At 46.7% G+C, this 71,871-nt stretch overlaps 1 protein-coding gene across 1 annotated transcript; it reads left to right on the top strand.

Annotated features, from left to right (window-relative positions):
* The first annotated feature begins 33,362 nt into the window (after positions 1-33,362).
* LOC103004426 (beta-1,4 N-acetylgalactosaminyltransferase 2-like) lies at positions 33,363-57,495 on the top strand. Its single transcript, XM_057557903.1, is given in 4 exon segments — positions 33,363-33,611; positions 38,695-38,843; positions 56,423-57,080; positions 57,082-57,495. Coding segments are annotated over 4 exon segments (1,470 nt in total).
* The last annotated feature ends 14,376 nt before the right edge of the window (positions 57,496-71,871 follow it).

Below are 71,871 nucleotides of genomic sequence, written 5' to 3'. Positions count from 1 at the left end.
ACGTGGAAGAAGTGGTCTGAAAGAGCAGACTTGGAAAATATTTAAATAAGCCATTAGTCCTGCCAACTCAACACTAGGGCATCTTGACCGCACATTTGGAAGTACAAGAAACAAGTCATAAACCTCTGAACTCTGGGAATGATTACATCTGGCATGAGAAGATGCAAGGCGGGGCCCTTCAAGCCAGCCACAGCTGATCTTCAGGGTGTGTTTCCAGACTCTCTGGGAGGGTAAATGGAGCCAAGGAGCCTGCCCAGCCATTTATCAACAGGAAGGGAAGGTCAAGGTGACAAGAAAGGGTAACAGATAATGGGACAGAGTGGGCACAGGAGTAAAACACTGCCAAGGATGGCTTTGTGCAAGTTAGAGTGCGATGAAGCAGAAGGAAGGAGGAGGAATAGAGCTTTTCTTCCTAGAGCCACGCAGCTAAGAATGAATGCGGGTGTGAAAACCTGGAGCTGGGGTTCCAGAAATTCTCTTCTATAATTCTGTAATTCTCCATCTTTACTGTGTTTCAGAACAACCTGCAGATCTTGTTAAAATACAGATTCTGGTAAAGCTGGTCTGAGGTGGGACCGAGGTTCTCCATTTCTAACAGACTTCCAGGTGATGCGACCCTGCTGGATCCCCTTTGAGCAGCAAGGCTGTAAATTGAAGACAAGGTAGGAAAAGAATTAAGAAGGAAATGAGGGAGGGCTGGAGGGTCATAAACCCCCATACTTTCCACAGGTCATGCCATGGGACCACTTCCAGAGGAGGTCCTTTGGATTCTTGGGCAACTGAATTTCCTCAATAGGGTCCATGACAGAGTTCCCTCTTGTAAGAATTGTAGCCTTTTATTGTTCTTGAATCTGTGTGACAAGGGTGACAGAATGTTGGAGTAGTGAAATCCTTGAAGCAGAGACATTGGCATTCCAAGGAAAGGCTGGAACAGAAGAAGCCATATGAAATCTAAGTGTATAAGTGAGCATACGTAAGACATCCCAGGGAATGCCTAGAAGCATATTTTTGGGGTGAACCTGATAAGAGAGAAATATGTGACCCTCTGAGGAACCGCGTGTTTGCGGCTCAGAAGAGTCAGCATTGGGTTGCCTGCCTCAACAACTCACAGAGAAGAGAGTGTAGCATCCATCTGCCTTTTTCCCCCTCTCCCTCCTCCCACTCTGATGCTGGAGGAACTAGAAGAAGGTGGCTGCAAGAGTATTTGAAAGCCAGACTTTCTATTTTTCCTTCTAAAACATATATATATATATTTTTTTTTTTACTGTGAATTTGTATGTTTATACCTTTTACCATTTTTTCAATTGTGTTTATTTTGTTTATTGATTTGTAAGAGGTCTTTATATATGTTAATACAATTAGGCCTTTCTTGTACATATATGTTTAAGGTTTTAGAGACCTATGGCCTTCAAAGGTGCAGATACTCCTACTCTTTGGCTCTTTGGGCATCAGTTCTGTGGGGCATTAATGTCTTGTTTGGGGTCACCAGTGTCCCATGAATACTACTGCTGCATAATAAGCACCCCAGACTGAGTGGCGGTTGAGAACAAGTGGAGATTAAATGGGTACCACCAGCAAGTGGCGAATTAAAGATCTCATGAATATTTAGTGTCTCATGAAACTCTGATATATCATATGCCCCATGAATATTTAGTGTCTACTTGGTCCTTGCATCCATTCCAATCTATGTTTAGCACACGAATGCTTTACTTCTTTTTTGCCTAGTGCTTCTCACATGATACCTATTTCTATACCTAATGTCATCTTCCTTATTTATTTGTTTCTCTAATTTTTTATTATAACATTGAATAGTCTTTTTAAAAAATAACAAACATTTATTACTTTCCCCAAGGCGGTTTGCAAAACATTTGGGAGTCAATGTAGGAGGCCCACTAGGTAGAATTAAAAGGCTTCTTTCTTTCCTTTTTTTTTTGAAGTATAGTTGATTTACAATGTTGTGTTAGTTTCTGGTGTACAGCAAAGTGATTCAGATATATATATTCTTTTTCAGATTCTTTTCCATTATACATTATTACATGTATTGAATATAATTCCCTAATTCTCTGTGCTATACAGTAGGATCTTGGTGTTTATTTTATATATAGTAATGTATATCTGTTAATCTCAAGCTCCTAATTTATCTCTTTTCCCCCCTTTCCCCTTTGGTAACCATAAGTTTGTTTTCTATGTCTGTGGGTCTATTTCTGTTTTGTAAATAAGTTCATTTGTATCATTTTTCTAGATTCCACATATAAGTGATATCATATGATATTTATCTTTCTCTGTCTGACTTGCATCACTTAGTATGGTAATCTCTAGGTCCATCCATGTTGCTGCAAATGGCATTATTTCATTCTTTCTCATGGCTAATATTCCATTATATATATGATATTATATATATTTTTTATATATAAAATTTTAGACATATATGTATACCACATATTCTTTGTCCGTTCATCTGTTTTTGGACACTTAGGTTGCTTCCATGTCTTGGCTATTGTAAATAGTGCTGCTATGAACATTGGAGTTCATGTATCTTTTCAAATTAGAGTTTTAGTCTTTTCCAGATATATGCCCAGGAGTGGGATTGCTGGATCATACGGTAGCTCTATTTTTAGTTTTTTAAGGAACCTCCATACTGTTCTCCATAGTGGCTGTATCAATTTACATTCCCACCAACAGTGCAAGAGGATTCCCTTTTCTCCACACCCTCTCCAGCATTCATTATTTGTAGACTTTTTGATGATGGCCATTCTGACTGGTGTGAGGTGATACCTCATTGTAGTTTTGATTTGCATTTCTCTAATAATTAGCGATGTTGAGCATCTGTTCGTGTGCCTTTTGGCCATTTGTATGTCTTCTTTGGAGAAGTATCTATTTAGGTGTTCTGCCCATTTTTTGATTGGCTTTTTAAATTTTTTTAATATTTAGCTGTATGAGCTGTTTGTATATTTTGGAAATTAGGCCCTTGTCTGTCGCATCATTTGCAAATATTTTCTCCCATTCCGTAGGTTGTCTTTTCGTTTTGTTTATGGTTTCCTTTGCTGTGCAAAGGCTTATATGTTTGATTAGGTCAAAAGTCTTCTTTCTTGAACTAAAGTTTCTCTCCTATTCTTGACCAGGTCTCTTGTTTTGAGCCCCAGAGACTATGGCAGGGGAAAACAGCAACATTCTTTCCCAACAAGGCCCAGTAAAGCCCACATGTTGAGCTGCCTGGAGAGTTTGCATTTTCTGACGGCAAGATGGAAGCTCTTTGGAGTCCATTTTGAGGCCATTCTGGCCCAAACCTCACTGAAAAGTATGATTGTTCAGAAACTGCAGCACAGTTGTGAATGGCGCCAGATTCTTATTGTACACACCTGCACTCTTAAGGTGGTGGAGAGGTGGCTGGTGGTAGCCCTACTCAGTTATGTGTTAATTCTGTACAAAGCAAAAACTGTAATTGAGATAAAAATCAGAAACATAAATCCCATCTTACAACATTTGTGACATCCCATATAATTAATGGACAAAAGTGAAAACTTAAATTGCACTCGTAAAATGAAAATAGTTATTGAAACAAACTTTACTCCCCCCACTTAATAGGAATCATTAGGCTTTTATTTTACATGGAAAAGGGGGATCAAAGGCATTAAAGACCCATTATTTAAAGTCAAAACAATGTTTTATTGGGTTTTCATGAATTAAAATAGATCAAGGTCCTTTCAAAGTTCAGAAACAAAAGTGAATAAATTTAGGAAGAGGATGTAGCACAGAAGAGAAGAAAGTTAGTATCTTAGAAGTTCTATACTTAAAATAATAGTTCTTTGCCCCTCCTCCAACTCTTGTATTTGATAGAAAAACAGAGATGAATCGTTTTCATTAGATAAGTATATTCTAATATTCTATTAGCTAAATGGAAATCTTATTTTAGTCCCTGGTGGAATAATTTAAGCTAGTATTCTTTATGTGGCTTTGCATATAAATATCTAACTTCAGAATTTTAACCAAGATCCAAATCAAACAAAATTAGTTAATTTCATCTTTCAGTAAGACATTGTTCAACTAACACACAGGTGTACTCTTTGGAAAGAAGCCAGCTAGAAAATACTTGAAACTGACTGCAGAGAAATTCCCACAATTTACTGAAGACCATAGGTCACAGTTTTAATTACTTAAGAGCAATTTATTCAAATAGCCGGGAGGGGTTTAATCTCAGCTGAAAATATTTGGGTTGGTTCCATTTTAGTTTCACTTTATTCTAGAATCTAAATCTTGTGTTTTTTTTTCCTTCCCAAAGTACCATATTGCTTTTTGCGTCATGCCAATAAATACAAAGCTCTTATTAGTTGAAATAGGGGCAAACAAGAAATACTCACTCACTGTCTAGATACTCTTGATCCACATGTCTAAAGTACTTAGGACGAATGATACCCATGCCTCTTTGTTCTGCAAACAGAGCTGAAAATCTCCAAAGATTAGATTTTCTTGCAGAGCTTCCAATAATAATACTTGATTACACAAGGAATTGATGTAATAACAGTTTCAGATAATAATAATGCTTAGCACTGAAGCATTTGTCATCTTCAAAGTGTTTTAACTATTTAATCCTCATAAAACCCCTGTGAAGTGAAATCAGCTAGCAGTACATTATTCTCACTTCATAGTCTTGAACTCAAACCACTGAAGTGTGTTTGCTTCCTCCTGTATCACTTGGCTCCAGCTGAGTTGGATGAACTGTGAAAAATGTTTCCTTCATCATTTCCTTTTGTCTCACATAAACTGTGAAGCTGGCAGAGAGCTGCTCTGTTTTTATTTCTATTTCTTTTTTCTTTTTTTTTTTCTTTTTTTTTTTTTTTTTCTTTTTTCTTTTTAACATTATAGACATTAGCTCAGTTATCTTAATGTCACAAAAATATCTGGTGAGTACCTTCTATAATACAAGTGAAACAACTCCAGGACCTCTGCCTTCTAATTCAAGAACACTAGATTTGGGAATGTTCTTATAAGTTATTATGGAAAGTCCCTTTGCTTGGAAGTTAGTCTAGACAGAAGAGGAACCTTGAGGATTTAAATGCATTTAAACCTCATCCAGATTAAAGTGTTTTGTATTTTAAACAAAATAGTCCAGATTTAAGAGGATAATATGTAAATACTTTTAATAAAACTGGGTTATAACCTGGTTTTTACCATCAATTTGGGAAAAGGATAATAGAATGCAATCATTGCATAAAGCCTGCTACTCTTGACTGTGAGTTTAAAGCTCTAGTTGAGGTTTGGTTTAGAGAATTCCGAGGAATAGTTCCTCTATCAACCAGGATGCAATAGGTTTTAATGTGATAACAAATTAATTGCAGCATCCCAGTGGCTGAACACAGCAAATATTTACCCCTCGTGTTACCTGTCCATTGTGAGTCAGCAAAAGGAAAGGTGGGAGAGGGGGCTCTGCTCCTGGGATCCAGCTGATGCTCCACCATCTTGTAGCTACATCGTTTGGAACATTCCTCATTCAACAATGCAAAAGAAGAGAGAAGCATAGAGAAATCACATCTGCTCTTCTGTGATTGGGTCTGAAGTGACAAGTATCATTTTTGACCAGAGTCCATTGGCCAGAAGTACTAGGCTAGAAGGAAAGAAAATGGACCACGTGGTGAGCATTATTGCCCCTGCCACAGTTACTACCTGATTTTGTAATATTTTATATATACATGATATTTTATATAGAAATGTAATATATTATAATTTATATGCATAAAGCATACTATGTATATAATATAGTATTTTATATATATGTAGTACATGCACATTGCATGTATATTGACCTTATTTTACTTAGATTTGTTACGGAAAATTGAAGTGCAAAGTAAATATGTGTCTTTCCCATCTAATTTCCGTGACCATTTCAGAGGAGTAATCCACTGGGAAAACCATTTGCCCCAGTAGAAAATACAAAGAATAGTAAAGAACTCATTCTAATGTCTGCATTGTGGAACACTTTGCCTCCATCACTTGAGCCTATTGAATAGAGATGCTTATCTCATGTTCTTTCCATATTCAACCAAAACCCACATTGTAACACTATGCCACACAGCTAGTTCTGACTATGGAGTTTACATGGAAGTGATGGTGGTGAAGAAGGGTAGTATGCTGTGCCTCAATCATTCATCACGTTCAATTCAATTGAGAGACAACCCAGGATTCATTAATACTCCGATGAGGCATATCTTTCACAAGCTCTGAGTCCCACATCGAGGGATAGTGTGTTAAAACAATAACCTAAACATTATTTAAAGGTGGTGAGGAAAAGGGGGGCAGTGAGATCTATTTTCGAGTTATTTTAAGGTTGGTAAACCACTGTAAGGAAGCATGACTGAACACCTATAGATGTTAACTGGTCTTTGCCTGTTTTTTGAGTTCACTCTAATTTTTTTTTTTTTTTAATTTTATTTATTATTTATTTATTTATTTATTTATTTATTTTTGGCTGTGCTGGGTCTTCGGTTCGTGCGAGGGCTTTCTCTAGTTGCGGCAAGTGGGGGCCACTCTTCATCGCGGTGCGGGGACCGCTCTTCATCGCGGTGCGCGGGCCTTTCACTATCGCGGCCCCTCCCGTTGCGGGGCACAGGCTCCAGACGCGCAGGCTCAGCAGCTGTGGCTCACGGGCCCAGCTGCTCCGTGGCATGTGGGATCTTCCCAGACCAGGGCTCGAACCCGTGTCTCCTGCATTAGCAGGCAGATTCTCAACCACTGCGCCACCAGGGAAGCCCAAGTTCACTCTAATTTTTAAGGTGTGTCTGACATTTTGCTCCAGAAAAAATAATTAAATGCAAGAAATCCAGATGGATAAGTAGAATGACCACATTATTAAGGGTTTACTATATGCCAGATATATTATTACATGTTTATAACATTATCTTATTTAATATAGATCCCACAATGATTATATGAAGTATTAGATCCATTTTATTCATGAAGAAATTAAGATCCAAACACTTTAAATAAACTTGCCCAAAGTCCAAAGGCTGTAAAGTGCAGAAATATATATATTTATTAACCAAATGGGTGAAAGGGTCTGGTCTGATATGATGGAGTCCAGTTAGACTTGACCCCTTCCTTACCACTTCTCAGTGTCACGAGGCTCCTTCAAGTGCATATGCTTAAGGAGTCTGGATGACTCTCCTAAGTCAGCCTAACAGGCTCAGATCTCACAGAAGCTGGAGAAAATCCGAATTAGAGGCTAGATATTTTCCGAAGACGTAGCTCTTAGTCTTTTCTTCATTCTCAGCATCTTCATATAATTTCTCTTCATTTTTAATGTATAGCTTGTATTTTTTTCTGTTTGCCACTTCTTCCTTCTGATCTTACACTTCTACACCTTCCATATAAGAGCCCTCCGTCTCATTCCTGAATCTGTTTTTCTTGTAAGAGATCAATTTCTATTCCTTATTAAGATGTCACGACGACATCCAACTACTCCCAGATGGGGCTAGTCTTTTTTTCAGTCCCCCCAAAGCATGTCTCATTCCCACAGCAGCAGCAAGTGCACCCACGAGGCCAACAGCTTCTTTGAAAATAATGTTCTCTGGCCTCTGGGTTCTGCCTGGATCCTAACCTTAGGAAACTGAGCCTGGAGGGCAAGCCTCTATCTGTATACCAAAGGAGCTTGACTTCCACCCTGTTCATTTCTGCAGACTTCCTTATTCCAGCTCACCTCCTAAGCACATCCAGTAGGAACACACATCTCCTAAGATAACCAGGGAATGCTGACTATCCCAGGAGCCATCCTGTAGGAGCATGTAAGAGAGGACTGCAGAGTGAAATAAAGCTGGAAGAGCGTATGCTTTGGAACCAGGGCATCCTGGATTAGAAGCCCAGCTCCAGGGCCAATCATCATAGCTTCTGAAAAGCTGAAGTTGAAAGCAGTCTCAAACTGTCCTCTGAAGTCTGCTATAAGCTCAAAGGAATTTGCCCATGAGAAGTCTGGCAAGTCTTTGAACTCTGTAGGCAAGGCTGTATCCTGTTCCGAGCTCCCAGCTCACTGCCCACCACCACACCCTTAGCTCTCGCTGTCAGAGATGATCTCATTCCCAGTGTGAAAACCACCTCTAAGGGGCACTCAAAGATAAATTCTTTCAGGGTCTTATGCTTTACATCGGTGAGTGTGTGGATTCAATAAATATGTTTCACTGAATGAATGACTGTTTCTCACAGGGAATTGTTCCATGAAGAGGGACCTGCAGTGTAGGAGGCCTTGCGGGGCCTCTGAGAGCCAGGGGAGAATAGGGGATTGGGCAGGAGTGTCCAGACCGTTTACTCAACCCCAGGGCTCTAGCCACAAGGCACATTGGATCTACCAGGGAGCCCCAGAAATGCTGCCCTAATTCCCCAAGGAGAAACCCTGGAATGGGACATTTATGTTCCTTTTCCCAAGGGCTATTCCTGCAGGTAAAACCCAGACCACGATGATGGCTCTTGCTCCCTTGGGTTTCCTCCCCCTTTGCTCCTATCTTGGGCTAGCACAGATGTCTGCAGGCTGAGGAACAGAGGCGACCTTGAGCCAGGCCGGCCTCCTCCCCAACGCTAGACCCTATGCCCTCCCTCACTGCAGCCCCTGAGCTTCTTGCTCTTTCTTCTTGGGTTTTCTGTCCCTCAGAGTCCTGCTGGGGGTCTGGGGTTTGAGCCACGTTCACACGCTGGAAGCAGAGGTTAGGATCCCACGGTTGCAGGTCTGAAGAGCTTTAATTAGAGGCTCCTCCAGACCACCCCCCTGCCAGTCTCTCCAAGCCCCTGCCGTCTGTATCCCAGAAGGGTCCTCGTCGCTGTGGGTGGCAGACCACAGCAGGACGCCTGAAGGTAGTCAAGTGGGCCTGAGACTGCCCTCAGACCTCAGCTGGTTTTAATCCTATAAAACTGAAACTTAATATACGAGGCAGGCAAGATAAAAAATGCTTTTGTGCTGCATCAGTGTTCTATGTTGGACTCCAAATCCCACTGGGTTGAATTCAACTACAATAATGATAATGGTAACAGTAATAATAGGCATCACGACAACCACATGATGATAAAAGCAGGAACCAAAGGGAGAATCCTGACGCTTGTCTGACACCGCCTGCTGTGTGTTCATTGTCCTGGTTTGATTAAACATGTGGCCCAAGTAATGGGGCTCAGTGGCTATGGGTCCTCCTGGTCCCAGTGGCTCTGCTGGAGGCGTGGCCAACCTGGCATCGTCCTCAGGCCTGCGTCTGGTTGCCCAAAGCCTAGCCTGGGAGTCCAGTCATAATTCTGTCACCTTCTCCCCAGCTAGGTTGGCCTGGAGGTTCTTGGAGGCCCCGGCCTAAAGGGCTGAGGGGCATTTGTTAATGTTTCTTCCTGAGGAGACCCTGGCAGTTGGGGTCAGGACAACCAATTCACAACCGAGAGCAAGCGACCAAGAGTGAACAGAAGACTCACCAGAAAGAACGCTTCCTTGTTTCCTTTTGTTACGTGATAAACTCACGTATCTCTAGGGAGCACCTTCCCCAGCCCCACAGCGGCAGCCCTGAGCTCGTCCGCCTCACAGCGGCCTCCTCAGGAGCCCAGACGACCTCCCCTCCTCTCCTCAGAGCCGGCGTCTCCCCTCCACACCCTCCCCTCCTCCTCTCTGGTTTCACAGAACGAGGCGAGTCCTCTTCTTTCCAAGGCCAGTCACTCTAATTTGCCCTTGACTTTGTTTTCCCCACTTGTCCATCTTTTGGGCTGTCAAGTCTCCTGTCATGTATTTTTAGCAGCTCCTTTCACTTGGCCTATGAACATGCTTATCACTCCCGTGTTAAAACAAAACAGAAATTCAGGACCTCATATCTCTTCCATCTCCATCCTTTCTCCTTTCCTTATCGTCCATTTATACCCCCTCTTTTTTGCTGTTTTTTTTGAGGTAAAATATGCATAACATAAAATTTACCATTTTAAGCTTTTTGAATATATAAATCAGGAGCACTAAGTAAATTCCCATTGTTGTGCAACCATCACCACCATCATTCTCTCTCTGAGTCGCTGTAATCCGGCTGCCGCCAACACCACTGCATGAAAACTGCACTTGCTGAGCTCATGAACAGCCTCCTAACTGCTGAATCCAGGGGATACACATGCAGCGTTGTCTAACTGACCTCTTGCAGGTGTGTGACGGTGGTACCATAGCTTCCTTTGGAACGGCTGCTGCCTTTCACGCCTCTCATTCCCTCCAGCTGTCTGGCCACACCCACTCTCCATCATGTCATCTTCTTCCTCTGCTTCAGATATCGGTTTCTTGGGAATCCATCTGCAGCCCTCTGTGCTTCACCCCACATGTCAGTTATCTTTCGTGCTTTGGCCAGACACTGGACACTCCTGTATGGAGTGAAGGGCACAACTGGACACTCCTGTATGGAGGCGGAATGTCCTAAGCCCAAGGCCTATTGCAGCTGAGAGAGGATCCAGAGAATAGTATGCATCCAACACCCCCGATCTCCTAAAGAAGCTTCTCCAGTATCCATAACCTAAAAGCTGCAGGTAACTGAAGTGTGTCTGGTTGGTAGAGGAACGGGGCAAGTTGGGAGATTTGCTCACTGACAGCACAGACCAGAGATAAGTTGATTTTGAAGTTCTTATGAATCCAAGAAGAAATTCCCCAACCAACTACAGGCAAAACAGATGGCCCACACATGTGGGAAAATATACTGTCCTCGCATCTTTGTACCGTCCTCAAAACTCTTCCTGATTCCTATAAGTAGAGCCTCGGTTCCCCAGCTGCCAGCCTTATAATCCACTGTTTAAGAAACAGCAGGTAGGAATCACTGTGTTCAGGGAAGCGCAGTGTGAAAGTGAGGGCTTTCAACACCCCAGAGGGAAGAGAAAAGAGGTCTAAGGACAGGCATGGGCAGGAGGGGGTGGTGGAAGGTCCATAGGGACCCATATCCTTCTTTTCTAAATTGAACATTGACATTAACACAGCCATACAATGACCAGAAATACACGGGCCCAGTCACACAATGGGTGCTTGGAGCTCTTTATAGAATACGATGGGCCCGGAAGAGTCCTTCTCTGAGACTAGCTGACTCAGGGCTTGGTGATTGCAGACCAGCAAAACCCACCCACCCAATGCCAGAACACCGTGGCTACAATCAGCCCTAGCAGTAACTGTTGGCATCTTAGGAAAGGATTTTTGAAAGTTTAGTATGGGTATAATTATAAACTGTTGTATGACCTGGTCCTTTGGGGAATAGGAAAATCAAAACCCCCAGAAATGATTGATGATTCTCTGGACAATTTCTGCTCATCTTTCAAGACTCAACTTATGTGTACCCCTCTTTATGAGGTCTTCCAATCCCACGCAGAATGAATTTTACAGTCCTTCCTCCGTGCTCCTTTTGTATGCCTTTCTGCCATATAATTTCTTTCCATGTGTCATAATCATCTATTAACCTCTGCCTCATCCATTGGACTACATGGTCCCTGAGGGCAGTCCATCTATTTCTGATGCCTACCATTGTTCCTGGCATATAGAAAGTCCTCAGGAAAATTTGGAGAAATGAATGAATAAAGATTTGAAGTGACTGGTTCTCAGGGCCAGATGGGAAATCATTCCTTAATGATGGACACACATCGCTGGGTGTGTGTGAAGCCTAAGATGGTTAGGGAACATCAGGATCATGCCAACCAAGAGGACATGGGGATGTGTAACCAGGAACTCAGAGAAGGAGCACACATTATCAGGATGACATGAAATACTGGGTACTCCCTGGATGACAGCCTCTTTCCAGTGTACGGCCCCCATACACTGGAGCATTGAGCTGGTCAGGCCAACTTGTGCTTGTTTTGTTCTGTGGAGTTCTGAATAATTTTACTACTTCCCCCCTACCCCAAAAGACTGATTGACTTAAGGAGAGTGTCTCTGATAAAAGCATCCTTATAACCTAACAAATTCAATACAAAACATTTAGAAAATGATTGCAGATCTTGTCAATGACTATGGCAGGTGTTGGTTCACTTATCCTGGGTCAGCTCCTTACCTTGTCTGAGCTAGAGCCCAGGATTGCCAATGTAACATCCTCTTCACCGTACCAAAGGGTCAGAGTGTTGGCCCATGGATGGAACAAACATTAGTCCTTTCAATTTTTATCAAGCTGTTTTTTTGTTTTTGTTTTTGTTTTTTTTAAAGAAGGCTCCAGCAAAGGGGAGAAGGCATTCAAGTTGTGTGAGTGTTGGGGCAGAATGAGAAAAATGCAAAGTCTCTACTGAAGTGAAACCCTATCATCCTGGCTCTGAGAGTTGAAGGTTTGTCCTGGAGCAGGGGAGGAAATAGAGCCCAGCTCCCTCAAGCCTGGTGGGCTGCTTAGCACCCCAGGTTGGAAGATCTAGGGCTGGGATATCCTCCCTCTTTTGCATTATTTCATTAGGCTGTTGACAAATAAACACATGGAAACAATCCATAGCCGGGAACTGATTACATTTTCCTTCAAAGGCATGGCAGGCCCTGTGTCTTCTGTGAAAAATTATCTTAATCACTGATCGACATCTAACCCACCCTCACATTTTCCGAAATGTCTTAGTCATGCTTTTCAGAGGGTTTGATTGTTGTTCTGTTCCTTCTACAGGACTTTGCACAGTGTTCACCTTGCTCTTCTCTCCATCCTGGAGTCACTCAAGGCAGGGTAACAACAGAGCTGACCTCCAGAATCATCATCCTTACGATGGAAGCTGCCCGCCCCACTGTGGTGGCCCATTGAGTAACGCCACAAGCCAGGCGCCATTTCTGCGGAGGCAGAGTTAGTTCTCTTTGCTCAGTTATGTGTGCAAAACCAGAACCTTCTCAATCAGACTTTAAACACTTAGGGTATCAGTACTTCTGTATCATCCATCCTCCCTAACACTCTGCAGGCTATACAATGGGTCCCAGTCTATGCCTTTTCATTCATTGATTGAGGGTCTGGCAGCCTCAGTGGGGTATAATGAACTAATTTCTCTCGTGTGCATCTAGAATGGTACTGGTTATGTACCATCCTTGGAAGAAAGGCAGAATGGTCACTATGATGATATTTTGTGTTCTCTGGTTCAGGTGATTTCAGAACACTTCTGAGGTTGAACAGTTCATTCTCATAGTGCCAACAGCAACCTAGAATCAGGTTAACTTGGCAGTTTGCACAGCAATTTTCCGGTGGGTCATCGTGAGCGGGGGCAGGAGGTGTTTCTTGGAGGTGTGTCATTCCATGTGTGTTTATGCAGGCTTTTCTTCGAGAGAGCATACCGCCTCAGCCTGACAGTCTGTTTATGCACAGGCCTCCTGATGCACTGTGCACAAGTGAAAATGTCCAATGTGGAAAGTATTATAACAGCTCTGCAACCACCTTTGATTAGAAGCAGCTTTTGCTTCAGATATGATCGGGGTTACCAGAAAATTGGGCATGTGCAGGGGCTGGCTTAACAACTTTATTTTTTCTCTGCTCTTGTTTATCATTTTTTTAACCTTGGGAGGTGAATTCTAAGGTTCTGTGTTCCCTATAGAGTGTCCCATGGCATTTACATGGAGGAGCACAGATATACAGACACATGAAAACCATTTAGAGTAGCAAGTAAGCTTTGGAGCATGGAACTGTTTGAATGTTTCATTCTCAAGCTTTGGCTCATTACCTGAGAGGTGGGGATCTCTTCAACAAAAACAACAAACCAAAGCTAACCAAGTACTCAGGTAGCCAGTGTCTGATGGCCTTGGCATTCTGTGTTTGGAGTTCCTTAACTACCCAGGATCACTGAGTTTAGAGCCATGCCTTCCTGCAGGTTCCCTTGTAATCTTATCTGAAGTACAACGTGGTTTTGCAATGAAAAGTAGCCAGGATACCACTCCCTGTCATGCAGTTTGTGTGAGGCGTAACACCGCTTGGCCGAGGGGCTTGTTGGGCTGGAATGCAGCCCTCCTTCTGTTTGCCAAGGCCCTGCTCTCTGTGTCAGCCCAGAGGATGGGACATCTTTTTTGGAATTTGTTACCTCTGGGCTTCTTTTGCCCAGAAGCGCTGCACAGTGTGTCTGCCATGCCCCTCACTGTACCTGGTGTTCCCAGCGCCCTCGGCCTCCTGACGTCTCTCAAGTTCTCTACTCCCACCCAAGTAGAGAAGACCAGGGTGGAGGAATTTCTCCCCTAATGCCATTCTCCACAAGCCCCTCATCTCCCTTAGTCATTTTCAGCTTCTTGAGTGATATTCCCGCCCACAGATATGCACACAGCCAGGATTGTCTTGCACATCCACACCCTATAGGAATGTGATATATAGTATGACAACATTGTGCGACATTAACTTACGTGGGTTTTTTTCTCCCCATAGTTACATATTTTGGCCTTCCCTCTCCACTCAGCCAATTTAAACATCAGGCTGTTCTATGCTCAGTCCCTCAGGAGAGGGATGGGAAAAGTAGGAAGCAGAGAAAATGAAGAGTTATCTTGACATATGTTTCTAGAAGCTGATACTCTTAGGGGAGTAGTGAGGATTCTGTGTGCAGACAAGTTGGGACAGACATCCCAAATGAGTGCTGAGATCCCCACTCCTGCTTTCTTTAGAAAGGGTTCCCCGGGGTGAAGGGTAGATACTCTGTGGCCTAAGATTCTCCTGCCCCAACATGGCATAAAATGAGTCCTGTGCCCTCAAAGGTGGCACAGGAAAGCTAAGGGAATAGTCAGATCTAAAGCACCTTATGCCTGGAATGAGGGATGTTCTGCTGGAGACTCGTGTGGGCTGGAAACTGACAACCAGATGGGTGATGGGCACCTCAGCAATGCCTGCATGGCATGTGACCTCCCACCCGGCCCCTTAGCACTGTGGAAGCTTCCCAGGATATACACACAGTCCTGAGAAAGCAGAGGTATTTGCGTTTACACTTCTGCCACCCCAGCGCAGTGGGACTCAAACATGAAGTTATAGAAAAGCAGGTGAATTGCACACCTCAACAGTGAGCAGGGATCCAAACCTGCTGTAGCATCTGTATAAATAAGGTCCTCTCCCCACCCTTTCTTCCTGCCTCACAGTACCCCATCTCTCTGTCCTCCTTACAGTGGTTCTGTCCTGTACCCACATTCCGTCAAGGAAACCAATGAATGCCATGGGGCTGCTGCAGTGGGGTGTCGGTTGAGGGGCTGCAAGGCTGAGCCCAGATGTTACTGGATGGAAAATGAGCTTGAGGAAACATCTGTGTGTGTCAGCTGAGCTTAGGTCTTCTCCCACACCCTCACCATGTGGCCAGAGTGAGATGCGGGCTCGTGTTTGAACGTTGAGAGGGAGTTCTGGGCCCCTGCTATCTCAGGCAGCCCTCCATGGAGATTCCAGCCCTGTCTCTGCAGTCTGGACAAGAAGGCTTCTTTGCTGCCTGGAATGCAGGTCCGGCTCCCCGACTTCTGAGTGAGGTCCTCACAGCACAGCAGGCTTCTTGGCCAGCAGGGCTGGTACATCCAAGGTGTGACAGGATGTGCAGGAGTGACCTCTGGGCTGGAGGCAGGCCACCATCAGCGACATCCGGGTCCTGCTCTGGCAGTGGCTTGAAGAGTGACCAGAGCACTTTCCCAGACTTCTCTGAGTCCCTGCTTCCTCCTTGGGAAATGAGGAGATTGGTCTAAAATAATCTGTAAGGTGCTTCCAGTTCTTCAATGTCTGTAGCTGACAATCTGATATTCCCCCTTTCCCTGATTTGGGGCAGCAGTTTAGCTCTTTTAAAAACCTAGTGGAGATCCTGTCCCTTTGTATGCCTGGCCTTTTAGGGTTCCCTTGTGGGAACCCTATTTTAGATATTTCATATAAGTGGAATCACATACTATTTGTCCTTTAGTGTCTGGCTAGTTTAACTTAGTGTAATGTTTGCAGGGTCCACCCACATTGTAGCATGTATCAGGACCTCTTTCCTTTGTATGGCTGAATAATATTTCAATGTACCACATTTTGTTTATCTATTCGTCTGTTTATGGATAATTGAGTTGTTTCCACCTTTTTGGCTATTGTGAAAATGCTTCAATGAACACTAGTGTACAAGTATCTTTGGTCAAGTTCCTTAAACTCTCTGTCTCTGTTTCATCATCTATAAAATGGGCATCAGGGGGTAGCTTCCTGATAGGCTTATGATGAGGATTAAAGGAGGTGATGCATGTTTGGCATTGAGTATGGTGACTAGCACAGGCTGGGCTCAACAAATGGACACATAAGTCTGTGAGGAAATTGGATTTGTTTTGCAATAATTCTAGTTTTTCAGGAGCTTACCTGCTATGTAAGTGAGAAAAAAACTCTATTTCTGCCTTCCCATCTAATTATTATTATTGATAATACAAATTAATATTCACAATTTTCCCTCCTTTACTTCTTTCTTTCTTCACTTCTCTCTTTCCCTGCTTCTTCTGTGAAATGAAGCAGTGCATCTAATTATTGGATTCCCTTCTCATATGATTAGCCTTCTAGGGGAGCATAGGAGGGAGGAACATCAGGAGGAAGGGAGCAGCCCAATGTACATGGGATTGTGAGATGCAGTTCGTTGTGGGCACGTTCTATGAATGGGTCTGTGCCTGGGCGTGGAACCCAGTTGGCCATAGTTACTTGCTGTGATGATCATCATCATATACCTGCCATTTATCTAATACTTATTAGCTGCCAGATGCCTTAGAAATATTTTCTCACTCACACAGCAAACATATGAGATAGGATTTATTATCAACATTTATCAGATAAGGGAAGTGAGACTCAGCAAGGCTAAGTTAATCAACTCTGCATTGACTTAATAGTAAAGACAAGTAGCAAGATGTGCCAACGCTTCTACAGTCAGTACTGCCATCTGCCCGCACCCCTCCCTGCCTGCGGCCTGTGTTGATGATAGACGAGCATTTCAGCAGATGCACTAGCACTGGCTGTGCTGTCCTAGTGACACCTGGCTTGCCAAAGCAAGAGCATTGTCCTGTCCCTTCAGATGCAGACAGGTGTGCTTTCTATGGTTGTAGTGAAAGGATTCCATGTGTTCCTCTCGGATTTACCTCAGAGCCTCTGATTCTAATGGGGCTTTGACACTTTGGTGCTGATTCTTATTACCCAAGGTAACTATTCCAAACACTTATTGTTTTCATGACACCCTTAACAACTCCTTCCTTTGTTACTTTAAGTATATGACCTCCTTTTTTTAGGGAAATGAGGCTGTGAGTCATGATCTATTCCATCTCCCTGCGCTTGACTCTTACAAAACCTCTGTGCCCACCCCCACTGGCTGCACGGGTTGAAGCCATCACCTCTACCTGCCCTCTGTATCGCATCCTTTCCCCGAGCACAATTGTGATTCTTCTTTCTTTCCCTCTCTGTTGGTTCTTTTTTCTCAGTCTATACACATGCCCATTTCTCCTATTTTAAACAAACAAAACTCCACAAAAATAAACAACAACCTTAAAGCCCTCTTTTTACCTTCTGACTGCTTTAATTAGCATCTTCTTTCTGGCTTCTCATTCGAATGTTTCCAAGGATTACTAATCCCCTCCATTTCTTCACTTCACTAAAGAATTTCTTCGCTAAAGAATTTCTTTATCTACAGCAGTCTGACTTCTACCCATAAGGTCACAATTAACATTCTAATTTCCAAAACCAACCAACAACCTTTAGTCCTTTATCTTACTGGACTTTTTTGCTGCATTTGACGCCTTCATTCTTGAGGCTCTGTTTCATTCATGACACCTCATTCCCTTGGTTGTCCTGGGACCTCTTTGCTTTTCCCTTCTTAAATCTCCCTCATGAGCCCAGCTTCCTCAGTTCTTTTGTTTCCTAGAGTTTTGTCTCAGGCTGCCTTCTCTTCTGACAATAAATACACATTCTGGACAACCTCATCCACTCCCATAGTTTTGGCTACCACCTACACTGATGGGTTTTTGGTCTCCTGTCCATACTTCTCTGAGCTTTAGACTTCAATTGCCTACTGGACATATCTACTTAGATGGGCATCTTGGTATCAACATAAGCAAACCTTCATTATCTTACCCCCGAAATCACTTTCTTTTATCAGTTGATGGAGATCCTACTCCTTTCTCGCTGGAAATAGTAACCAGCAAGTCATCTTCAATTCCTCCTAAAATGGTTCTGAGGCTCAGTTTCTCTGTGCATGTGCGTGTGTGAGGGAGTTTCCCACAGAGCATCAAGTCATTCTCCAGACACCAGCTGGGTGTCCTATAAGTCAACTCTATTCTGACTCTATCTACCCAGAGATAGCATCAGATTCCACAGGTTGATGGCTCAGTCCTACAAGACTGCTTCCCGACCCCTTCCCCCTCTCACTTCAGATGCCAGTGGCAAACCCAGTTTATCACCTGTGCTTCTGACCTACTGGCTATAAATCAGAGGTTCCCATGACCCCCTCCCCCAGTTGGATTAATTTGCTAGAGTGGCTCATGGAATGCAGAGCAACATTTTCCTTACTAGATTACTGATTTATTATAAAAGGATATAATTCAGGAACAACCAGATGGTGTACAGTTCAGGGGAATTAATTACATTTGCACTGTTGTGCAACTATCACAACTGTCCATCTCCAGAAATCTTTACATATTGCAAAACTAGAGCTTTGTACCCATTGATAAATCAATTAAATAAGGAGGTCATTAGCCTGAGGCGGCTTTAATGCCTTAAGTAGCCTATGTCTGCAAATCCAAACCTAAGCCTATATTGCCTCAAGGTTAGGAAATCAAAACCTAAGGACAACCAATCCAAACAGCCAACTAGACTTTCTCAAATAAAGCAGCCGCTTCAGCTATAGCCAATCAAATAATTTCCTTGCCTTCCATCTCTTCTCCTTACACATCTTTCCCTTAGCTCTTAACCAGTGTTTTGGTACTGCCTAATTTGTATTGTTTTTTGCTCAAATAAACTCTTAAACTTTTTAATATGCCTCAGTTTATCTTTTAACACTATTAAGCAGTAATGCCCCACTCCTCCCACCTCCCAGCCCTGGCAACCACCATTCTACTTTCTGTCTCTGTGAATTTATCTACTCTAGGTATGTCACATAAATGAAATCATACAGCAGTTGACCTTGGGTTCCAATATCTCCACATCCTCACCAACACTTGTTATTTTGTTTTTATTTTGTTTTGGGTTTTTAAAATATAGTAATGGGTGTGAGGTGATATCTCATTGTGGTTTTTGATCAGCATATCCCTAATGATTAGTGAGCATTTTTCCATGTGTTTATTGGCCGCTTATATGTCTTCTTTGGAGAAATGTCTACTCAAGTCCTTTGCCCTTTTAAAAATTGGGTTGTTTGAAAACAATTTATTTTTAAAAATACAAATCTGACCATATCTTTTCTGCTTGAACTTTTCTTTGTTTCCCACTGTCTAACAGAAACCTAGCTGAAATCACCTCTTTCCTTGCCCTCCGTTGGCTCGTTGGAGCCTGTATTTTCTGTCTGCATAATCTCATCCTTTATGACCCAGGCCCACCTCACTCATCACTTCCACTGGGAACTCATTTTCATATATCCAAATTGGGTTACAGAATTTTCCCAGAGCTTGCTTTGATTGTTAGATTTATTCTTTTGTATCATAGGTAGCTATTTTCTTTATCACACTGTGAGCTTCCTGGGGGGAGGTCTGTATCTTATCTGTTTTCCCAACATTCAACTGAGAATCTGCTATGTAATAGAGCCTCAATAGGTTTGAAGAATAAGTAAATGACATGACAAAATTCCTTTAGGGTAGCCCTTCACAAACATTTTCGTCTCAGGAGCCCTTTACACATTTCAAAATTATTGTGGCCCCCAAAGACTTTTACTTATGTGGGTTTTAGCTATCAATATTCACCATATTAGAAATTAAAACTGAGAAACTAAAAATGATTAATTCACTAAAAATACTAATCATAAACAAATTACATGTTAAAAAATAGCATATTTTAATGAAAAATAACTCTATTTTCCAAAACAATAAATGAGAAGCGGGGCATTGTTTTACGTTTTTGCAAATGCTTTTAAAATATGGCTGTACAGGGCTTCCCTGGCAGTGCAGTGGTTAAGACGCCGCGCTTGCATTGCAGGGGAGCGGGTTCGATCCCTGGTCGGGGAAGTTCTTCATGCCGCGAGGTGCGGCCAAAAAAAAAGAAAAGTTCACCCCCCTCCTGGGACTTCCCTGGCGGTCCAGTGGTTAAGACTTCACCTTCCAATGCAGAGGGTGCGGGTTCGATCTTTGGTCAGGGAGCTAAGATCCCACATGCCTCAGGGTGGAAAAACCAAAACATAAAACAGAAGCAATATTGTAACAAATTCAATAAAGACTTTAAAAATGGTCCACGTCAAAAAAATCTTTAACAAAAATGTGGCTTTATAGAAGACTGTTCATCTCTCATATCTGTTTCTGCATTCAGACTGTTGAGATATATTGTTCTGGTTGAATTAATGAAGAAAATTCAACTTTGCATGACATATAGCTGGAAAAGGGAGGAGTATTAGCTTTTTCAGATAATTGTGGATATTCTTCAGTGATTCTACACCAAAACTCAGCCAGTGGTGGTTTTTTAAGTGCTAGTTACCACATGGAATCTGAAATCACATTAACGAATTTTTGTACTCGGTTACACTATATCCTTGGTCTATCTTGCCCTTTAAATAGAAACTTTACACATGCACAATTTTGTAACACACTATATTGGTCATTTTGAAAACATTGGTTTGCTGCATTATACCAATCTTCCAAATGTTTGACTGTGGCATATCATTACACAATATCAAAAATCACATTCATTAATATCACCACTCATCTCCCTAGAAAGGTGTTTAAGTATTGGAAAGCCGTCAAGTTCCTAATGGCAGACACCAGTTTTCCAAATGTCTCATTTTCATTTAAAAGCTTGCATCTTATCATTGGCAACAAAAACTGTGAGTTCTCCTTGAAATGACAGGCTTATTTTATTCATTTTCAAAAAAAATATCTTGCCAAGTACCCAAGTCTGAGTAACCAGAGTCAGTTTTTCTGTCAAGTAAAATCGATGCTCTATGAAAAAAACCAAAAAACAAAAAACGACTTATTCAGCTTGAAATTCAAACAACAGTACAAGTGTTTTTTCTTGAGCCAACCGCGGTACTTTAGGACACGGCAGATGTGCTAGATGACTACTTCCCATTTCATCACATGGAAGATTGAAAAGATCAGCTTTAATAAAATTAATAATTTTTACTGCTTATTCAAGAATATTCTTTTTAATATCTTTTATTTAATCCAGTATACCCATAATATTATTTCAACATTTAATCAATGTGAAATAATTACTGACCAATTTTACATTCTTTTCTTGTGCCAAGTCTTTGACATCTGGTGTGTATTTTATACTCACAGCTCTTCTCAATTCAGACTAGACACAAACGTGCAAAAAGCCACTAAGTCTACTGGATTAGACAACACAGAAGTAGATCTTTCATGAACATTCTTAATCAAAGCTGTTGTTTTTTTCCTGTGAGTGTAGGTGAAGAACACAATGACCGCTAGCACATTTCAGTACCACTGCCTGCGTTCATGCTAAGGTACCAGCGGTTTTACACACCATTGCTATTGCCCTGTCAAGACAAATGTCAACACAGAAGAAGGCAAAGATTATCTTGGCATCATTATGAAGATTGTCTTGAAAGCCCCTGGGGACTCCAGGGCTCCATGGACCACACTTTGGGAATTGTTGGGCTAGAATTAAGTAGGCTCAGACTCTGATGCCTTGGTTTTGGCATTTTGCTGCCTATGTGGGAAAAACAATCCGGAGCTGTATATTCCAAGAATAATGTACACATCGCTTCGTTTTGGACACATCTGAGTCTGAGTTATATCCATGACCTTGCAGGAAAAAAATTAATGAAGTCACTTCCAGAGAGCAACCTTGAGAGTTGATTTCAAAGCCGGTTTTGTTTTATGGAGTAAAACACGTCCATTGAGGGGAAACACCACAGAGCTGGTCGGTGGCTCAGGAAGCAGTTATTAGCGTTGCGGAGCTTCCACATCAAAGCTGAGAGCAGGGCAAGTGTTTGTCAGCCCCAGTGCCGGTGAGATCAGCGTATAACAAGTGGGTCAGTGGAAGATGCCCTCTGAGGGAAATGTGGATGGGGCAGGGTGGCGGCAGTCTGCTAAGAGCTGGAGGGGGGGACCTCTGGCTCCCGTCTGAATCAACAGCAGGCCTGTCCTTGCCTCAGTCTCCACGAGGAGTCAACACAGGGGAGGTTGTGGTTACGACCTCTGCGGCGCTTGTCCAGGGCTTCAGGCTTCCAGGTTCTTTTTTTTCATCCGTTATCTCATCTGATTTTTCACTCAGTTGGGAGAGATAAGCAAGACAAACCTTATTCTCATTTGTCACCAGATAGAGGCCCAGAAGAGGTGTGCCTTGTCCAAGGCCACGTAGGGAGTCTCCTAGTGACTTTCCCAAGGCCACCGCTGTGTGTGGGGGACTGGAATTTAGACTTATTCCAGATTTCAGGTCTCTGTAGGCTCTCTCCACTCTCCCCACTATGGCAGGTGTGGGTGCTCTGAGGGATCCTTAGGCCACTATAGTGCGTGTGTGTGTGCCTGTGTGCGTGTGTGTGTGTGTGTGTGTGTGTGTGTGTGTGTGTGTGTGAGAGAGAGAGAGAGAGAGAGAGAGAGAGAGAGAGAGAGAGATTGAGAGAGAAGACTGTTATCTTCATGTCTGCACAGAAAGACTTCCTCTGGGGCCTTGGAGGGCTTTCCAGCCCAGGCTACTCCTTGGCTACTCCTTGGGTGGAAACAGGGGCTCTTTATCTCTGGCTGGGGGGTTCCCTTGATAGAAAAGCAGGCTTTGATGGGGAGACCTTTGATCTGTGGGTGCAGCTGGCTTGAAGTTGGTTTCCTGCTGGATTTCAGACACGAGGTATGACGGCTCAGAGCATGCAGGGACTTCCCGGCAGATTCCAGCTCCTTTGGTTCTCACCCTCCACACACCAGTGATACAGGTCCGGGAAGCATCTGCAAGTGGCCGATCTCAACCTGTCCCTATAGAGGTTTCTCAACTGTCCTGACATCTAGACGCTTCGTGATTATAGCCTGCCTCATTATATTTTATTAGGTGTCCAGGTCTTCACATTGCTCCCTGTAGACTCCAGGAGGTAACTTTAAAATTTTTCCTGGGGAAAGTGTCTGAGTGACAGAGAGACAAGTTTTTGACATGCTGCGGCCCTCAGCCGACCGCCTGCATGCCCCGCTCTGCTCACACACAGAGCAGCCGGCCTCGCCGCCCAATCGCCTTAGCTCAGCCATTAAACCCTGTTTGAAGTTTTATTTCCCTCTATTCCTGCTATCTCAATGGGCAATCGCTCCCAGGACATTTTGTAACAAATAGCATTTTCTGTTCTGCTGAGAACACAGACCCCTGGCCTGCAGCCTGGTTATATTTGAGAGCCTAGCCCATCCCTTCCCCCCAATCTGAACCTCATTCTTTCTTGTTCCTTGTTGTTTTTTTAAAAAATATTATTTTTTCCCCCTGAGGGCCTCAAGTGTACAGAATTGAGGTATACGTATGCCCCAGTTCATGTCACACTAACGTCAAGGCCTGTCTTTTGTTTTGTTTTACTCCCCCACCCCCCCATCTCTATCCCAACCTCTCTCTCCACTGGAACCCACTTGTATTGTAAGGCCTGAAATGCCATTTGCTTCCTGGACACCTCTGAGCCTCACAGGGCCCCAGAGGCCTCGCTCTGAGTTCCCAGCTCTCAGCAGATATACCACTACCCAAAGGGAAATGCTCCCCTCTGCTAGCTCTCCTATCAGCTGGATCAGCCACCTCCCCACCCCGGTCCTCAACCTGACGGGTTTCACCTCCCTGCCAGGCTGTGGAATTATTCAAGCAAGCCAATCACACCTTCCTGTGGGCACAGGGAGCGCCCACCTTCCTGTTCCCAGAAAGCCTGTCTTGCACAGCCCTTTCTGGTTCTCTCTGCTCCCAGGTACAGCCACATGGGACCCCGTGTGGTGTGTGGTGTGTGGTGACTGTGAGTATATGTGACTGATAAACTGCTGTCAGTCTCACCTGTTCAGTGTCGGGGGAGTCCCTTTCTCACCAACAAACTGAATAGTACTTGGTGAGGATGGTACTCCAGTGCTGAAGAGCTTAGAGGTTCCTTGGACACAGAAGAGCAGGGGCCTGGACCTGTGCTTACTGGGAGCCTGGGTCATCAGTGACATTCTCAGGAAGTCCTCCTGAATACCTACTGTGTGCTTTCCGGCTGCGTGGGGAGGAGGCTCCCTGCCACCGCCTTCACTCCAGCCCAACACCCCTCCCTCAGTCAACTACTCCAGCCCCTGCCTGCTCTGGGTTCTCCCATACACCTGTTCTTTACACTGAATCCTGAGTAGTCTTTATTTCTTAAACGCAAATCCAGACATATCCCTTGAATTTTCAAAACCCTTCAAAAGCCCCTCACTTTTACTGGTATTTTGGTCATCCAGGGAGGATAATTGGCTGGAGGTCCTTTTAGTTTTATATGATGGATAAAAATATAAATGTTCCTCACCAAAAAAAAAAGGAAGTTTGTATGTAGTTTAATTGTTTGGAATGGTGAGCTTTTAGGTGTAAACATTCGAAAAACTTGAAAAGGAATTCTTTTCATATTACTAAGACTGTTCTTGGATTATACTAGTCTGAAATGGTAACATTCATTGTTTTACATGGTTTTTTTTTTGAATTTTATTTTATTTTATTTTTTTATTCAGCAGGTTCTTATTAGTTACCTATTTTATACATATCAGTGTATACATGTCAATCCCAATCTCCCAATTCATCCCACCACCACCAACCCCCCCACCCCACCTTCCCCCCTTCATTGTTTTACATGTTTAATGTCCACCAAGCTGAACCTGAATTTTTCTTTTTTTAAATCTGCCAAGAATAAAAGTGAGAGGTTAAAAAAAAAAAAAAAAGCAGCTCCTTATTCCCTTTTAGCATAAAGTCCCTTTATGGATCAGCACACAAGACCCTCCCTGAACTGGCCCCAAACTCTCATCCCAGGTCCGGCAACCCTCGCATCTACCTACCCTTTGTCTCTCCTCTATCCCCAGAATAGCCTAGGGCATCCACGCCCCCATGCATTTGCTCCAGGGGATTCCTTTGCCTTGAATCCCTTGCCATTCTTTCCTTAGGGGTCAGTCCCTCTGTCAGGTTTCCCTGATTCCTAGTGGCTCCTCCCACTGGGCTTTCCAAACAGGTGTGGCTTGAAATCAGAATTAAGTAATTAACCAGGCGAAGTAAAGGGAAAGCAGAGAGGGGTAGCCCAGGTGGAGGCAATTGCCTGGGCAAAAGCCTGGGGTGGGAGGGAGCATGAAGGGTTTGTTCACTAGCAGGAGGTAGTTCAGGAGGACTGGAGAGAAGAGTGGGTGCGGTGGATGTGTTGGGGGACCAGGGTGGCCAGGAAAGAGATCAAAGAGATAGGCGTGGACTTGGTCGAAGTGGGACTCTGGCAACAACGGGGGAGCCTCCTGAGGGGGTAAGCAGGCAGAAGCCCGCCAGCTCGTGATTGGGTTTCATCAGCCCATCCCGTGGTTCTGCTCAGCCGCTTGCCCAGCTGGGGCCTCTCTCCTGCGTCCTGCACCCCAGTGAGCTCCCACTCGGCACTGGCTAGGGGAACCAGCCCTCCTCAGCTCCTGGGAGCTGAAGGCATTGCTCCAAGGATCCTGGGACTTCTGGCTCAAGGATGGCTGAACACAGGTAAAGGCTGGACTCACTCCTGAGGCTTCAGACTGTGTTAAAGTTGCGCCTCATCTGAGTGGAGTGGTTTCTGGGGGGTTGAGGGGGGGGATTGGGCATGGAAACCCCACGGCCAGGGGAAGTTCAACAGTGAAGCTGAGGCCCAACTGCCTTTTGTGTTTCTCCAAAGGCACTGTTTGCCTCAAATGGCTTTGGAACCTCAGGCCCTAACCTGGAGGATATAGGTGCCACCAGGAAGGAGAACAAGGGGACAGGGCCCAGTCTGAGCCAGAAGAGCCCTGTGAGGGCAGAGCTTGTGCTGCAGGGGCCTCACAGAAGCCTGTGTTTTCATTACTAAGCAACTTAGGAGGAGTGAGTTTGGGGAAAGAAAGACGGTGGGTAATAAGTCCGTAATAATGGCTGCCATGTGGAGGGAAGGCAATGTTACCCAGCTAAGAACTAGAAAACATGGTTTATATTTTCAACAGTTGGAGAAAGAAATGAAAACTGAATATTTGCTGCACCTGTGAAAACATATTTGATCATGATGGCAAGTCCAGCATTCTTAGTGCAGGATTCATATTTCATAACTCATGTTCAAACAAGAAAAATGATTATAATGTTAAGTATTTCCTGAGTTTATTTTGATGGATGACAGAATAAGTACTGTATCTTTCACTCATTAAAATACAGATTGGTGTAATTTAATAAATGAACTTAATACACAGATGTTCCAGGCTGTTTTAGCAGGGTGTATATTAATCAACTTCTTTCTATATGATCCTCTTTTATATTTTTTAAAGAAACTTGCAGGAGCCAAGAATTTATTAGATTTGCATGCTCTAGGACGAGTATCCGATGTCAGGTACATGCAGGAGTGGATTAAGATGAAACGGAGCCAGAGTCTGCAGACTGGCCAGACCCCCATAAGGTCGTCCCCGGCTAGCTCCCAGGGTCATCTCAGAGCCCCAGGCCTGTGCCAGGTCCTAGGTGTTTGCTGAGTTTGCTGGCTGCTGCCACGGCCTCAGGGCCACTCAGAGGTGCCTCCGGAGACCCAGGTGGAAGGTGGTGGCCTTGGAAAGATTGGTGGCCCAGGCTGGACAGTGGCCCTGCCCGGGGCAGAGGCTTCAGCTCAGGGGAGCCTTGAGGGCCCTTCGCAGCTTCCCTGGCCTCCCCCAGCATTGTCACTCTCCCTTTCCTCACTCTCTCTTGGCAGCACGTTGGGGGCTGTGCTTTCTTCTGCCTGTGCTTGTTTCTCATGAGGGAAGCTTGTCTGGCTGACACTAGACTCCTGAAGATAGGGGCTGTGCCTTCTCCAGCCCGCACAATCTGTGCTCAGTGAATCTGGTAGGTTTGTACCGAATCCATGTGTCGGAGAGTCAGAAACCCTGGTTCAGCCATCCTAGAGGGCACGCGGCATCCTAGAGGGTGCAGGTTGGGAGGAGGGAGGCACCGTGAGGACACAGTACTAATTGACCTTTCTGGGAAGGGACAGAGAAAGCATGAGAGCAGAGGCTTCACGTCAGCCGCCCTCTCCTCGCCCGTTGCAAATCCTGGTGATACAAGGATGGCGGGAGTTGTGTCTGGCTGGCAGCGGTGGTGCTTGGTGGAGAAGGCGGAGGGGAGGCGTCTGAGGCCAGGCACCTCATTTTTGCAGCCTGTTCTGTCCACACAGAGCACTTAGCTGTCTCTCAAAACATCCTGCACACTCCTATTCGTTCTGGAACTATAGTGATACTGCTTGATGCGCCGCACTGCATAGGAACCCCTGCAGGGCCAGGGGCCCCATCTCATCCATTTCAGCACCTCTCTCCTCATTAGAGTTTAGTCCAGGCCTCCCAGCCCTCCCCGCATCGCCCAGGTAGCTACTCACTGCTGGCTGGTTTGTAGGCGATACGTGAGACAAGCCAGCCACCCAGAGCACAGGCACTGGCGTCCCTCCAGCTCCCCCCAAGGTTGGGTGCTGCCTGGTGGCTGCAGCCTGAGCTGGCTCATCCCCCTGCAGCCCCTCTGCCCCCCTCGGTGGCTCATCAATCACACGGGCAGGTCCTGCGGGAGGGTAGTGGCTCTGCTGTCACATGCCTGTTTGCAATAAGCTCTGGCTATAATCATTAATCATTCGTGGAAGCTGTGGTTAGCGGCCCTCAGTCAAGGGGATGGTTTCAGGTTTTTCAGGCTAAGTGCCTCTCCAGCAAGCATCCTCCTCAGCCCTTTCATGTCCGGCCATTTGATGTTCTGTGCATGCTGAGCTGGCCACCAGGGCCAGGCTTTGTTTTGGAGGGTTGCTCTGAATGCTTCCCTCAGGGCCAGTGGAAGAGAGTTCTGGGTCCCAGCTCCACGTCTGCACAGGAAATAGAGCTTGGAGGCTGAATCTCTCTTGAGCACTTCCTGAGCGCCCACTTCTCTGCCAGACCATGGCGATCTGAGAGAAGTTACTCACTCTGCCTCAGTCCCCCCCTTTAGGGGCAGAGCTCATGCAAGACAGTTGGCCAGCACGACTGAATTTATTTGGGCTAAGAGGTCTGGAACAGCCCTTCAGTCTGTGGGTTTCTCACGAGGGTAGATGCTCAGAGGCTGGGCAGTATGGGGGAGGGAATGGAGGGAATCACAGGCGCAGAGGCCACAGGTAGGGGTAGCTCTGTGTGTGCAGGGCTGCTGGGTGGCCCTGCTGTGTGGCCTGAGCTGGTCCTTGAAGGCAGACTGAAGCTTATGGATAATGGTCTGGAAACAGTGGCAACAATAAAAATCTTTTTTTGTTTTGTTTTGTTTTGTTGGGAGAAATGTGAGAAAGATGAACTTTACGTTTAATCTGAAGGTGACAGTGTTTTCTGCAAGTTACTAATATGGTCGTCGTCAGAGTACCTGCGTTACTTGAAAAGATACATAATACATTGGCATGGGTTAGAACTGGGAGAATCTGGGACTAGAGTTCAGCTGGGTTCAACAAATACTTCTCAGCACCTCCTAGGTGCTAGGACCTCGGCCACAGGGAGAAGAAATGTCCTAAAGATGCACGCTCTACCCAGAGCCATGCCTAGCATCACAGCTCCCAGGGGAGGAATTCCAGTGTCTGGAGCTACAAGGGCAGGGGCCGGGGGCAGGGGGTTGAGGATGGCCCTGCTGAAGTGTGAGGTCGACATAGAGATGCTGCTGGGGCTGAGACCCCAGCCTCCATTTCAGTATCTTTCCCAGAAAACATTTCTCGCGTGTTCAGCCATTGAGACCTTACGGTGAATAAATAAAAGAACTCTGGGTGTTCAGAGTCAAGAGAGATTGCTTCTGGTCGAGGGGATCAGGAGTGGCTGCATATAGCGGGTGGGGTTTGGCAGAATTCTGGAAGGCCAGGAAAGACTTCCCCAGACAGAAGTGGGCTAGGAAGAGCTTGCCAGGTAAATGGACGAGGGGACATGAAGGCACAGAGGGTAGTCTGAGTTGCTGGCAGCCAGGGTCCTGTGCCAGGGTGCTGGCAGATTCGGCTGGGAGGGCAGGGTGCTGTCACACAAGATGTTGTCCGCCACCGGAACAGTCATTCTCCTGAAACATTTTTTCTCTGTGCTTTTCTCACGCTGTCTCTGCTTGGGAAACTTTTCCTCTCTTTGATTCCTGGAGCGTTTCTCCTCATCTTTCAAGATCCAGCTCCAAGGCCAGCTCCTCCTTGCAGCACTCCCTGACTGCTGTGGTCTGCACGGATGATCCCTGCCTCTGGAACCCCACGCTGGAGAGCGGGCTGTGCTGTTCGCCACCCACTGGGAGCTTGTTTTGTGTGTGCGTGTGGGGGGGTGACGCAGATCTGAGACCTGCTTCTGCCACTCACTGCCTGGGTATCCACCTCGATTTTCTCATCTGTACAAGGGAAAAAATATTGCAAAGAGTTTTGAGTAGCAATAAATAGAATAAATCAAATGACGTGTGTAATGCCAGTTACAGAGCCTGGCACAGAGTAGATGCTCAGACAGGGTGCGGCTCCTTCCCGCTCCCTGACTTCATTCTATCTCACTGTCAGCCATCTACACACAGGTCTCTGCACCTAGCACGTGAGATCCACGGGGTAGAATCCGAATCTTGCACAGTAACAGGCAATCTCCTTCTGCAGAACTCCTTCCCTGTGGAGAAGGCGCCGAGCTCTTCAGGGCGATTTGTAGATGTGGGAATCAAGTTTGTTTGTTTGTTTTTCTTATGAAGGTTCTGATTAAGCCAGAAACTTCCTGAAGTCATACAATTCCCCTATCCCCAGAGAAGGATTTGAATAAAGTATCCTCTTGCTGGAAGGAAAATTAGAGATAATTAGTCCAGTGGTTTTCAAAATTTGTAAAGGACTGGAACCATTTTTTCAAATGAAATTTTATATGGAACTTGAAGCAGGCAAAGCATTATTTATGAATATATTAATATTTATTATTAATTAATGATTAATTAAATCACAGTAAATCAACAAATGTATTTATTGTATAATATCAAGCTTATAACAAATAAGAAAGCACAATGAGATTGTTTTGATCCGTGCAAAAAATTAGAAATTCAGTGTTATGGTGATCCTTGCTGTGTTTTAGTTTCAGAATGCAATTCATGTATGTATTTTGTTTTCACCGTCTGGAGAGAATCCTAATTCGCGGTGATGGGTAGATCCAAATGATTGCTGTTTTGCAGCAGTTTGTCTTGCAGTCTCCATGTCCTTCAATTAATGGGGCAGGTGGTGGAAGGGGAGCTCTGTTTTGAGTCTGCCACAAAACTGAGTTAAACTGGTCACATAAGTTATTGTCTGTCTGCATAGTGTTAAAAATGGCTATCCTTCTTGTTTTAAAGTCACACTTTCATCAATGCCTAAAAATATTTTTAAATATACAATTTTGAAATAAAACATAAAGTAACTTCTGGGGTCTTTAGGGCCCAGAGCGTGTGATGGGAAATTGCTGATTGAATCCACCCCTTTGTATCACAGATGAGTAAACTGAGGCCTGGAATGTGACAAGGTCATGTCAAGGCCACATGGAGAATAGGTGCTGGGCTGCGGTGAGAACTTAGGTCTCTTGCATCTCACCTCTGGGCCTTTTCAACTATGTTCTCTATCTTTTTTTCCCAATTTGTATTAGTAAAAAAGTGTTTTGTTGTTATTTGTTTTTAAATACATTAGATACCCCAACTCTATAGTTTGGTTTATATTCAAGGCCTTCTTATCTTCCGGGGATGAGCATGAAACTGCTTACTGGAATTAATAGTACAACCCGGAACTCTCCCTCCATGTCTTCCTGTCTCACCAGGAGAATTCTACCCCGGTGACAGATAATTGAAATGGATTTGGCTAGCTGGCCTATATAGAAATGATGATCCTATGTTTGTTCATCTGTCAGAAAAGTAAAGAGCAAAGCTGGTAATTTGTGTTAACTAAGAACTTTCATTACAAGAACTCAAGGGAAAGGGTGGGGAACAAAACATTTTGTCGTACAGCTGTCCCGGATCCTGAGGATGATTTGTCTAGTTAAGGAGAAATTCTAATAATGTTGAGCGTATGGAAAAGTTTAAGGCAAAGATGATGGGTCATTTTCCAAGTGTTCGGGTTGAGTATCAAGAGTGTGTAGCTTCCTTTCCCAACTCCTGCTCTTCCTGGCGGGGCGGATCTCACATCGTGCCTCCCACGTGGTGCACGGGTGACTGCCATGAATTCCCAGCTCACAGATGGCGGCACCCCAGTGGGTCACAACAAGGGTGTGAGTGTCCCAGAGGGAACCCAGATTTCCCACTCTTCGCCCAAGAGGTAAGAAAAAGACTTGCTCTGGAGTGCATTGGATGCTTACAGCTGCTACAGTCTCTTCTTCAACCTCTCACTCCTGACCTCAGGTTCTGTCTGGCAGGTGCTCAGCACCCAATTCCAGGGAGCATTTTAAGGGTGAGCCCTCTTTATCTTAAAGCAGCCCTTTGTGGGGTTGTTCTTACCTGTAGGGAGACCAGGCTAACGGTCCCCATCAGATGCCTCTGTCCCCGACATTCTTCCTCCGCCTGCCCATCCAAGAAGGCTTGAAACCCTTTCCCAGGAGACAGAGCCTCTTCTGCCCTGGAATTGAGGTTAGGGATGCTACTACCGCAGAAGAGGGAGATAAGGGTCTAATCGTCATGTTGGGGTGAGTGGCCTGCGTTGCCTCTTCCTCAAGAGCAGACATTTCTACAGGGATAGAAAGCATGAGGACCCCAAGAGGCTGGAATCCTAGGACAGGATCGCGGAGGAGAGAGGAGAGGAAGTAACAGAGGGGAGTGTTTGAGATCCTCAGATGGTCTAGGCCGCCTGACCGGTTCTGCCCCAGGAGAAAGCAGGTGGAGAAAGAGCCCAATCTTGTGGGGCATCTTGAGGTGAGGCTGTTTTCCGCCCCTTGGGACAAGGATAGCCCTAGGTCTGACCATCCTTAACTAATAAAGGTGATGGTTAATTCTTCAACTTGCAGCAGTGATCCTCTCTTCATAAAAAGGCTCAGAGCTGAGCTTTCTTAAAGAGCAAATTTCAAATAGGATTTGAGTCACATACAGAGCAAGTGATTTACCTTCACACCTCCAAGAGCACATCTATTATGCAAAGCAGAATTCTAATTGGACCTCGAAAGTAATCAAACAAAACCAAAGAGATTTTTTTCCCCTTGTTAGAGAGTAAGGCATGACTGCATATAAACCATCTTTGCTAATTCTGAACGGTGTTACATTTGACTCAGATACAGGGACCCAGGGAGGAAGAGGGTGAGAGAAATGTGAACTTATTGGTCTTCAGCATGGGGTACCCATGTGGCCTTTAGTTTTAGCTGGTCCAGTATGGCTAAAGATACAACACAGAGTGAGGTACCACAACCAGACTTAAAAGAAAACGGTGTCCTTTGAGACCAGCACGTGCATCATCACAGCTGCTGCTTGATCACAGCTGTGGATGAGTGAACCCCTCCCCGCCTCACACAACTTCCTTGGCTAATTAGGTACGTCTTCCCTTTATGGCCACATCTCTCAGGCATTTGGAGATGAAGGCAAAGCTAAAAGTCTCTCTCTTTATTGGATTCAAATCTTCTTTGTAAAGACATTGTATATGAAGAGTTAAAGCAAGCTTGACAAAATAAACAGGGATCAAAATGTTTGCCAGTGAGTCTTTGTTAAAAAGGACTGCTTTTTCTCTTGGAGCCTTGGTTGACCTTCATGGGTGAGGAGGTGGAAATGTCCCCAGGAAATCTCAAGAACCTCAGAGGAAGCTGTTGACAAGCTTCCAGTGAACTGCTTTTTGCTTGTGCTCCGGAGGCAGAGAGTAACAGATGGACTTGGACAAACCTCAGGCAGATGAGTATAATCTTCAAAAGGTAGTTTCCTTTCTTTTTGCTTTTTCACTGGCGGCGTTACAAGCCCATGCTGCCGTGTTTCTGGGCACCATGGTGGAGTCCTGGTCTGATGGCAGTTTTTAAGAAATTATAAAGAGCAGCTAACTGGAGTCAGGAACTCTGTGTGTCTAGACAGGTCACTTAAGCTCTCAGTGGTTTCCTCATTTGTAAGGAGGGATGACCAAAAAGCCTACCTGTATCTCTGAGCCGTTGTGAAAACTGGATGGGACACTGGAGAATGGGAAACACTTTGAAAGCAACTCAGAGGCTGTGACGACTCAGCAGCAGGAGCTCAGGAGGGCTGTCACACAGAGAGGCAGGTCGAAGAGCCCTGTGGCAGAGCAGGGCTAGATCCAAGGGAGCAAAAATGAGCGGAGAAGCAGTTGAGTTAACTTCGGAAGGCAGCGGTGCTTTCTGTGACTGCCCAGACGTAGCTGTCTTCACATGGAGCTCTAATCCTCCATCTAGTTCAGCCTTAGAGGCCTCTGGTCAAATGGGAGCAAAGCGCAGCTCTGGAGACAGACTCAGTGAATTACTCTCAGAGTTTCCTGAGCGTGTGATCAGAGGCAACGTCTCCTCCCTCAAATGTGTAAGGCCCTGCCGCATTGAGCAAGAGGTAAGTTGAAGCCTCCATTTCCCTGAAGTCCTTGCTGACCAGTTCATCTTACGGTGCTGGGGCAGAGGTTGCCGGAAAGTCCACAGTGAGAACGGCAGGGGTGGACTCCAGTAAACAAAGCACAAATGGCAGTAGTTCAGAAAGATGGGTAACTTCTAAAGGTGGCTTGTCTTTTCATTGGCAATTAACCTGAAGTGAAATCGTGAAAGCTGCTGAATCCTGCGCAGTCTGAGCACAGAACCTTGGGGAGCACTAGTCTTCAGTGTCAGACTGGCTTGGCCAGGACTCAGGTTCATAACCACCAACCTCTCATGGACCATCTGAGCAGAGGTAGAGGCCCTGAAACCCAAGTCTGGGCTGACTTCAGGGCCATTCATATTTTTCAGATCCCTGAAATTGCTGGCCCGGGTATCTAGTTAATGAGGTGGACAGCATCAACCCTTTCCTTCCCTGCCACCACTCCCAGAAGAATCCAGGACTCTGGTCCAGTTAACTCCCCAACAGAGGTCAGAGCTCTCCAAGGTGCTGATGGTCCAGGCCAACTTCCCCAGAGGGCGTATTACACTGCAAATGTGCTTTGAAGCCCACTCAGGTCACCTGGGGGACCTTTCTCTGCCTCCATTCTTGTGACCAGGAGGACCCTCTGATAGAGTTGAGTGGAAGAAGTTGCTGGTTAGGCTGTCTAGATTGGTGTGGGAAGACTGACCAAAGGCTCCAAGCAGACTTGAGCATGTAAATAAGAATGATGCCTCTCCAAGTTGCCTGGAGGAGCCTGGCTCAAAATGCCTTGGAAACAGCCACCCTTGAGTCAGATATGCCCACACCAGTATATTATCATCACCTCTAAGAAATAGAAAAATGCTGCTTTTTAGCAATGCTGCTTTTTAGAGTCTAAACATGAAGGGGGCAACTTGGGGCATCCTCCTGGTAGACTGTGGATGTGACCAGTGAAACCAACAGAGGGCTGTTCGAGTAGTTAGGCCAGAGATGAGTGTTGAATTAGGACAGTAACTTTATCACTGGGAAAATCCTAATGGCAACACCAGCAGGCCTTAGTGATTATTGGACAGGGGCCGGCACAGACAGGAGTTATCCTTGACTCTCAAGTTAATTGCTTGGGAAGGTGAGTAGATGATAATGCCATTCACCAGGAGGAGCAGCAGGGTTTCTCTGGAGGTGGGGAATGATAAGTTCAGATTATATATGTTGAGTGTGAGGTACTAATGGAACTCTTAGAAGGATTGTCCAGCAGGAGTTGGGAACACGGTTTTGGAGCTCAGCAGAGAGGTCAAGACCAGTGATCGAGATCTGGGAATCATTGAAGAAGAGGACATGGTTGAACAGATGGGAGATGGCAGATGAGATCAACCAGGGAAACTGTGTGTAGAGTGAGAGGAGAGGAAGGCAGAGAATAGATCTTGGTGGAATTTCTGCATTTTCTGGGTGTGCTGAGGCCGAGGTGCTGATCAACGAATCTGCCACAGGGCTCTCATCAACCGCTCCCAGACCACTTCTCACCAGTCTGACATCATCCCAATCACCTCTCTTCCACTCTCCTCTGAAATATAGATAGATATAAATGTAGATTTAGATTTAGGTGTAGATACATAAAGTCCGATTTGTTTTTTTTATTTTTTTTTAAAGTATTTTTTTTTACATTAATTTATTTATTTTTGGCTGTGTTGGGTCTTCGTTTCTGCACGAGGGCTTTCTCCAGTTGCGGCGAGCGGGGGCCACTCTTCATCGCGGTGCGCGGGCCTCTCACTATTGCGGCCTCTCTTGTTGCGGAGCACAGGCTCCAGACACGCAGGCTCAGTAGTTGTGGCTTACAGGCCCAGTCGCTCCGTGGCATGTGGGATCTTCCCAGACCAGGGCTCGAACCCATGTCCCCTGCATTGGCAGGCAGACTCTCAATCACTTGCGCCACAAGGGAAGCCCCAAGACCGATTTATTTTAAGGAATTAGCCCCTGTGATTATGGAGGTTGGCAAGTCCAAAAGCTGCAGGCTTGGCCAACAGGCTCGAGACCCAGGGAAGAGTGGATGTTGCAGTTTTGACCCTGTAGCCAGTCTGGAAGCAGAATTCCTTTCTTGGGGGACGTCAATCTTTTGTTCTCTTAAGACCTTCCACTGATGGAACGAGGCCCACCCACATTATGGAGAGAGCGATCCGCTTTACTCAAGGTCTACTGATTTATTTATTTATTTTCTAAACATCTTTATTGAAGTATAATTGCTTTACAATGGTGTGTTAGTTTCTGCTTTATAACAAAGTGAATGAGCTATACATATACATATATCCCCATATCTCCTCCCTCTTGCGTCTCCCTCCCACCCTCCCTATCCCACCCCTCTAGGGGGTCACAAAGCACTGAGCTGATCAGGTCTACTGATTTAAATGTTCATGCCATCTAAAAGAAATACCTTCACAGCAGTATCTAGGCTAGTGTCTGACTAAATACCTGGGTGCTGTGGTCAAGTTGATACATAAAATTAATCATCTCAAGGTGGGGCACCCCCTGGCAGCCTTGCATCCAGGTTCAGATGAGAGTAAATAAATAATAAAGCATAACCTGTGTCTTCCTCATTGCTTTAGTGGCCAACGCCCCCTCCTTCTCTCCACACACACACACACACACACGCACATGCAGGGTATGGAGGAGCAGGGGGTGTTGGTGCCCTTCTCAGGAATTTGTCCACATTTCTATCCAGTCACATTTGCTCCTTCCAACCTGATCTTTCCAGATTCTCCACCCTAATTCTCACTTCAATCCCACTTTGGACTCTCTTCTTTGTTTTCTACTTGGAGATTCTCCCTCACATTTGATTCTGGTATTTCATCTATTGCACCTTCTAGCAGGTAATGGAAGCTTCAGCTCCCACTCTGTCCCATCCAGCCTCACAGGTATAAGAAGGTTTTAAGACAAAGAAATTTCTCATTTCCATTTCAAAGTTGGAAAATGTGAGATACAAAGGAGTTAAATTACTTGCCCCAAAAATCTTTCAGAGAAAGTCTAGTGCTGCCAACAACGGGGTTTTCTGCATAGCCACACCATTCCCCATCTGTGCCAGAATCCTCGGTGCATTTTTCAAGCTTAGTGTCCAAGACATCTCCAGCCTAATAAGAATAAGGTGCCCTGGGCTGGTTCCCAGCCAGGGCGGGAGTGAGCAGATACGCATTCCTTTGAAGCCGGTTTCAGATTCTGGAATGCTTTCCTGGAAACCACACAATCTCAGGAGAGATCCATCACCTCCTGATGCTGCCTTAGGTCTAGGTCAAGACGGGCCCTGGACCTCTGAATGAGACAGTGTCTGCCCTGATTAGCAGCTTCCTGTGTGGTGGCTGCAGGATTTACTCAGAGCTAGCCTAGGCAGATCTGGCTGAAATTCAGTGCGAACTGCCCCACCTCATGCCTCTCCCCATCCTTGTCTCCTCTCACGCCCATACTTCCTCCAAAGATTTAGTCCTTGGATATCAGAATAGAAGGCCCAGGTCCCGAGGCACAAGCAGAGAAACTCTTCTTTGGGTATAGACCGAGAAACATTCTCCTGTCCAGGCCCGGGGATCGAGGTGGGCTGCCCATTGTATAATGACACCAAGATGTCTTAGGAAGGCAGCTGTGGAGGCAGTCATGTGAGCACTGGACAAGGAGTCATGGCCCTTCTTGAGACCATGTCCTGAGTCTGCTGTTCCCTTCCTGGTGACCTCAGGCAAGTCACAAAATCAGAAAATGGTGATGCCACGTGCACCCTCGGAAATCATCTTCCCATTTGTTCACTTTAGAGATGAGGAGCCTCTAAGAGGTCACAGCAATGGCTTAAGGTCCCAGACCGAGGCGGTGTCAGAACCAGAAATAAAATGTCCCGACCAATATACTTCCTACGAGTGTCTCTGTCCCTCCTCAATTTCTCTGGACCACAGATTTTTCTCACATGTCAAATGGGGGCCAGTAACATCGACCTCTCAGTACAACTTTAAAGATCAAATGCAATCATGGATAGAAAACAGTTAGAAAAAAGTGGAAGTGTTGGGTTTTCAGGAGACTCTTGAATCCCAGGAGTGGCACAGGTTACCTTCCCATATCTGATACAGCCCAGCAAGGATGTAGGTATGAATTCCAGGATGAGGGATGCCAGGGATGATGCCAGCTGATGCTTGTGAATATGTCTGTTAAGATACTGAAATGCTTGTGGTCCCAGTCTCCCTGGGTGCCCTTCTGCCACCTTAGCCCCTCCCCCCGTCGTTACTGGACCTCCTCACATTCCGGGGATTAGAGGGTGAACACCTGGCACAGCAGGAGGTCTCTAAGGACCCTGCTCCAGCCCTACTGCCAGTCAGCATCCATTCTGATTGGTCAGGGTTCCTGCCATACCTATATTTTAGTTAACTATTGATATGCAACAAACCACTCTGAGACTTGGTGGCTTAAAAGGACAGTTTATTATTATCTCTCAGAGTTCTGTGGGCTAACCAGGCTCAGCTGCGTGGTTTCCCGCTTGGAGTCTCTCATGTGATTGCGGTCAGATGGCGTTGGGGTTGATGTTATCCGAAGGCTCATCTGGGCTGCACGTCTAGCTTGTTTCAGTGGCTGGCAGCTGGTGGCCGGCCATCAGCTGGGAGCTCAGTGGGGCTGTCCACCCTACTGGGGCACCTACATTTGGCCTCTCCAAATGGCCTGAGCTTCTCACAGCAGGGAAGCTGATTTCCCAGAGGGAGCATCCCGAGAGCCTGCTTGCCAAAGGCAGGAAGCCAAACTGGCCTGGTGCCACCTCCACCGCATTCAACTTGTCAAAGCCGTCAAGAGCCCTCCTAGATTCAAGGAGGTGGGAGGGTGCCAAGATCAACTTGCAGAAAAGCATGTGGGTGGCAAAAATTGTTGCATTCATCTTTGGAAAATAGAGTCCGTCCCAGTCACCATGGGAAAAGCTCACCTGGCCAGCACTTGGTCTGTCTGACGTCCCCCTGCCCTTCCTGTAACAGCCTTTTCCCCTTCCCAGGAATGCCTCCATCAGCTCCAGTGGGAGAATCCCCTCCCCTCTCTGGAGCTTGCGCTCCTCTGTTCTCACGTCTCCATCTGAGAAAAGAGCCGCCGGTCCCTCTACGCTCTCACACCAAAGAACTCCGCAGGTACTTTTGACCAGATTCGCGTCAACTTCAACATGGTGCCCTGTTTCCTGGCCAAACCAGAAGATGATATTAACCTCAGGAGCCAGTGTGGAATCTCATCCCCTGGGTGTGTGTTGGCGAGGAGGGGGTGTGGCAGGAAGCATTGCTGTCAATAGTCTTTGGGCAAAGATTGATTCCTGCCAGAGACACGAGTTCTGAGATGATGACTGAATACAGTGGTGTGTCAGGAATAGGCAATCTGAAACGGCTTTGCCTTCCCCAACCAGGTCAAGGCCCCATATGCTTGTCATCCATCCTTACCCCTGCGTGCAGGCTCGTCTATCTGGGCTGAATTCTGGGTGGTGTCTGGACAGTTCCTCTTGCTGCTCAGAAAGGCTATGTCCTCATTTTCTGCACGCTAGGGCAGGGCTTGGCATCACCGTCAGCCACCATTGCTATCTAGAGCATTCCATGCGCCTCACTTCCCTCCCCAGCGTGAAGTGTGGCTGCATCTGCAATCGGGTCCCTGCCGTGGACTTCCTAGCAATTCCCCCTGTCGAAACTTTGCCAAGCTCTCATAGGGAGAAGAATTTGTATGACCTTCCATTCCACTGAAGAAAAAGCAAGTGGCTCTTGGTCTCTCTCCCATCCACCCAACCTCCGATGTGCTTTTTAGCTGAGGGAAAATCTGTTATTCATAAAGAAAAACAAAGGATGATAAATTATAGGACCTTGTAAAATATATTAACATGAATCCACACTTTCTTCTGGATAGTTGAATTTAGAGTGACATCGGCCAGACTCTGCAGCTTACGCAGGAATGCCAGCCTTCCTCGGTTGTTTTTCATTCTTTCGGTGTGATTTCACAAAGGCCTGGCTAAGTCCGAGGCCTCCATTGTCTCCCGGCCAGCACGTGTTGTAATCTTGTCCACAGTTTCATTACTCTCTGAATTAGGAGCTTCATTAAAATGATAAGTCTCTCTCAGCGTTGTAAATGACAAGTGACCTTCTAACCAAATGTGGCCTCATTAGATGACAGGAAGGGATTAAATGTCAGGATGCAGGGTGGTAGGTTTTGATATTTATGAAGGTCAGATGACGGGTGAGTAATATAATGGAGTATTCCACTTAAAGTCAGACCAGTGTTCCTGGGAACCACTGTCACGGCTGCTCTTTGGCGCTGTAAGAAGTGGATTTTCTGTAGACTTTGCTTGTATTGCAAGGTTGTGGACTGTCCAGTGTTTACATGAAGCCACAGCTATATTCTAATTATAATTGGAAGAGTGGTTGGAAAAATAACTGGAAAATGTCCAGAAATAACTTGTTTCTGCCAACTGTCTTAATCTTCCACTCCAACCAATTATTCGTTGGTTAATTGGTATTTTGCCAAAGCAGAGGTCTCAGGAGAGAGACAGCTTTGCTCATGTGAGAATCCTTGAGATTTGGCTCTGCTGGATTTCCTGTCTTCATAGACCTTGTCTTTATCTCTTCAAGTAAATAGAAGTGTGGTTTTAAAATCCAGGCCCAGTGCAGTTCACTGGCTTGGGGCTACTCAGTGGAATGAGGAAGAGGCTTTGGGTCTGCAGGGAACTGGCATTCTGATTGGCAAGAAGATCTGGAGGCAGTAAGAGCAGGAGAGAGTTGGGGATTAAGGTTGCTAAGACTCACTGGGGTGGTTCATTCCAGGTCTAAGAAGTGTGTCACCTTAGGTTCCCAGCACCTTGGGGATTCAGAGAAGAGCCACCAGGTAGGATTGTGTAGTTTTTGCACAAGAGTACCTAGTCAAAGGGATGAGCAGTGGACGAGTTTTAGCCTGTGTCCCATTTACCAAGCCCTGGTGCTTGCCTGCATCCACCTGGAGCAGGGGCTGGGAAACAATAGCCCGTGGGTCAAATCAGGTCCACTGCCTGTTTTTAAAAATAAAAACATTTTGGAACACAGCTACACTCATTTGTCAATGTGCTGTCTATGGCTGCTTTTGTGTGACAATGGAGACCTTCTGGCCCACAAAGCCTAAAATATTTACTATCTGGCCCTTGATAGAAAAAGTTTGCAGACCACTGATCTGGAGGTAGGGGCACCTTTTTCTAATTTGCAAAGGCTCTGTCTGTCTGCCAAGCCAGAACTGCATCTGAAAGATGGGGGCCGGCTTTTTCTAATTTGCACAAAGGTGCCTTGTGAACGAGCAGGCACCTTAGGATCTCTCTCCTAAGGAGGAGATCCCAGTCCTGCCCCTGAGGGTGGGGGCCTTGGGGAGCAGTGCTCACAAGGCCTCACCGCAACCCATGGCAGGCTGCTGGTGACCACACAGTAGAAAAGCCACAGGCTTGATGCGCAGAGAGGCTGTCTGGGGAGCGAAGGACTGGTTGTAGCAGCTCCCAGAGGTAAAACCAATGCTTCCCTTGCTCCTTTGCCAAATAACCGTAAAAGAGAAGGTTTGTTTGGGGGTCTTTGTCGCTGGCCACTCCATAAAGAAATGCAAACTGTCTCATGAGTTATCATCAATCACTTGTTTACACAGCGGGGCTGATTGACGCAGTTTATTTTTCTGTGGTTTTTCTTCTAATCTAAAGTGAAACATGAACTAGAGAATTCATGAGTTCCCTTCACCTTTTGCAGCCCGGAACCTGCAAGGAAGGTGACTGTTTTCACTTGTGTGAATATTATACGCCCCATCTGCATCTGGTCGCACGCATGTGAAAGATCTGATCAGCTAGGCCTGAGAACCTGCAGGAGCCCTTGTCCTCCCCAGGGCATTGATGCGCAAATCTGGACCAATGATTTGTAGGACATCAGGCTGGATGGCAACTCAGAGTTGTTGTCTTTTGACAACTCTGGAGTCCCTCCATTGATCAGCCCCAGTGAGGTGTAGTGACTTTCCCAAGGCTTTGAAGGACCCGAGGGTACCTTCTCTCATCAGCCTCCAGGAGGCAGGATTTGAAGTCCAGGCAGGAGACCCTCGTGGTAGGAAAGAGTGCCCATGGTGGTCCAGATGGCAGGGACCTGGTGGGAATAATCATGTTCATTTCAGCATGCCCTGCACCAGGTCATTTACAAAGCTCTTCTCATTCATGATCCCATTTACTTCTCCCCACTGTTTTATGAGACTAACACTTTCTCCCATATTCCATTAGTTGTTATATATAGTTTAGAGATAATCTCAAAAAAATCTAGCCAGATGGGATGGAATGATAAATATAATGGTCTACACAAGTTGAAGGGATGATACTATGGGTGCTTTTTACTTTTTTTGATAAAAACAAGGAAATAAAACACCTCTGGCTTTGGGAACTGTGAAACAACCTATTTTTAAAAAGCTGACTACACAAAATCAGAACAGGAATGGCCTGGCTACAGAGAGGTCATGAGGACAGACCTGGGGGCCCATGGTGGGGGGAACTTGAATCAGGGATGAGGAGGCTGTCTTGCATGGGACACAAGAGTCCAGAGCTGCTAGTTGCCCCTCCCTGGAGGAGAGAGATAGCAAGATGTGCAGGATCCTGAACCCCCAAAGCATTAGCGGGGGCCACTTCCAGGGGCTGCAGCCACTCTTGCCAGACCCCAGGGAGATACTTTCCTCTCTTCCCTGCTTCCTGGCCTTGTGCCACCAGCCTGTTGCCCACACCCTCTTGGAGGTTGTGGGAGCCCTAGAATTTGGCCTGGGTGTGTCATGCAGGATGTACACAATCCCAAGATTTGTTTGGAGCCAAGTTGCCCGGTGCCCCCCATACCCACGCTCACACATGCCTACACATATGCTCATGGTATTACTCACACTGTATTGGCTACAGAGTCTTTTGTGGGAGGGCGGCTGGCTCTGTTTCAATTAACAGTTTCTTCATAAATAGGATGCATCAAGTAGCCGTACTTGGCAAGTGAATGAAATCCTGCAAAGTAAGTTGGGGAGTAGCAATACTCTTAAGACACACTGGGCTGGATATGCTTTCCTATGTGCGTGTGTGTTTGTGTGTGTATGAGACATTTTGACTGAATGAGGCAGGCTTTGAGGCCTGGGAGAGGATGGGAACACTGGGACATTTTGTGGAAGCCACCTCTTGTTCTATGAGTCCCAGCTTTGGGAAAGGCTCTTATTTATTTGGGAGGTTTGACTGGGCTTCTGCCCTGTTCAGTGGCAGCAGAAGAATCTGATGGTCTGTAAAGGTCTGTCCTGCTCGGCAGTAGAGAACAACCAAAGTCCCTTACATTCAAGTTGTCTATGAAATGCACACTCAGCTCCAGTTGGAAGCAATTCTGGAAGGAAGCTTTGTCTTTGCAAGGCCAGTGGTTGATGAGTCCTCTGAGCGTCCTTCCCTGCATTCCTCTCCCTCTCCCTGGGAGTTGGCTGAATCATTTGACTTTGGTGGAGGCCACCTAGGGCTCCAGAGCACCAGAGCTGCAATTTCCGGAGTCCAAGAGCCAGGATTATAGTTCTGTTGCTGCTGCTTTTTCCCCTTCTTCTTCTTCTTCTTCTTCTTCGGCCGCGCTGTACGGTTTGTGGGATCTTAGTTCCCTGACCAGGGATTGAACCCAGGCCCTCGGGAAAGCGCAAGGAGTCCTAACCACTGGACTGCCAGGGAATTCCCTCCATTGCTTCTTATAAGGAAAGAGCCCAGTCCTTGGGTTGTCTCAGCTGGAAGAAGGCGCCTCCTAGGATTCACTTCCCCTGAAGTCGAAGCCCAGCATTCTAAGGGTCCTGGGCAGTGCTGGGGGGCAGGGGTGAGCCCTGGTGTATGGCGGGAGAGATCAAGACAGACTCCAGCCCTTCCAAGGGGCCAGAAGTGTTTCTTAAGCACTGGAGTTCTGCGCTGTGATTAGCCTAGCCGTGGAAAGCACAAATGCTCACATGTACCAAGTCTTTTTCTGAGTCAGTTTTATACAGTGAATGTGTCCATTTATCCCTGCGCAAGTACACTGCTGACTGACAAGTAGGGTCCCCCTGCCCCGTTCCCATTCCTCAAGCGCTGCCTCTTCCACCTCCCTCCCTCCCCAGGCCTCTTCTTTAGGGAGTCTTCCCTGGTCATCCCAAGTCAGAGCCCTCACCCTCCGGTAGTCCAGAGTATCCTTGGTCTTTGCCAGGAGCGCCTGACAGGGTGAAGGCCAGCACGGGAAATAGCCCAGCTTTGCTTCCAGACTTCTCCTATAGAAGGTCTTCTCTCTCCTAAGGAACTGTAATCTGTAAGCTTGACCAGTTTTGGGGAAAAAAGGACTTAGACCCAGGAGCTTAACCAGGTAGATGGGGTTGATGGAAGTGAGGTCATGTGTGATCGGGACGCCTTATCAGGAGGGTCACACTGACTTTGCCCAGCAAGTGCCCAACGTATGGTGTGATCCAGGCCCCAGATGCTTGGTGCATGGGTCTCTGCTCTTCCCAATGTCCCAGGGCCTTCTGTCTTGCCATGAGTGTAATGGAAAGTTTTAGGTCCCAGGGCTACATCTTTGTTAAAATCATTAGTATTTCAAAGAGATTATTTATGCCAACAACTGTTCATCTTTTCCCTTAAATGACCTGAGGCCTTGACCACAGTCACTTTTACCCCGGCTTCCTTTGGCCTCTGAGATGTGGAGGGTGGGCAAGGGTTTCCTGACACTCAGAGGGCCTTTGAGAACCAATTACACAGCAAGGAGGTGAGGGGTTCATAGGGAGTTTGGCAGGGGATGGGGCATTTGTCTCTCCAAAGACCACATGAATGACTTTTATTATCTGATACTTGGACTGCATTTTCTTGCGCTATTGGACATCACCAAACATTTCTGGGAGCAAGGGCAAGACAAATATCAGTCTCTAGCCATTTGGTATAAAGTTTTTTCCTTCTTTCTTTGGTTTCAGTGTCTGCTGCCTCTTATAATTCCTGGGTAATCAAAAGGCATCTGACTGATAAAAAATATTTCTCTCTGTAGCCCAGAAGCAGGAGTTTAGAGACAGTCTTTGCCAAGAGTACATAACTGCATAATGGCTGGCATGTGTGGCAAGGGCTTAGTGGTCTTGCTGGCAGAAGAACCCATTAGTCGAAGGAAGATGGAAAAGACTTAACTTGGCCAACAGTCGTTTAGATTCTCACTCAGAGCATGGGAGAGCACAGGACATATTGCGTGGGAAAAATATGATTTGGGGGGACTAAGCATGGTCCTTAAATCTCTCAAAGGGAAGAAGGAGAGGAAATAGGCTGTGTGGCCTGGAGGACAGGGGTAGGACTTGCAAGACGGGAGTTGTGTAGAGAGGCAGATCTGACACCAACAGAAGGCAGTACTTTTTAATGGTTGCCTCCAGTTCTGGGGAAAGACAGCAGAAGCTGGGGGAATACTCATCCCTGATGTTGCTAAGAGTGTTCCTATGATGCATAAGACCTAAGAAGCCAAATGTGCAAAAGACCATACAATCTGGTGGTCCTTAATAAAATTACACACACACCAAAAAAAACCTGATTAAAGACCTGACCTTTTAAAAAATAACGATCTTGCTCACGTTTAGTGCAAAAATAATGAAGCAGGAGGAAGGAGGAAAGAATGGTACGAATTTAGAAATTTACGAGACATTTGATTATCATGTATCTTGTAAAAGAAGTGATGATTGTTCATCCAAGATTAGAGTAATACTGGCAATCTTGGTCAGTACTTGATCTTCTTCTTCAGCTCAAGGGTGAATAGCTCCTACTTGAACAAAGTCAAGCCAGTCCTGATGTCTTGAAGGGAAGGGTCCACAGGATAGGTCCCTCTGGGAGATGAGGATGGCTGTCTCAGTTTCCATCTGTACCTCCATCCACACATAGCCCGTTCCCAATGCATATAATGGCAGCCAGGCCAAAGAAGGCTCCCAAGTGCCTCGCTGCATGGCAGACCTCAAAGGCCCGCCTGGTGTCCTCCATCACCCCCGACCCCAGCCCCGCCACGTGTCTCCTCATCTCTGCGATAATGCTAGTTGCTGGGATGCAGTCCCACCCTTCTGCTGCTACACAAAGGGCACACTCAGGCAACTCGACAATAAAAGCAACTTGAAGGAGGACCAGCTGTACTTATAAATAAACATCCCAAGCACATTAATCTGCTGAAGGTTTTTATGAGGGGAAGCATAAAATTTCAAATAAAGGGCTAATGGGAAATATGTCCAAAATGTTGGAACTGGTGATGCTCTACAGTAGGGAACTGCCCAGATAGAGCCATAAAACAAAATGTAACTAACAGCTGATTCAGTTTTAAAGCCTCAGCCCTCTCACTCCCACACCTGAGTTGTATATTTTATCTGAAGGGCTGTTTCATGTTCCAGAATCAGCTCTGTTTGCAAGCGAGCTGTCACAGTTTTATGGCCTCGACTTTAAAGAGTAGGACATTTCTTTCCTGGAGAAGAAGGCTAATAGGAGGTAAAATGCAGGGATTATGGGCTCTCCCACAAATCCAGGCTAGCAGATGCGCCTCTTTTCTGTAATCAAAATGAATGTTTTCTTTGGACCCAGCTAGGAAGGCCCCTTAAAACATCCCAGGAACAGGAGACATGCACCAGGCCAGATAACAGATTGGAAGCAGACGGTGAGGAAAGCAGGTGCCTAGCCCTTTGGAGTACCTGCTCCTTTCCCCCTTCAGGACAGGTAATTTTAAAAAATGACAAGGTGATTTTCTTTTTTTAAGTGAAAAATAGGAGATGGCATATGGTTAGCATTGCTCCCTGCCCTGCCCTTCACCTCCGTTAATGATCTGCTTTCTTCCCCCGGCTGGGGCTATGAGGAGCTCTGTTTTGCATTCTTTTCCTCCTTAACTTTGTACCAGGCCATTCGAGTCTGCAGGGGAGGACACCCCACAAATAAGAGCCTTTGGAGTCATGGAAAGAGCTTGGATTGGGGAATTAGAATGGGCTCAGATCCCTACTCTGCCACTTACCCGCTTTGTTGGACCTCAGGCAAGTCTCTTATTTTCCATTTTTCTCATTGGGAATAAAAGGAAAATACCCACCACCATCACAGGTGCATTGTGCGCATTGCGTGGTGGCCCCAGTGAAAGCTCCTTTTGGGGCAGAGTCTGACTGCCAAGGGTCAGAGTTAACTGTTGATCATGAACAAATACTTTCCCCTCTCTGAGCCTCAGTTTTCTCATCTGTAAAACGGGGATTATAACCCCTCACAGGGTTGTTAAGAGGATTAAAGGAGATTTGCACAGGAAGTGCTTAGCAGAGTGCCTGCCACGTGGTAGGCACTCAGTCTTGACCATCATTGCTATTATTTAAGCAGAGATTAGGTTGTTTGGCATACAGTCTGACTCCCCCAAACACCACATGGCTTAAGTTCAGTAAAGGCAAAACCAGGCACTCCGTACCCTGCTCCCCTTGCTCGTGATGGAGCCCTTGTTTGATTACAGTTTCAACCATCTCTGGCCTTTGGCTGCTTCTCACTCTCGGGCCAGCCCGTACACTTTGGGCTCATCATACGAGCTTTGTTTACCAAGATGGGTGACACTGCATACTGTCCTAGGATTTGACTTGGACACCCCTTGGGCTGTTTCAGCCCCCAGATGCCTCAGACAGGGCCTCCTATGTTAGCTCTAATCCCTGCATCCCACATACCAGCTCTGCACTGCTCTGCTTCTCTCAGGTGGGTGACCTCAACCCTCCATGAGAAGAATAAATGCTTAAAGTTGGGCAGGAGTTAGTGCATCCTAGATCTTTCCCCTCCATTCCTACATGGTGGGCCAAACACTACTTTCATCACCTGCTCTACTCACTCCAGTTTGACAGCAACACAGAGCAAAAGAAACACAGGCAAAATAAACAGACTTGCTAACAGCAATGGGAAGAATGGCAGCTCCGAAGATAGTGCCGACGGTGTAAGTTTATGACCCACTCCCAGCGTATTCCCTCGACGGGTCACTCCTCCTCTAGGCTGAAATCGACTCATCTCACCCTCCTTGCCCACACTGCCTGCTTCATTGCTACCTCCTGTGGCTCTTTAGTTTTCTTGATTTTTTTTTTTTTTTTTTGGTGCCATCTCCCAAGTGAGACTGAATTTATGGAGGGGGGATACCATGGTCTAAACCTCCTTGTTCCCTGTATCTCCCATCGCAGAGCAGAAGCTTAATGAAGACTAAAGTAAGGGAGCCCAGGCCACGTGGAAAGGCTGCGCTGGGGGTGTTCAGCTGAGGTCCCAGTTTCCTCCCTTAAGGGAGGAAGCCTCAGAGACTTCTCCTGCCCCAGCCACTGCCTGCCCACAACGGTGTGAGGGACCTGGATGAGAACCGTCTAGCGGAGCCCATTCAACTCCTCGACCCATGAGAAATAATAATAATAAGGGATCGTTGTTTAATGCCATTGGGTTGGGGTGGCTTGTTGAGCATTAATAGATACTTAGATCACTGATCACTTAAACAGCTCTTTTGGCTATTTGTATGGTCATGAGAGCCACAAGCCGTGCCCTTTGGAGAGGCCTGAAGTGCCACCACCAGCTGGTGGTGGGCAGTGGCTCCAGGCTGTAGCAGCAGCATCCTGCCCGACCTGCATGCCGGACCTCAGGATTGCCAGAGACCTTGGACTATGCGATTCTTCTGGCTGGCCACCTTGCCTGGGGAGGCGTTGGCTGCCTGGCCCTTGGGGAGCGACCTACCCTTCCTTCTCCAGAAGAGCTGGGAAGATATCCAGGGCCAGCTGTGTGCTTTGGAAAGCTACTTCTCTAGTTCCTCGGCTCTCTCCCCTGTGCAGGAGTATACGATTAACCTCTAGTTTTACGTCCTGGATCTCCAAGTACCATATAAGGTTCAATGTTTTTCAGGTGCAAGTTCTTTATTTGGCTTTTTGCAAATGAATACAACAACAAAATTCGAACATGCAGGTCCTCAGGGGGTGAATCTGGGAACCACAAGAGTAAAGGGGTTTCTAGTTACCCTCTGGCTTGTGCTCAAAGCCCTCACTGGGTGAGGGCTGAAGAATGGGTGTGAAGGCCCAGATTATGCAGTGGTCTGGGAATGGAGACTTGGAAGATAGGACTGAAGTTCCCCAGAATTATAGTACATGCTGTTAGCTAGCAAGCAGGTGGTCAGACAGAAAGGAAGGCCAGGGAAGGCTGCCATGAAGTTGTGTGATAAGCATGGTACACTCTTTCAAGGTGTGTTTTCAGCAACTATACTCAGCTGTCAGCCCTGCTATGGACTGAATGTGTGTGTCCCCACCCCTCCAAATTCATGATGTGAAGCCCTAATCACCAGTGTGATAGTATTTGTAGTTGGGGGATAGTTAGGTTTAGATGAGTTCATGTGGGTGGAGCCCCCATGATGGATTAGTGCCCTTACAAGAAGAAGAGACCAGAGCCCTCTCTGCCATGGGAGGACACAGCAAGAAGGTGGCTGTCTGCAAATCAGAAAGAGGGCCCTCCCCAGACACTGAATCTGTTGGCACTTTGATCTTGAACTTCCCAGCCTCCAAAACTGTGAGAAATGTTTGTTGTTTAAGCCACCCAGTTTATAGTATTTTGTTATAACAGCCTGAGCTGACTAAGCCAAGCCCTAAAACCCTACTTTTAGTTTTGTCTCATGGGCCCAGGTGAACCTAAGAGAACATCTCCTCCAGCCTGATCTGCTCACAGGTGAAAGCCCTCGTGACTTGGGGACTTGCTCAAGGTCACAAAGCTGTGTGGAGAATGCCCTCCACATCATGAGCATCCTACCACAGCAAAGCCTTGGCCTTCAAGTCAGAAAGACATTGGCTTTTACTGGTCACTGTGTCCATCTACACTGAAGAAAGTAGAGAACAGAGTCAATTATCCAGCTAATCCACCAAGCAAACCCCATTGATAAAAGAGGGAATTTCTTGACAGGGATTGGTTCTCTATAGGGATTGGAAATCCCTGGATGTATGCTCAGGATTCCAGGGCACTTTATAGGAATACAGCCAGAGACATCAATAATCATGCCCCTGTGTAACAGAGTCCAGTTCTCTTGTAGCTTTTGAATTCACAACAAGCCCAATTTCAATGGCTTTGCAGACAGAATACCTAAATTCAAGTTCTGACTCTAATACTACTAGCTGTGTGATCTTAGATAAGCTACTTAACCTCTCTGTGCCTCAGTTTTCTCACCTGTAAAATAAATAATAGTAGCACCTCCCTCATGGGATTGTTGTAAGGATTTTTATTTCACACTCTCTCTATCTTAGAGAAGTTCCTCGTTGTTAATTGCAATGCTACTGTTTGTCATTATTTTTATCTGAAACTTTAGTTTTCATTGTAACTAGCCATGGGGAGCTTATAGCCCACAAAGGTTACACAAAGGTTTTGTGTTGACAGCATATTGTTTAATAAAAATTTGAATTTGCATGTGCTTGATGGGGTACCCGCTCTCCACCTTGTCACAGTCTCCACCACTCACATTTCAGACATTTTTGTTACTGGCCAGGTCCCTGTAGACCCTAGGGTTTATAACTTATGGTCTATTAGGAAGGTTAATTGGACAGATTAGGACAGAGCATTCATGGGTATAAGGGTCTCCGGTAAGGGAGATGAGTTTTGAAGTCAGTGAAGGCATTCTCGGAGTGCATCACGGTAGCGGTCAACCACATTCCCTCTTCTCCTGCTTCTGCACCCATGCGTGTGGTGGAAATGACGGAAGCCAGAAGAGTTTGAAGCAGTGACTGCCCAGAACAGACACTTGTGTGCGCCAATATTTCAGTCCTAGTCTGAAGGCTGAAAAAGATCAATGTCCCAGTTCAAACAGAGGGGCAGGAGGAGTGCCCTCTTCCCTAAGAAAAGGTCAGCCTTCCTGTTCTATTCAGGCCTTCAACTGATTGGATGAGGCCCACCTACGTTAGGGAGGGCAGTCTGCTTTACTCAGTTTACTGATTCAAATGTTAATCTCATCCAGAGACACCCTCACAGACACACCCAGAATGACGTCTGGCCAAATATCAGGTACACTGTGGCCCAGTCAAGTTGACATGTAAAGTCAACAGTCACACATACCCTCATGGATGCACCCCCGGTTCGCAGCTGTACAGTCTGGCCTTGTGGGCAGTGCATGCTGTGTGGCTTCTTCAGCAGCAGCACTGATCCCTTGGCTGTGTTGGATATTCCTGCTCCTGACGGGGGCCGTGCATTGTGATGCCTGCCCTTTGGGGGCAGTCTTTAGCTCCAGGAGTGGAGTTCTGTGACAGAGGCTTCCCACTGATGAATGGCCCACAGTGAACAATTTCTCTTTGCTGTGGTTTCCTCACAGGATGTTTATCTCCAGATTCTAGTGGGATGGAAGGGCTATTTCAACAGCTGCCACAGTGGCTGGGGAGCAAACAGTCAGGAGGCTGTGGCTTAAAGGTCCTTTGTCTTCATTCGCAGCTCTGAAGCAGGTGCTCTGAACAGCAGGGCATGCATTTTCCTGTCCTCAGACATGTCTGCCTCTACCGTAAGAATTTAGCAGACCCAGCCTTTTAGTTCATGAGGTTTGTCCTCATCTCCGATCCCTCTTTTACACTTAGCTCTTCTGTGTGTGTTTGTTTTGGCCTCTGGCTATTCGAAACCCACTATCTTGAGGGCCCACAAGGCCCGTCACCTCCCATCAAGAGCCTCAGCTCCAAAAGCAGCCTCTTTCCAAACCTACCACATCATGACAGCAGCTCCCCACTAGGTGAAAGTCATCCATTAAAGAAAATTCACATTAAGTAGGAAAAGATAGATAGTCTACCTTACTCATCCTATGGGCCCTTATCATCATACAATGATGCAGTGAAAAGTGGGTCTCCTACTCACCTTATCCCCCATCTCCCAGTTTGTCTAAAGGAACCAGTTTCTTATGTGAACTTCTAGAAGGAGTCTATGCATATCTAATCACATATATTATTTTCTTTAAGGACATGGTAGCATTCTGTACAAAAAATTTTGTATCTTTATTTCATATTACTTTCCTTGGAGGTCATTTCATATTAGGACATACAGAACTACCTAAATATATTTATAGCTCTATATTATTATATTGCATTGATGTACTTTGATTTATTTTATTAGTCCTCTATCGATGTACATTTCGGTTGGTTTCAATCTTTTGCATTTACAAAAACAATACTGCCAGGAATATCACGTATCTCAAATCTGTAGGATAAATACCTAGAAGTGCATTTGCTGGGTCAAAGGTAATTGCCTTTCGAATTTTGATTCCTATTGCCTAACTGTCCTCCATAAAAGCTTTGCCATCGCCCCAGCAATGTCTGAGGATGTTGATTCCCCACATTTGTACCAACACAACGTGGTGACAAATTTTTTGACTTTTGCCAGTTTGATAAGTACAGAGTGATATTTCATGGTAGTTGTAATTTGGATTTTTATATTGTGAGTGAGGTTTTGCATCTTTCACATATGTTTGTACGTGTATCTGAATTTCCTTTTCCATGCATGGTCTGTTCATATCTTCTCTCATTTTTCTTTTGTATTATAGCTCTTCTTCTACTGACTTATTTGAATTTATTGGAAGCGGGGGAGGATTTCCCTTCTCCATGCTTTATATTTCAGAGTGAAAGGACATCAGTAAATGTAAATCTTGTCCTCTTTCTGACCCCCTCCCCCCTCACTCACTTCAGCTGTGGGGGAGAGAAGTAAATTATCTGATTGGTAAGTTTGGGAGGAGGAAGTAAACAGGCCTTGCCTCTCCCTCCCTGCCCTTTGGGATCTGCCTGCCTGCAGAACACAGGTGCTCCTGGTGGCCCTTGGCTCTGCAGTCAACTTAGCAACAGAGGCCCTGCCCTTGCCAGGTGAGGCCTGCAAGTTTCCACAGTTGCCTGTGATCTGGGGACAGATCTTCTTCATCCCAGGGTCTGGCATTAGGAGGCCCATTGTTTGCATACCTAAATTATGTTCTTCAAAAGCTCTGTGAGTAATAAAGCTGGTTTTGGGGTCCTCATTTACCTATTCCTGTGTCTATTACAAGTTGGCTTGGAATTTTGGTAGGAAAAGGGATACTAGTTATTAGATCTCTCAAACTCCAAAGGAGCTTTTTAAGTCTCAAGGAAATTCATCTTTTACCTGTGATATAAGTTCCAAATATTTTCTTCTAGGTTTTCATTTATCTTTGCTTTTGCTGTTTGGTGTTCTTCTTCTTTTTTTTTTTTTTTTTTTTTTTTTTTTAGTTTTACTTGATTTTATTTATTTATTTATTTATTTTTGGCTGTGTTGGGTCTTCGGTTCGTGCGAGGGCTTTCTCCAGTTGCGGCAAGCGGGGGCCACTCTTCATCGCGGTGCGGGGACCGCTCTTCATCGCGGTGCGCGGGCCTTTCTCTATCGCGGCCCCTCCCGTCGCGGGGCACAGGCTCCAGACGCGCAGGCTCAGCAATTGTGGCTCACGGGCCCAGCTGCTCCGTGGCATGTGGGATCTTCCCAGACCAGGGCTCGAACCCGTGTCCCCTGCATTAGCAGGCAGATTCTCAACCACTGCGCCACCAGGGAAGCCCGGTGTTCTTCTTCTTAATATGGAAATCTAGTCAAAATTGTCGATCTCATATTTTATGGATATTGAGGTTTTGTGACATGCCTAAAAAGGCATTTCCCCCTGATGGGTTATAAAATATATTTCCCTGAGTTTCCTTCATCTGCTTTTGTTTTTCACGTTTAATCCTTGTGAGGGCCTTCCTGGGGTGGCGGGCTACCGGGAGCCTGGACTGACTCTGAGAGAATGGGTCTTTGGGAGGTGGCAAAAGGAGGAGGCCCAAGGGGACACCCAGCTCCATGTATGTGCTTGAGGTCAGCACTGTGTGGTGCGTGCAGTTATGGATCAGACAGAGGTCTCCAGAGCAGCCTGAGCACTTCAGCAGCCACGGCGGGAACGAGGAAGAGCCCCAGTAGCCTCCATCCGGCGCCCAGGAAGGGAAGGGGGTTCCTTAGCCCACCCCGCGAGTTGGGTGGCAGCAGGATTAGCGTCCAGGCCGCCTAACCACAAGCTAAGGCCTTGTTTTCTGGACTTGGCGGCCCAAGTCCAGCTTGATTTCAGTTGAACCAGAGAGCTCAGGGGACAGCGTGCCCAGGTCCGAGGCTGATGGGCCCACTTGTCTCCCGAGGTCTGCTGTACGGTCTGGACCTGGCCGAGCTCTGACTGCTGCTCTGGATGCCAGGTCTGCTGGGATGACTAGAAAACCAAGGCAGGGCTGCAACCATGGCCTCCAAGAGAAAAGTGGTGATTTGTTTCCTTTCCTTTGGGTAAAATCAACAACAGCCTGCAAACATGGGATCACTTAGAGACCAAAGTCTTCCTGCATCGGGTACTTGTTACTCTGTAAGTTCCTTTCACATGTGATAAAGGAACATGCCTTCGGGGGAGCAGGGCGGGCTGTGTGCTTCTCTCCTCTCAGCCCCTCGTCACTCAACAACCTGAGGACCAGGCTTCTGAGCAGCTCAGTGTCGTCCCACCTGTCTACCAGCAGCCCCTCCCTCCTCCCACCAGCACATCTTTGAATGATGAAAAGATCTCTAATGTTTTGGTTTTCATAAGCATAGTTAAACACTGAGAAGTCCTTTGGTCCTTCTTGGATTCTTTTTAGATGAATTAGGGTGGGTCTGGATGAGTGTGAAGATGCTTTATTATAAGTGTTCATGTGCTGTGCGTATGTTTACGTTTTATGTATTAAATCTTGTAATATATCTTCTCCCAGTGATAAGATCAATTCTATGTGTTCTTTGGTGTTGTTTCTTCTTAGCTTTCTTCCCTTCCTGCTCAGAGAGCCCTGAACAGCCTCCACTAGGGCTACCATATACAGTTGTGTAGGTTGTGCACTGCACAACTCCGAGGGGTGCCATTGATTTTACAGTCTGTAAGCTGAAAGACACCCCTGGACTTATGGACTATGGCAGCCCTTTCTCCATCCATTGTGCTCATAATTTACACAGGCAATTCTAATGCCTTTATATAATGAATGACTCATATGCTATATCCCAGAGCCACATGGAAATATTTCTTGGATTACCTGTTCTGGATTATCCATGCTTAATTCTTCCACTAATGTATGTGATCGAGAATTACTCCCACTCTTTTAGTTGAGCTGAATGAAGAGGATAAGGGGAAAATGTCAGTTTAAACTGATCCACACTAAGGTGTGAGTGACTAATATGCCACCCAGGCCCTGGATGTATCTGGGAAGGCTATTTCATTTCAGAAAGGGATCTTATTCAGTAAAAGCAAGATTTTGTTTGTAAAAATCACAACTAGGTGGGCAGAGGAGGGAGGAACTTATGTCAGGGTGGGAGCAGATTTGAGGGTAGGACCCTTTAAGGCTCTCACTCTCTTCTGTTGCTCTAGGACCAATCAACTCAGCAGCCTACAGGCTCGGGAGAGCCTTTCTGCAGAGGGCATTCTCAGTATTTCTTCTTTTTGGCAAATCCGCTAGTGTTGTCAGCTTCCTACCTCCTGCTACAGCAGCAGAAAAGGCCTGAGAATTGTTCTTCATGACCCTGACTGCTGGGAGTTGCAGATATGACTTAAAGTCAGCCAATCAAATGCACCCATTCAGAGCCAGAGCAAGGGATGTCAAGGAGCAGGTGCATTTAGAATTCTCTCTGGCCGAGGGGGAAGTGCTTGGGGTTGAGGTTCAGTGCCCTGTGGCAGCAGAACTGAGACGCGAGCATCCAGCCGCATGGTGGCCTGGTCTGGCAGACCCTGACTGGCCATGCTCAGTTCCAGCCTGTTTCCTGATTCTGATTCTCCAGATTTCCTGTGGATTCTGTAGGCTATCTGACATCCATCCCCAAAATCCCATATCTGCTTACCAGAGTCGGGTTCTGTTGTATGCACCATGAATCCTGAGAGAAATTCCCTCTGCTCACAAAGTCCTGAGGTCTTTTTTGTTTTAAATAAATCTATTTATTTATTTATTATTTTTGGCTGCGTTGGGTCTTCGTTGCTGTGTGCGGGCTTTCTCTAGGTGCGGCGAGCGGGCTCTGCTCTTCGTTGCAGTGCACGGGCTTATTGCGGTGGCTTCTCTTGTTGTGGAGCATGGGCTCTAGGTGCGTGGCCTTCAGTAGTTGCAGCACGCGGGCTCAATAGTTGTGGCTCGTGGGTTCTAGAGCGCAGGCTCAGTAATTGTGGCTCACAGGCTTAGTTGCTTCGCGGCATGTGGGATCTTCCCAGACCAGGGCTCGAACCCATATCCCCTGAACTGGCAGGCGGATTCTTAACCACTGTGCCACCAGGGAAGTCCCAGTCCTGAGGTCTTATTGAAGTCAGAGTGATTCTCTCTGGCGAGCAGTGATGTGCTGATGAATTATCTTTCTAGGAGAAAAAAAAGTCCCTGATGTGTGGCATTTGGCATTTGCTGATTTCCATGGTATAAATATTCCCACCACAGTCAGTTTCATAATACCAACCTTTAAACACCTGACTAGCAAGGTTCCTGAATATTTCACAACAGGCTGTCAGGGGGCGGGACGAGCCAGCTTCAGCATAGCACGGCCATCAGAATGTGGCCTTTATGGCCAAAGTTTAGGGTTTGCCAGACTCTGAGTAGGTGGTATGTAAGAAGAGCAGTGGTGAGCAGTGGTTAGTCCCCAAACTGGGACAGAGAGCAGAGGCAAGGCCTGGGCTGCTGGCACTCCCTCAGGCCAGGAAGAGCCCCTTTCCTCTACGGGTAGGGGAAGAAACCTTTCTTTGCTTTTAACCTAAACCTTGACTGACTGCTAAACTGACTACTAGGGTGCCAAGGGCTGGACAGTCGGCGGGGTGGCCGCCCAGCTCCACCAGCCCGGAATGTTCGAGGCGGCGGGTTTCGGGATGACTTCGTGCGGGTCTCCAGTTTGAAGGACCAGATGCTCCCTTCTATGAGGTCACCCTGACAGCTTCTCTGGGGACACTGAACACCCTTGCTGACATCCCAGACAGAGTGGTGCAGGGCAGAGGCCAGAAGCAGCTGACCACTTCAACCAGTAACAGGAAGCTTTTGAATTTCATACTCCAGCATGTGACATACACAAGCACAGAGTACCAGCGCTGCAGGGTGGATGTGATGAGTCTGGAGTCCAAGTCCTCAGTGGCCAAGTTTCCAGTGACCATCTGCCTTCCTGTTATGCCCAAGTTATATGACCCTGGACCAGAGAGGAAGCTCAGAGACCTGGTGAGCATTGCCACCAAAACTTTCCTCCGTCCCCACAAGCTCATGACCATGCTCCAGAGCATTCGTGAGCATTACCCAGACTTGGCCGTGATCGTGGCTGATGACAGCAAGGAGCCCCTGAAAATTAATAACAACCACGTGGAATATTACACCATGCCTTATGGGAAGGGTTGGTTTGCTGGTAGGAACCTGGCCATATCTCAGGTCACCACCAAATACGTTCTCTGGGTGGACGATGACTTTCTCTTCAACGACAAGACCAAGATTGAGGTGCTGGTGGATGTCCTAGAGAAGACGGAACTGGACGTGGTAGGCGTTCAGTGTGCTTGGAAATGTGTTCCAGTTTAAGCTGTTCCTGGAGCACAGTGAGAATGGGGACTGTCTCCACTGGCGGTCAGGATCTTTCCGGCCCCTGGACGGCTTCCCCAGCTGCGTGGTGACCAGTGGTGCTGTCAGCTTCTTCCTGGCCCACACAGAATGGCTCCAAAGAGTTGGCTTCGACCCCCACCTGCAGCAAGTGGCTCACTCAGAGTTCTTTATTGATGGGCTCAGGAGCCTGCTCGTGGGGTCCCGTTCAAATGTGATTGTAGGTCACCAGCCCTGTTCTCCAGTGGCGGACCCACAGCTGGCAGCCCTGGAGAAGAGCTACAATGCATACTGGACCAACACCAAAGCTCAGGTCTAATTCAAGCTGGCTCTCCACTACTTCAAGAACCATCTCCAATGTGCCACATAAAGGTTGTCCGGGCATCGGAAAAGCGCTAGGCTGACTGGTTGCAGGTATCTAAAACAGAGGAACTGGTGGATGGCCTATCAAAATTTGAACTCCTGGGCTTCCCTGGTGGCGCAGTGGTTGAGAATCTGCCTGCCAATGCAGGGGACACGGGTTCGAGCCCTGGTCTGGGAAGATCCCACATGCCGCGGAGCAGCTGGGCCCGTGAGCCACAATTACTGAGCCTGCGCATCTGGAGCCTGTGCTCCGCAACAAGAGAGGCCGCGATAATGAGAGGCCCGCGCATCGCGATGAAGAGTGACCCCCACTTGCCACAACTAGAGAGAGCCCTCGCACAGAAACGAAGACCCAACACAGCCATAAATAAATAAATAAAATAAAATAAAATAAAATAAATTAAAACCCAAAGTTAAAAAAAAAAAGTTTGAACTCCTGATAAGATGGACAGGGCAGATGGGTCTGGCTCAGGTATTGGAAATATCAATCAAAAGCTAAGGGTCATTAGAAATGGACCAATCACTGATCAGGGCAAGGGAGACTATTCATTATTGTTTGTATGATGTCTTACCATTTATGAAGCATTTGTACATATAGTATCTCACATTATCTCATTTCATCTCACATGAAAGTATATGATGGGTTGGTACCCTCAGTCACAAAGATGGCCGCTGGGTTCTTGAGGGTTATTTGCTGGAAATTATATCACAGATCATCTCCAGCATCACTGTCATCCACAAATTTTTTTGGTCCTACCTTGTGGACTCAAATAACGTGAATAACCCAGGGTCCTTGCCTGGAGGAGGTGGCAGCCTGTTTCAGTTTGGTCCACTAGTGGAATCGGATCAGAGGATGAGAGGCGGACCAGGCAGGTGAGGAGGGCTCTGGGGAGTCAGCTCACCTGGAGCCCGGCACATGGATGGGACGCAGGCAGCTGGAGGGATGAGATCACTGGGAGAGTCCACTCACTGCCAGAATAAAGGTTTCCCTGGCATCAGACTCCCTATCATAAAGACAGATTCCAGAATGCCTGGGATTGAACTTGGACCCTGTGCTGAGGTACCATGATAAACAGCATAAGTGCAGTGGCCAAGCCACTAAATTCCAGGGCCTTGAGATCAGTTGCTGACCACTCAAGACCCATGTCATTTACAGAGCAGAGCCATCATGATGAGGCAGGCTCTCTTGGTTATCTTGGGAGTCAGCAGATTCTCCCAGTGCTGCACTGGCTCCGCCTTTTTGTTTCTACTCTTTCCTCCTGAAGACGGCCTAGGGTAGTTCAGGATCTCTGAAAATGTGTCTGTGAGATATTAATAAAACTTCATGAAAAATGAAAAAAAACCCTGACTACTAAACTACTTCTGTGACTGGGTCAGCTGGGCCTCAGTTTCTCCATACAAAATATGGGGTGGCACTTGCCATGTTAACATCAGGAAGCTCTTGTGAGAACCAGGTGTTTTGTGTTGTGGGCCAGGATAGTTCAGCTCTGCAAGGACAGCTTAAAACTTCCGGGATTTTGGCTAAGGGACTGGGTCTCACGGGAGGTTTCTGGCTTTGCATGCTTTGTAGCATCTGCGTGATACATGCCTGGTGTGTGCATCTGTGTCTGTTGTGTATGATGTGGTGAAACTGGGCCCTGGGGACCTCCAGCCCAGTGTGGCTCTAGGCATGTGTCTTGGATTACTGGTGCTCAGCGGGTGAGCAGACGACAGCATCTAGTTTTAGAGAACATGAAGAGGATTTGAATGTTTAATAAGGAAAGGATGGACAAAACATGCTACAAGAAATCCACAAAATGTCACTGGCATCGACAGGCCTGCTCCCTCCAGCTTGTGTTGACAGCATTTGGTAAATATTCTGATTAATCTGTGTCCTCGTGTGACCTAGAAATTCACAATTTGAGTTTAAGTTTGTTCCTGGGACTTCATGTGTTGGCCAGTTGCAGAGAGAAACAAAGAGGACCCTACATGATTTCCTGGCCTCATATCAGAAAATGTGGCCTCATTGGCCTCCAAGAGTCACGGGGCTCTGCATACCAGCCAACGTTGCACTCCTTGGATGTTCCGAAACACCTGTGCTTTCTGCCCTGCCTCGTCCCAGCCAACCTGACCGTATAGCCTGGAATTAGGGTTCGGTGCGAAACTCCAAATGTCTTGGGCAATGTCATGGCCCTACCCAAGGGCCTGAAGTCCACTCCAGTGCCTGGGCCCTTCTCTCAGAGCCTTCTCTCAACATTGAACTCTGACACATCTGGGGAGATTGGAGGTCCTCAGTAGCAACTTTTTACATTTACAAACCACATTAATCCAAGACTCTATTTCATATCAACTGTTTTCCCGAAAAAGGACTGAAGGTTAGCTCACATTTGCTGGTACCACCAGATGTTTCTGGCACCCATGGCTCAGGCCACCCCCTGGCATCCAGCAGGTCTTAAAGCTGAATGGGAGTGTGGTGATGCCCAAAGGGTTACTCGACCAGCTGTCACCATTTGGCCCCAAGCAGCTGTGTGTAGCTTGCAGGTCAGGAGTCGTCAGGGCCTGACGCTCCCCCGGCCCCAGGGTGAGGTTGCCCTAGACAGAAGCATAGCGTCAGGCAAAGCACCAGGTGCTGGTATGAAGTCAGGTCTCTTTGTCAGCAGAGCCACTCACTTCCTGTTCCACCACCTGCTTGCTTCCACCCTCTTGCTGAGAACTGCAGGCATCTGCATTCTGAAGGGAGCTAGGAGTGGGGGCCCCCTGACCTGTCCCCCTAGTGTGGAAGAAACGGGCAAAATCCCATTGTACGTGCAAAGCAGAGAAAGAAAGACTGTGCTCAAAACACGTGTTTTTGGGGACAGGTAATTTCCCCAGTCACTCTCTTTTCCCCATAAAAAACAGGCTACATTTAAAAATCACTAAATATTAAGTATTTTAAAAGCATATTAATAACCAAGTTGTAAAAATATAGCTAATAATAAAACAAACTTTTCTATTTATAACCCCAGTTTAATAAACAAACAAAAAAACAGGCTACAGCAATAGTCTAGCTATTCACTTAGCCTTGAATTAATGTGACATCATCCAAAATGACTATCAGTCTAAAGTTAAAACTTTCAAGTCCTAAAATAAAAAAATCCCCTTTCCCTAAAAATAAACATTGCAGGTACTCAACTGTAGGCGTATGGGATTATAGACTTGGGGAATTGGAAGGAATCTTAGAGTTTATTTTACAGAAGAAGAGACTATGGTCCAGAGAGGGAGACTCTTTGTCTGGAGCCAGGATGAAAGGTCAGGACTGGGAGCCCCCAGGACTCTTGCTGCATCTCAGGAGGGTGGGGACATTGAAATTACCTGGGGCCATATCTGGGCTCAATCATGTCACCTTCCATTGGTATGCTGCAGGCGTTTGGTCACGAACTGTGATGAGGTGATGTGAGCCCGAGGGATTGCAGTCTTAGATTTCTGTGCCACTTGGGACATCCAAAGACGCTGGTTCCATCGTGGCAGGAAAAGCTAATGGTAGTAAGCTGGGTACTTTTTCTTCCTCCAAAGAACCAGAGAGAAAATGGGAAGGAAGGGCTCCGTAAATTTATGCCATCTGAGCCCTTGGGGATGAACACCAGCAAATGCCAGTGACAGGCTGGCCAGGCCAGGAAAGCATACTGAGTGGGGGCAGGCTGTTCCTCGGATCCACGATGCTTGGGAATGACCAAGAAAGTCCCGTGAGGGAAGTGGGAAGGGGTTCTCTTCTGCCTCAAGGCCAGACTCACCCCGAGAGCATCAGAGCACACGGGTGTTGGGAGGGTGAAGGGAGTGCAGGGCAAGAGGACTTCCCTTGGCCCTGGAGGGCACCTGACATTTTGATGGGTCATTTGACACAGGGACATGTTGTAGTGGCAGAAAAAAATACCGTGTGAAATGCTCCGTTTTTTCTGTTCATTTTTCTTTTTTATTGTGGTTACTCAGTAAAGTGGGTAAAAGTGTCCCTCTGCATCCAGGCTCAGGGATAATGAAATTTGTGGCTGAGAAACAGACAGGGGTTTTAGTCACATATATTACTGGCAAAAACACAAGTAAAAAAAAATCAGAATTTTTCTATATGGAGGAGACTGCATCCCCAAACCCCCAATCACAAATTGTTGCATCTAAATTCCCAGCAGCCTTGGAGGTGTCTGGCTGTGGCCTGACAGCCTGACTTGGCTTTTTACCACCAGTCTGGGTGCCCAGCACCCCAGAGCTCTCAGTCCCCCTCCTACGGCCCCTCCCTGTAACCCTGTGCACTCCGCTCCCCCAGAGCTCCCATCAGGTCCTTGCTCTTCTCCTGCAGGGCTCCATCCCACCACTGGCTTCTTAGTGGGGATGCAGGCAAAGCCCTGACTTAGGCCAGGCAGAGAGGAGGAAGCCTTTGAACAGGCAGGCCCACCTGTGTCCCTGAGGCCACTGGGTGTGGGCAGTCCTGTCTCTGCTGCTGTCGGGCCCATGGCTCCTCTGCCCGAGTCTGAGACTTGGGTCCCATTTCCCCCAGTTTAGCACTTTTAACTGAACCTTGTGAATTCTTGAGAATGACTGTCTCCAGGGTTGTGTCTACACCTCTTGGGCTTCCTGTGAGCTGGAAAATGGAGGCCTTTGTTCCAGAAGGATTGCACTTGCATTCCTGTGACTGCTTTGTTGCCTAGAGCAGCAGGGCCTCAGCTCAGCCTTGAGGTACCAGGAGTGTCCTAGTCATCCTAATATGTGTCCTAGGTCTTTGCATCGGGTGTGGCATATACTTGAAGAGGAGAGAGGGGACCAGGGGAGCAGGCCCCAGATGGCTGGTGCTTTCAGACTCCTTGGAGTTCCCTTATCCACATGGAACAGAAAACCTGCCCAGAGACACAGACAATGAGCAGGGCTCTCCAGGTTGAGGGACAAGCAGGCTGGCAGACCAGAGTGCCTGTACACAGTAGGGGCCTAATTCATACTTGTTGAATGGAAGAAGGGATGGTGAGGCAGCAGAGGGGCGCCCCTGGATTCCAGAGAGTTCTGCCCAGACACAGGCTACCCTACCCATGGAGGCCAGGCCTTCTGGTACATACCCTCACCCAGAGGTTGGTGTTTAACCATCTCTGGTGGCCCATCAACCTCAAGATTTTTCAGTTCCTGTGCATGAAAAACTAAAGATTTGGTCATGTTGCTTCTCTGTTCAAAAATCTTTGCTGGCTCCCCGGTATTTTCAGTGGTGTTTCCTAGTTATTAAAAATTGGTTTCAGTGATCATGCTTCCCTCTTGAGAATTCACAACACACATTAGCATACTTAAGGGCCCTGAGAAGACCTGCGGGGAAGAAATTGGTTTCCCAAGCTCAACCATGGAGCACCAAGATCTGTCTTTTGTTTGCTTAACATCTATTAGCACACAGCAGAGTACAGGGCATGTTTTGATAACATTAACCAATAACATAAAAGCCAAATGAATTAGTCTTACACTCAGGAGATTATGGAATCTGGCCTCAACCTGAGGTTCTCCCCATCTCACCACCATGTTGCTCCTCTTTCCTCACCCCATGCATCCCCTTCAGACAGGCGTGCTGTCTGTCATGGGCTGAATTATGTCTCCCTAAAATTCATGTGTTGAAGTCCTAACCCTCAGGACCTCAGAATCTGACTGTATTTGGAGTATTTAAATTACCTTTAAAGAGGTAATTAAATCAAAATGAGGCTGCTTGGGTGGGCTCTAAATCCAGTCTGACTGGTGTCCTTATAAGAAGAGGGGATTAGGACATACAGAGAGACAGCAGACACAGTGAGGTGAATCACGGGAGGATATAGCAAGAAGGCAGCCGTCTACAAGCCAAGGAGAGAGGCCTCAGAAGAGACCAACCCTGCCAACACCTTGATCCCAGACCTCCAGCCTCTAGAGCCCTGAGAGAGAAATTTCTGTCATGGAAGCCCCCAGTCTGGGGTTTGTGTGATGGCTTCCCAAGCAGACTAATTCACGGTGCTCCACACTGCTTCCCAAATGTACCACAATAGGTCAGTGTTCCCAGCCACCATCTGGCTTCTCCACTCTTCCTCCTGGATGCCATGCCCCCATCTCTTTCAGGGCTCTGCCACTGCATTTCTTTTAGCTACAAACAAACAAACAAAACCAAAATAAAATAAAATTCTGCTCATCTTTAAGGACCTCACCCAAATGCCTCCTTGCCCAATAAGCTCACCCTGGCCCATTCACGGCAATGAGTCCCTCTCTTCTGTGCTCCCAGAGCTGGTGGAAACTTCCGTTCAGCCTTTCTCTCACTCCGCTTTCTGCTGAGGTGAGTTGAGCATGTCTATTCCTCCCCCCATATTGCTGGATCTCTGGGAGTAGAAACTTGTCCCGTGTCCCCATACCCAGCACTTAACAGGTGTTCCAAGGTTATTTTCTGGATGGAACTGAAACCATGTCTCCGCACCCGCCAGGTCAAGAGGAAAGAGAGCACCTGCTGTCTGCCCGGCATATTCCTGCTCTCGGACGCTGGGACCACAGCCACAGTCTCCGCTCCATCCCAGCAGGGAGGGGCGGCTGCAGCGTCGGAGGTAGGCCTTGAAGGACATGCAGGCGCTGACGTCATGCCTCTGTGGAGCCAAGGAGCGGATGCTACTTTATCTGAGTTTCCAAATAATTTCATGCCTTTTGACTCAGACGCACAGGACCCCTGTGCCTGGCACACAGGGGACGCTGCAACCATGATGAAGGTGAAGGCGGGCCATATGCCAGCACATCAGGCTCTCGGGCTCTGCTGCCTGGGGAGGTTCCTTCCAGTGACCCCACTGGACCCGGAAGGCCCAGGAGATGGTGCAGCAGCCAAAGCCAGGACCTTCCTCAGGAAGCCTGGTTGGGGCAGCACGTGTGCCGGACCACCATGCCAAGTCACCGGGCCTCACGTGGCGGTTGCCAAGCCTGGCAGCAGGGCTCACATCTCCAGGCCCCGTGGTCTTGGGGAGGAAGGCCCTGTGGAAGGAGAGCTTTGACACCCTCCACTCTGATCTGAACACAGGTTTTTAATTTCCCTGTAATTTGCCCTTTCTCCCTCTCCCCGGCTGGCTTCCCTGTCATTTCATTTCCTGCACTATTCTCATCTTACAGCAGAGGTGAAGAGAGTTGACCTTTCTTTGCCCCAAAGCTGAATAAAATACAGAACAGATTTTTGTGAATAAAAATAGGCTCGAATACCACCAGCCAGTCACTCCGGGCTCCGCTCGGCCCATCTGGCCTTGCTCTCTCTCCCACCCACTGGCCCACAGGGCAAGGCCGCACAGAGAGTGGGTGCTGGGTCTCTGGACCAGGGCCCGAGGGGACCACTGGCAGGAAGGAGGGCAGGACAGCACCAGGGCGAGGTCAGGAAGGTGGAGGGTGTGGGAGCGGTTGACCACCTTCATCCTCTCCCGTGAGGGACAGCTGGGAGGGTGGAAACCTCCTCGTGCGTTGCCCTTGCCAGGGGACCAAGGAGGAAAGATCAAAATGTCAACACCTAGCGGGAAAGAAATTTCTGTCTGGTACGTTTGGGACAATTCCAAGAAGGATGCAACTGGAGCCCCTACGAGCAGAATAGAAAAGATTGTGGCTTCAGAGCCAGACAACAGACCGCACGTCTGCCTGGTCCTCATTCTTTTGTGGTTGGCTGTGTTATCTTAGACAAGGAACTTAATCTCGGTGAACCTCAGTTTCCTCATCTGTAAAACGGGGAGAAGACAATAATGTAGATTCTGTAGGTCGGCTGGGAGAATTAAATAAAACAGCACATGGAAAGTGCTTGGCGCATCAAAGGTGAACCCTGATCTACTTGTATCCTTCTTGTCACTCAGGTCTCAGGTCAAAGGTCAGAGGGTCAGAGGGGCCATCTCTGATACCCCATCCCCAAGTCTAATGCAGTCACCCAGCTCTGGTCCACTGAGTGCCCTGTTAGAGAACAGGTGTTAGGGTTAGGGTTAGGGTTAGGGTTAGGGTTAGTGCCCTGTTAGAGAGCACGTCCACAAAGCATGGGCGTGTCTTTGTTTCTTTGTTTATAAGTCTGCTGTCTGGCCCCTCCTAGAAGGAAAACCCATGAGAGTGGGGATCCAGCACCCAGCCTGTCCAGGGCCAGGCGGTTCGTTCGAAGGTGGCCTCTGTTGGCTGTGCACCTGCTCTGCTGTGCGAACTTAAGGGTTGGCTCAGGCCCTGGTGCTCCTTGTCCACATCTCTGTGGGTGCCCCTCAGCAGGTCCCACTGCTCCTGGGCTCTGCGTACAGTGAGGCAGGATCCCTTCCATCCTCCGGCCTCAGAATTTAATTCCCTAGAGATGGCCACTTCCCTCTTCCCAGCTTCCAATCCCTTTCCCACTGAGACAAAACTACATAAACCCCCTTGTGGACGTGGCTTTCAAGAGGTGAGCTTATCTCACCTGACCATGTCTCCTCTTGCTCTGAAACACAGAGAGATGTCCACAGGGTATTGGCTCCAAATGAAATGACCAAAATCTGTATTAGCTTCCTTTTGCTGCTGTAACAAATCACCACAATGTGGTGACTTAAAACAGCCCGCGTTGGTTATCTTACGGGGTCTGTAGAAGGACACTGGGCTAGAATTAAGGTGTTGGAGGGCTGTGCTCCATTCCTGAGGCTCTAGAGGTGAATGAATTCCCCTGTGTTTTCCACCTTCTAGAGGCAGTCCTCCTTAGCCTCATGGCCCCAGCATTGCCTCTCTCTGACCTGCTCACAAGGAAGCGACATCCTATTGGAAGCAGACAGGTAAGCCAAGAAATGCAGTCCTATATGGTAAGTGAGGAGTGGGTTGGGCAGGGAGCAGGGTGGGAGCATGCAAGGTGGGGAGGCTCCCCAGGGGATGGTACCCAAGCCAGCGCTTGGCTTCACTCCTCTACTAAGCTGTGGAAAAACTCGAAGGCAGGACTGAACCTAACTTATCCTCTTCCTTCTTTCGAAGCTGAGTTCACTGCTTTGTGCCTGGTAGACACCCAATAAATACCATCTGCAGTGAACTGGTTCAACTCTTTCAGAGTCATTTTTCTCTTTGGGGCCACAGTTTCAGAACTGTGATGTGATGGGAAATCAGGGACTGAGGCAGCATCCTGGGGCAGAGCCCTGGCTGAGGGTTTGAAGGATTTTCTTCATTACTATACATTTTCCTCCCATCAGAGGTGAGTATCAGGATTGAAGCTGGAAGCTCCATGTCCAGTTGTGGGGCCTCACCAGGCATCTCCCCAGACATCAGGGAACTGGATTTGAGACCCTGCCCTTGGTTTCAGGCAGGACTTTAGGATCACTGGGGGGGTTGATCAGTGAGGGATGGCTCGTCCTTTGAATTTCTTCATAAAGTCACATGCTAGGAGCGAGGGGGATGAAACTGAGCAAGTGAAATACTTGGCAGTGTCAGGAAGGACTTTCTGGGCAGATCTATTGGCTGTGCCCCAGAGGGAGGGCTGCTGCCAGAGTCGGGGGGTGCCTGGGAGATTCTGGTCTTCACTCAGAAAGTTCCCCTTGCAGTGCCTGCCCGGTAAGGCCCCTTGGCTGTGAGCATCTTCTGCCCTCTGGCCTCAGATTGTTCTCCTTCATTCTTACCTTCTTCTTCTTCACTCAGAGCTTCAGAATGGGGACCCCACACAGTTCTAGGACCCATAGGCTGCAGGGGAAGGCTGATCACAGGGATGTCTGAAGCCAGAAATCCTGGCAGAGCAGGCTAAGGACAGGGCTGAACTCTCAGGGGGACTCACACAGACCAAGTGAGGCTGAATGGAGAATCAAGGTTGCCTTGGTACTTCCCCTGGGTCATCATCTCCCTCCTAGACTGGAGAAGCTCAGCATCCTTAGCCCCTCCTAAGCTCTTGCCAGGACCTGGAACGTACAGGAGTGGCAATGCATTAGACTTTATCCTGCATTCTTTCAAGGGCCATTCTCCAGGCCACGCTTCAAACCAGGCCTGGCAACCAATTAGTGGGTGGTGAAATCAACATAGTGGATGGAGAGCCACCTAGCATTAAGAAAAAAAGAACACATAGAATCAAGCACAGTTGAAAATATCCTAGTGTATCTCAGGAATAAACGTATTACTCTGTGAAAATGTGTTTCAGTTTTGTGTATGGCATATAGTATACTAAATGTGGGTTGCAAAGTGCAATGTATTTCTTAATGCTGGTCAAGTAAAAATAGAGCATCTCAGGAATCGCTGGGGGATCCAGTGACCCCTGGTGGGAGAAGCTGCAGGTCTGACCAGGCAACTTCATGAACTGTAAATAAAGATGCATAAACCATCCAAAATGTTCCTTCCCGGAGACCTTGGGTGGGGTGGGGGTGGGGGGGTCAGTGGAGGAGCATTGGCTGGGAGTAGAGAGGCTGGGGTTCTGAACCTGGATCTGTCGAGTACTCCCTGTGAGTCATGGGTGCGTTGCTAACCCCTCTTCCAACCTCAGTTTTCTCCTCTCTCAAATGGGGAGGTTCCATTGTGTCTGTGTGAACTGCTGCCCTCTGGTGGTGAACTCTAAGATTGCTGATTGGCGTGGAGCTGTCCATATTCAAGGCGAGCCTCACTCCCAGGTGGGGTGTATAGAACCCCACACATGTGCTGAGTTCTCTGCAAAGGCCCCAGCTGCTCAAATACCCTGCCTGTTGAAATACTCCCATGCGATAGTGTACAGTACAGATCTTTCACCCAAAGATCCATTTGTCCATGAATATTGAATGACCTTCCAAAGTGTGTGAAGTTCAGCTATGGGAGACCTCAGGTCATGAGATTAAGATAGCAGCCTTCACCAGCCTGGTCAGCTGCTGGCTTTTCACAGTGTGGGAATTCATTGTGGGGCACTGCCTGGCATAACCAGGTTGAAGGTTAGCATTTCTGGGGTGGCAGCCGTGAGGACCCTGAGTCCTAAGATGGTGATGTATCTTCTTGACCTTTGCCCACAGCTGGCCTCCTTCCCTGCAGGCATCTTTACCAAACATCAGCTGCCAGGGCCAAGGGCCGAGGCTTCGTCCCAGGGGAAATACCAGGTAGCCAAAGGTGTGAAGGGATCCACCTGCTCTGGATCCCTTTGGATCTCTGCTTAGCTGTGTGCCAGGCATCCAGATGCGCCTACTAGGCCTGAATGTATTTTTTGAAGCTGCTGAGAGTGGGATCAAACATTTAGAACATGGAGTTTATTTGTCTTGCCACTTTCTTCAACCTCTTCTTTTTTGATGGTATCAGCACCTGTTTGCATCTCCAGTTAAGGCTCTAATTAAATTCCCTTTAGTCTTTGACCCAACCTCTTGCAGGAGAAGTGATTTTCCAAAACATTTCTTACTTAAACAGCATGCTGCATTGTTCTGAGATTTATGTCTAGTGAACTAAAAGAGGACTGAATGTTCCTGGCATTGTCTCTGGATTTTAAAAGGTCAATTGCTGGCATGAGTAAGGCATCTTCAAATCCCCCAAAGCAAATATCTTGGATCATTGCATTCAACAGGTGCTTAATACGTGTTTGTGAAAAGGTTGGAGGAATGAATGGGTGGAATCACAGCAATGACACTTCAGATGAAGCTTCTGAGCTCTGAAGCCACAGTGCAAACCCCACTGTTACACAACAGGCCAGCGACCTGGAGCCAAGTCAGGGTGCTTTATCCACGAGGTTGAAAGACCCAAGCAAACATTTGACAAAATGGAGTTAAAACACTTTTTAAAACAATCGTTTAGAGTATTAGACCACTGTCTTATGGGGGGTCTGAAGGGCCTGAAGTAGGAGTGTTTTATTTTTAAACAATTCACTTCCCTTCTGACTTCAGGAATCCCCAGGATGGCTTGGTTTTGAGGACATTGCCGGTCAACCGCAGCCAAGAAGTGATTAGCAAGTGCCTGCTCCACAGACACGGTCTGACTTCTGGGCTGAGTTCAAAGCAGAGTTCTTAGTTTAATAATAATACAGGATTAGCTTTCCTTTACAACTTCCCATGCTGGATCTATTTTGAAAAAAACACTGCAATGTCCATGGAACTTTGGGGGCACAGTGAAGACTTGGAGAAAACATTTAGCGCATATTTGCGTTCTTGTTCACATCCTCTCATAATGAATCATGGAGAAAATAACCCTCCCTTAATTCTCTTGGTGGGAAATGGTGGTTATTTCTAATGGGATGAACAAAGCAGGTCTTGAACTCCTCTCATCACCAATGTGCTGAAAGGTGGTTCCAGAGCTCACGAGTGATACAGGCTTGCGTTCACTTATTGCCATGTCATTTAAAGGAATCTGATTACAAGTTCAGAAGAAATGCTAGAATTCTACAGAATAATTGTCCAAAGCTGTGGACAAGTACTGATGGTAGCATGTGAGAAGATTTTAGCCCAGATATGGGTGAATATTTTCATTTCAATGGCATATATTTATTTTAACACATATTTAAAAGATATATAACTAACACATCTGTGAGTTCTTGACTATTTTAGGAAAAGACTAAAGAAGCTATTTAAGTGAAAACCAAAAAAGAAAGGAAAGCGTGTTAATTTAAAGAAAACTAATAATAGTGAAAATTGTGAGGCTGGTACCTAAACAATGAAGTTTGCTGAACAGATTCAAAGCAAGCATTACCTTTTTGTCGTGTTACTAGAAGCAGTACGCAGATGCTGGAGTCTTGTTTGGAACAAATATTCAGGACTTGGGGGAAGGCTCAGGTACTGTGGATGTGCTTGGAAGGAAGCCTTAAGGGCACAGCCAGTCTTTTCGGTTGTGGGGAACACTTGGCTCCAGGATCTCTAGAACGAATCTCTGTGAGTCCATCAGTGAAGACCCCCAGCAGGCAGTGACGTCTGTTCAGGAGAGCAGACCTTCTCTCAGACTGAGCCTGGATCTCAGAGGGAAGCTGATAGCTCCAAAAGCCTTCCCCTCTGCCCACCTGCCGGGGATGTCATTACCTGGCCCTTGGAGAACCTTCCACCAGGGCTATCGCACCTCACAGTGCATCAGAGTGGAGCCCAAACTAACAGGTGTACCTTCTACTCACCACCTGGGCATGCAGGCTGGCATGAGTCCACTGCATCTCCTTCAGGATAAAGACAGCGAGGGGAATGGGCTCTTGCCTTTAATCACTTTTCTGAGTCTTTGCTGATAGGGGGGTGTCCTGGGCAGGGTGCTTAAGAGGACAACTTAACTGTCCAGGCGTCTTTTCTGTGGAACCTCAGTCTCGACTGGAGAATCCACTCCTGAGCCTGGCCTTGCTCGGGACCCTCGTTTTCTCAGAGAAGGAACTCAAAAAGTGCCCAGAGCTGGTGCTGGGGATGCCATTTGGTGGTCTGGGAGTTGCTGATTGCTTTCTCTGTCACAAAGCCTTTGATTTCCACCGGCTCATGTGTACACATGTGGGTATTCTTGGTGGCCTGACCATTGAGCATAATTAAAAGAAATGATTGGCTTTCTCTTGATGCAAACATCTGGTTTTACTTGAAACAAGATGACTTAGCTGTTTCAGAAACATTCTTGTAACCCTGGATTCACATTTTCTTCTTAAAATATATATTTTCTCTGTTAGGGCAGCATGTTAATGTAAACACTCCATGTAACTGACAACCGACAGTTTCAGAGTGTGTGGGGCTCCAAGCACCGGAGGAACCGCAAGAATGATTGCGTTTTTGATTTGATCACTGGAAATCTGTTTCAACAGTCACTCTGATTTAAACAATTACTCTGATTTATACTCCAAACGCTGTAATTTGCAGAAAACGTAACCATGTGAGGACATTTTTCTAGAGTATGTCTTGGCAACTTTGTTTTGTTGTGATGTCATTCCTTCAGCTTCAAGGAAGTGCTAAGGGAATCCAAGAAAGAAAGCGGGGCCTTTTCTTTCTGATGGGCTTTCTGGCCACCAGGGGGAATATTCTCAAGTCTTACCACTCCCGGCCCCTGAGGCCAACTCTGCCGGGCTAAGAATGCCATCCAGGACAGAAGGAGACCCCAGGTTTCCTGAAGGTCAAAGAGTTAAGGACCAGGAGTAGGGTGATTGGTTGTGTAGCCACTCCCACCATCTACGGTTAAGGAGGGCAGGTGGGAAACCTCTTCTTGCACCAAGTTCATTCTTCAAAGCCCAGGTTGACAGAGCTAGAAGACGGACAGGAGGTTTAATCCCTTCATTGCCCAGAAAGGAAGATCCAGAGAGGGAAAGAACACCACCCAGGTTCTAGAGCAAGTGTCAGAGCCAAGGGAAGAACCAGGTCCTTGGGTTTCTGATTCATTGCAAGATTGAATTGTAGGCATGGAATGGCAAGTTGGTTCCACTTTATGTATGGAGAATGTGTCTCAGTAAAATGAGAATACAATTGTCATAAATCAAAAAAATTAAGCAGTCCATGTTTTGTAGGGTACAGCTTCAGAGAGCTAGTATTCAAAGTATTAGCTCTGTTTATCCACCCCCCACCCCAGCACCCCGCCCGCA

This window comes from Balaenoptera acutorostrata, chromosome 12, assembly GCF_949987535.1.
Source record: "Balaenoptera acutorostrata chromosome 12, mBalAcu1.1, whole genome shotgun sequence".
Lineage (NCBI taxonomy): Eukaryota > Metazoa > Chordata > Mammalia > Artiodactyla > Balaenopteridae > Balaenoptera > Balaenoptera acutorostrata.
Note: the sequence above shows the minus strand (reverse complement) of the source record. Positions and strands in the feature narration are given on the sequence as shown.